Below are 72,089 nucleotides of genomic sequence, written 5' to 3' on the forward strand. Positions count from 1 at the left end.
GAAATATCAATTTCAACCTCGTGATGAGGGGGAGGAATTACTTGATCCTGAAGTACGATATTTAAGCCTCATGATGAGGAGGAGGAATTACCTGAAGTAACCATATTTAAGTATTGTCGGCTCTTTGATGTATCTAGCAAAGTGTACAAGCCCCAATATTGCATTTGTTGTAAATCTACTAGTAAGATATAACTTTGCTCCTACTCGGCGACGTTGGAATGAAATTAAACACATTCGATGCATAAATCAGATGATTACAACAATATCTTCCAATCATTCTGAAATACTAACTATTAATGAAGCTAATAGATAATGCGTGTGGCTCAGATCAATGATCTCTCATATCCAAGAAAATTGTTATCTTTAATCAATCAAGAATATTCCAACAGTTTTATATGAACACAATGCCGCATGTATAGCTCAATTAAGAGAAGGATACATAAAGGGTGACAGAACAAAGCATTTCTCTCTAAAATTCTACTATACACATGAACTCCAGAAGAATGGTGATACGGATGTTCAGCAAATCCGATCAAGAGATAATCTTACAAATTTGTTTACCAAAACTTTGCCTACTACAACATCAAGAAATTGGTTCATCTTATTAAAATGAGGCATCTTAAAGATTTTAATAGAAGGAGTTAATATATGAGTGACATCCAAGGGCGAGTGTTATGAAATACAGGTGGATGTCCCCCCATGTCCCTATGAACCTGCCCCATATATATACACTAATTCATATCCCTATAAACTTGCCCTATATGTTTGCACTAATTCATCTTCCACCCCTTGCCCTATAAAAGGGCACACCCTCTCCCTCTCATTTGTGATATACATATAACATGCTTATATATACATATTACATGCTTGAAGTGAGGAGCATATAGAAAGGATTAGAGAAGATGAGAGATAGAGAGAAGAGAGATATTTTGTACAAGGTCGGCTTTAAATCATCTTGTAATTCCTCCTGTGATAGTGAAGTTTTGATCTCATCTGCCCGTGGAGTAGGCTTAGTCGAACCACGTAAAATTTTTGTCTCGTCTTTATTAATTTTTCTGCTCATTTCTATTTATTTTATTATTAATTCTTGCATGGCTATGCGTGGAATTATGCATGAAATGCATGGATGCAATGCAACCTAGATAACCATTTTTCAAAATTCTAAGAAAAACCTTATCAAATAATGAAAGACTTCAAAATTAAATTGACCCTCGATAGACATTTATTTCCCCCTTATTGATGACCCTGAAAACTTGACTTTATCTTCTAAGTATTCAATTCCTTCCCCAATCATTCATGTTTTGTAGCCATACAGATCTATCTCTCCCCTTTTCTCTGGTGATGGTCCATGTACCCAAGATCCTACGAAGGATCAGGTTAACGTCTAGGTTTGGGTTGTTTTAAAATGGGTTTAGGCCCGGGTTTGTTTAAAGAGAGTTGGTTCTGAGTTTGTCTAAAAAGAGTTCGGCCTGGGTTGTTTTTAAAAAATGGGTTCAGGCCTAGGTTTAAAAAGAATTGGGCTTCGTTTATTTTAAAAATGGGTTCAGACCCAGGTTTGTTTAAGGTAATAGGGCTGAAGCCCAATTTTAGAAATTTGGGTTTAGCTTTTGAAAATTAGGCCTGGGCTTGGTTGTTTAAAAATGATTAGACCAACCCATTTTTTAAAATGATTAGGCCAAGTGCTTTATCTTTGAAAGAATGGGTCATGGTCTTACTGTTGGGCTTGAGGGTCCATGGATTGGGCTATTGGGCTCAGTATGGGTTCAGGTCTTTTGGGGTGAAACCTGTAAGCATACACCAAGGGAGTTCTATTGCAGATTAGGGTTAGGTCTCATTCAATTTAGGTTGTGTCCAAACTTACCATTTCATTGTTTCCTTTTAGGTAAACCCTAATTGTGCTTTCCCTCCCATAAAAATATTTTGACAATCTCTCAATTAATTGAATGATTTTTCTTTCAAATTTTGTTTCCTTGTATAGGATTGATCTGTTTCCCATTTTTGGGTGTAAGGTATCTTGGGAGATAAAATCTGAATCTTCCACGCATGAATCGGGTTTTTCTAGAATCTTGGCTAAGTGATATGGATGCAACATGTGAGACACAACACCACACATTAAAGAGATATATACAGGATTAAATCACACGAAGAAGTATGAGGCTCCTGTCCCAACCTAAGGTAGATCCATTTATTTTACACGGTTTTCTCAAGCCTCTATCCTAAGGAGGGAATCTTGGATAACTATGTGTGGTTGAGTTCTAATCTCTATTGTCAAAAGGTTCCCAATCTAACCTCCGTCTTCACCCCCAAAGGGTTTGGAAAAAGTTCAAATTGAGTGGAGTGATTCGCGGGCCAACACAAGCCCTACCACGTGGGGACTGACACTATTACACTCCTATCTAGTTTTAAATAGGTAAAGCTCGGATAGAAGGCGCGTGAAAGTGTGTAAAAGGCTATCCCACTATCCCCATATTTATTCACATGCTATTTTAAATATATATGGAAACAAATATTCACAATCAAATATATTCAAATATCTATTCAAGCCTACATACAATCAAATCTTCAAAACTATACAAGTAGAGACAGAAACAAATCAATCTTCACATGCTTATTCAAGCTAAGATGGAAACAATTATTCACAATTAATGAAAGATTTACATGTTTATTTACACAAATATTCATAATTAATAAAATATATTCACATGCTTATTCAAACAAATAGGAAAACAAACAATCTCATTAAATCAGGGATATTTTCAAATATGGAAACTAAACATCCACATTAAACCCAGAATATTCACAAATATAGTAACAAATATTCACATTAAATCAATGATATTCACAAATATGGAAACTAAATATTCACATTAAATCCAAAATATTTACAAATATAGTAACAAGTATTAATTGAAGGATATTTACTAATATGAAAACTAAATATTCACGTTTTCTCAAAGATATTTACAAATATTTACATTAACTCAAGGATATTTACAAATATGGAAACATATATTCACATTAAATCAAACATATTTGCACAAACCAATTATTCAAATATGGAAGTATATTATTTACAAAATAAAACAGAGTAATTAAAAGACTTATTAAATTCGAATTTTGGATAATTTCTAATTAATTACTGGCTCAACTCTCTAAATCCCCAATGGAGTCGCCAAGCTGTCGCAACGTTCCGGACGCGAGGGTGCCCCGAGGTGGCAAAATAAAAACGATTTGATTATCGGGAAAAATTGGAATTGGTAGAGTCGCCACTAACCTTTTGGAGTGTCATTAAAACACATGAATACCACCCAATTAAGGGTAGAATCTGTCTGCGTATACCAAAGTAGGATTCAGAAGTTCAGTTATGTGAGGGAAACGTACGAGCACCCCCTACACACTCGTTCTACGAACAGTACCTCATTGATTAGAAATTATCCCTCATGAAATTTAATAGCCTTCATTTTTACGCACTTAAAAAAATATTACAAAATGCTAAAACACCTACACATAAATAGGCCACACGAATAGTCTTATAATATATTTAATATATAGTAATCCCTCAAAACTAGGGCACGTAAGACTTAAAAAAGCCCGTACCCCTTTTTTGAAATCATAGGGATCGAAAAATCGAGAAAATATGTTATAAAATATACTCCCGTCATTTTGAAATTTCATAGGGTTTTCTAAGTATGAAAATACTATCTCGGGAGGTTTTGGATCTTATTCGAGATAAAAAGTTACCAAAAATGATTTTCATGTCTCAAAAATATTTGTCCTAACCTTTTCTATTTTTTCCAAGTTTTTTTATAATTTTTCCATATTTCCCAAATTTTAAATAACAAAAATACAATTAAAGAAAATAGTAAAGTCAAGTCAAAAAAATTTTTAGAATTTTCTCCTAATTTTCTCTTTTTTATGTTTACAAATTGCTAATATAATATGAAAAATAAATAAACGAAAATAATAGAATATTAATACCTTATTATAATATCACTATAATATTAACAATACATATATCATAACATGTAAATAATAATAATAATAATAATACTACATATATATATATATATATCATTATATTAATAACAATACCGTATAATAATAAAAAAACTTTAACAATAAATAATCAAACCTTCAATAATAAAGTTCTAATATTAACAATAAAGGAAACTTTTGATAACATGACAATAGATCAAACCCAAAATATATATATATAAATAAACAACAATTAATATGGAAACAATTGATTATAGAAACAAATTAACCCTAAATTATGCAATCACAAATATGGAAACAATCAATGGAATTATTAACCCTAGAACCATTATCCAATAATAAATATGAAAACAATGAGATTATGGAAACAAATCAATAACGAATATGGAAAAAATTAATGGAATTACGACAAAAAATTAACCCTACAATTAATATACGAAATATACGACAAATATGGAAAAAATCTTAAATAATGCAATAACAATTAAGAATACCTTAAATAAATATACGAGTAAATAAAATGAGCATATTACACATTAAATAAAATAATATGAATAAATATACAAGCAAAAAAATAGTATATTATAATGAGAACAATGAAACACCCTAAATACAAAATACAAGAGTGAGAATGGATATATTACTCTAACTTAAAGGCAAAAGGTATTAAAAAATGGGATAACTCCACTATAAAAGGAGGGCTCTTGCCGGAGGTAAGAAACATGATAACGACGACGACGGCGACGACAACGACAACAAACAACAACAACAACAACAACAATAATAATAATAATAATAATAATAATAATAATAATACCCAAGTCCTCCGAGCTTCTTTATTTCCTACATGTGATCGAGACCACTAATTGGAGGAGGTTTTTATTTGAAATAGATTTTAAAAAAAAAATAAAGCCTAAAATAAAAATTCAGTTAGATCCACTAACACCCCCTGAGTTTTTCAAAAATGACACTCCACCTCCTGAGTTTTGAAAACTGTTAGAAAACGTTTAAATTTATTGACAAAATAAACCTTTCGCTTGTTGATCATTAGTCAACTGTTAAGTATATGAAAATGAATTTTACTTTTTATAAAATGATATTTTAAATTGACATCATTTTTAATAAATTAAATTGATTTGAAAATTGAATAAGCAATTCGAAAACCTAACTAATTCTTAAATTGAATGTCTAGCCAATCCAGTTGCTTTAGGATGACTAATTAACATCGGCATGACAAAATAATTATATTATTATTTTAATTTTTTTTAAATATATATAAAAAATTTTAAAATACTAATAAATGATAAAAAAATCTAGTAATTACGATACTATAATTTTTTGTTAGATGCAATTACTCATAAAAATTTAATGACTAAGCACATTATAAACCAATAAAACAAAGTTCACTATTTTCAAATTCAAGTAATGTATCAAACATGGTGTTAAAAAAAACATAAATTGAAATTTCAAAATCCAAAATTTATAAATTAAAATTATAGAGTTGAATTTCAATTCTTTTGTGTATAAAATATGAATGACCTTCGATTAAGTCAATTTATTATTTTTTTCCTGATATTATCCAAATTATTTTGTTTTTAGATGTGCGATTCAAACAGACTCATAAAGCAAGTTGCAATTCAATCAACTAGTTGATTCGAACCGATTTTTAAACTATATTTTATTTTTTTGAAGATGTATTACCGTTAATTTGCATGAAAATTGTATATAAAAAATATTTTAAAACAATTTAATTATCTAAGTAATTTTTATAAATTACTAGAATTATTTGTTTATTTGTCATATATTCTTAAATTTTGTGAAATAATAATTTAATTATGATTATGTTTATGCCAACTAGTTGATACAAATTAGTTGAATCAGTTAGATTAGTCAACTAGAGAGGTGTTTAATTTATATACAAGTTCAATTTTCAAAATATGTTCTACTTAACAATTTTCTACTTAATTTATTAAATTAATATTAGTTTCTTAAGTTATCTTATCAAAATTGAATAGAAAAGATAAAATTATCATTTTATTAAGAGTAAAATTCATTTTCTCACATATAATTTAACAGTTGATTAACAGTCAATAAAAACTTAAAGAGATATTGTTGGATTTTACCCATAAAAATTCTACTTAGAACACATATAATTAGAAGCAAAATTCTTCCAACAATCAATGTAGGACAAGGGACTCCTTCAATTTGAAGCACTCCTATACTCTCAACTCTAACAATCCCTCACATAATTCATATTAAAAAATAAGGAAAGAAATTACTCAAACAAGTGAAATAGAATGCTAGTCATGATGTCTTTTGGAGTTTAATTTAAAAATACTTGTTATGAGATAGAATTTGTGAAATTTAAGTAAAATAGTCATTTTTGAATCTACATCAGTTCATCATAAATTAGCAAGTCAATTCAAAATTGGTTCTAAGTTCTCGAAAGTTAGTACATTTTCTCGGTTATGCCACCTGCCTTGATAATTTGCAAGTGTTGTAGAGATTTTACAAGGTATTATAGCAGGTGGTCCTACCTTCACACTCTTATAGGTAGATTCCATCAAGCTTATTACGAGCTTTGCTCAACTTCGAGTGTTGGAATAACTGTTGTCTACACCACAAAAAGGGGTATAAATAGTGCTCTCACTAGCTACTCATGTAATAGTTTCTGAACCTCCATTTAAATAGTTTGGATTACCATTATCAATGGCTTATAGCTCATTCATTTAGCTTATGTACTATTTTGTTTTATGTGTTCTCTATTAATTGTCTGATTAGTCCCTTAGTCAGAAGCCCACCGATATTGTCTTTTGACCTTGACTAATTTAGAGAGGCTATTCCATTTTTTAGCAATTGTCTTGCATCTTTATATTTCAAGAGTATATATCCACTTTTATCAGTGTACATCTTATCATTAGCTTGACCTATTGCTGCTTGCCTACCACACTATATTGTAATTGGTAGAATTGGTTGCTCCCATTTGGGTATATTAGCTAAAAGGCTTTTAGCCTATCAGCTTCACCACCTGCCTTGTCTATGGCAATAAAGTATGACTCCATTAGATTTGTCCTTTCAAGTTTTCTAGCAAATCTCCAATAGATTTCTCATTCGTCCAAAGTAAACACACAGACATTAGTAGATAAGGTAGATTTTTTTTTTATTTTTTATTTTTTGGTAAAAGAGGACGACACCTCCTAAACTTTAATAGAAAACCCCTCACTTGTGACGAAGGAAAACCGTGATTACAATTTTGAGCCTTTGGGACAATAAAAGCAAAATTTTAAGATCCTAAAATTAACTTAACTAACATAAACCAAATCAAAAAACCAAACACCAGCAACTAAAAAACTAAGAAACTAAACCACTAAAAGAATAATAATACAAAACATCATAAGCGCAAAAAAGGAAAACCCAACAAATCCAATCGAATCATTCCCCTGACTTGCTAAGGAAGATCATCTTGACAACTATATGATCGAGAAATACCAGATTCACCCTGTTTGATCCCTCAATAGTATTGTTATTTAACCAATATAATAAAGACCATAGCCTATGGTTCCTTTTAAACATCTATACACTCTGGACGTCGCAAGACACAAGATTTTGGGTGTGCCTACTGGTAAAACACAATTCACTAAATAGTTCAGACTATTAATGCCTCTAGCATAGTCCTAAGATACATCTTCACCTTCATTGCTTCTTGAAGTGTATGATAAAGTCAAACAGCGTTCTTAATGCCAAACTTTTTGAGTACGCTTTCAACTAGGGGACGGAGAAAGGAGAAGTCCTTCAATTTTTAAAACCTTTATCCCTACCTTACACCTCACCTACGTCCTTCCTATCAAAAACAGATGCAAACAATTTTTTCTTAATTTACAACATTCAGGTCAGTCCCTATAATTAGCACATCATCCATATAAAAAAGCCACCCACTCCAAAAACTCCCGCATATGCAAGGTCCGAAAGAGACAAAGGCTTACCTTACATTTTTACAAGAGGCTATTTTCACACCTCGAAACCGTGACCTCCAGGTCACACGGCGACAACTTTACCGTTGCGCGCATCATCCATATGCAAATCAAAACGATTCTAGAATTGTTTTTAAACTTAGTGGTGTTTAATTTTGCTTACACTGTTTAGGAGCCTATATATGACCATATCAAGATTTAACTAGCTTACTACCTCTATTTTCCATCCGTGAGGCTTTCAATCCCTCAAATTACACCAAATAAATTTCTTTTTCTAGATCACCATCCAAAAAAACAACAAAAAAAGAAATTAAACTAAAGCATACAAATACAATAGCTAGCAAAGCTATAATACATGCAATTCTAAGCACAAGTGTATAAGCGTGGAAGCGGCCAGCACCTCTTTATTTAAAACCTGTCTACTAGCCTAACGTCGTATTTTTCAAATTCTCCATCAAAGTCTTCTTTTTTCTCTTCCCCTAAAGATGCATATAGGGCCCAATGGCTTAGTACCTGGTGGTTACTGGTAAGTCCACCAACTCCCAGGTATGGTGAACTAAAATTTCGTTTTAAGTTCACATTTATGCATCCTCGTGAATAGCGGAATTCTGCAATATGGGACAGCTGTTAACTCTTTTTAAGTACAAATCAAATGCATCAGCATTATAACCTAGTTGTCATGCATACCAGAATATAACGCTACTTCTACAATAGAGGTAATGGAACGACAACATCAGTGTAGGTTGGCTCTTTAATTTTAACCAAACTTAACATTCTGATCTTAAATTGCTATAATAGATCAGTTCATAATACGAAGTACAAAGACTGCATATGCTACAGCAGCAAAGCAACAACTTATGCATCATTTATGACATTTACAATGGTGGATTTTTAGGTTTCTCGTGTAACACATGGATTTTAAATGAACGGATCGCGGGTGCAACCATTAGGCGAGCCCCTATCTACACCTGCTTTGAGTTTTCAGAAAATGGACATATTCCTGCTGCAACATCTCTCCTCCATTGACGGGGTCAAAACTGCACCTGTAGAAACTAAGAATAGGAAGAAACTTATCAGCACGAAGCAGGAACAAGAGCAGGAAGAAACAGTCTCATGCTTGACAAGATTGCATTTACGGATGTTGAAGCTGTTGGTCACATTGCTGTTTGGTTACAATCTTCTACCAATTTTAACTAAAAGAATTTCCTAAATATATGAAACATGCTTTATCACCTGACAGGGTAACCAGGCTTTAGAGCCAGACTTCGCAAGAACCTGAGATAACTGGCCCTATCAAGTTGCACGAAGGGATCTTCTGTGACTATCTTGAACAGCCAAAATATAAAGTCAGGCTACTTCATGTTGGTTGGATAGCATCACTGTAAAGCTATATGTCATTTGTTAGGTGAAAAACTGGGACAAATCTCAGGGGCTTTTGCAAGCCACCACACCCTCACATGGTATAACCCATATGTGCCATCTCATAGAAGTTATTTTCGAAGTCAAGTTCTCAGATACTTCCACATGAGCACATGAGACGCAGACAAATAGGAATGATGTCCATCGAGCCTTCTGACTTGGCAAATACAACTTGCTTACTCTGTGTGGAGATATGGCAGCTCGCACCTAACCCTCAGTCTGCCAACCCACACAATCACTCACTGCATATTGCAGCTATCACCAGTTGCTTGAAGGAAGATCCTGGCTAAGAGACAATAAAAAACCAACCCAGACCAATCCAGCTATCAGAGCAATTGGTCCCACCACCTCAACTAAACCACGAAGTAAAAAAGTTGCCCTAAACAGTAATCAAGCAGTAATTCCCTAAAATTATAACTCAATCTAATAATCTACACCTACGTAGGGCTCATTCGCATGACTAGAAGTCTGCCAGCACATCAAAGATAAAGCTTTGTGACCTAGTTTAAGCACCATAACATAATTACAAAAATTGACCTTGTAGTTATGTAAGACGAATGATGACAGTTTCTTACCTTCCATCCATGCCAACAATAAGGACTGCATTCTGGGATCCAAATCCCACAATGTATTGAGTGCCTTCAGTTAAGTGGAACTGAGCAAATGACCATTCTGAGCTAAAATATTTTGGTAGAACCCCTGGAAAAATATTGGAAATATGAGAGCTCTTGTATGAGCTAAAATTGAAAGAAGACTGATTCAAAGCTCAAAACAATTTTCTAAATCCCCAAAATTTTTCATTTACACACCATTATTTAAAGAAGATAATGGCATGTGCTTTCAAACAATGGGATGAAAACTGAAAATGATACGACCTAAAAAAGCAATGAAGGTGATAGGAATTAGATAGCAAATAAAAAATTTACAACTTCAATAAAGTTACCTGGGCATAAATTTCAAATGAATACCAGATATCATAATATAGTTTCTTGGGATTTGCTAATATGTTTTTCATATATTTTTAGGAAAATGCAAAATAATGAAGTTAACTTGGCATATGTCAAACTTCAGTGAAAACGACCCAGAAAGTTATTTGTTTGTATCCATTTGAGTATTCATTTTTGTAACAACTGTGTGAATTACCACACCTTTCATGAACGACAGTGATGAACCAGGATTGACACCCGTGCTCGGAGAGATAAGGGCATCAAGGGAAGCAGAAGAATTCTGGTGAAATGGTGCTAGACCTTGAGCAGCACTGGAATAGGCTGGCGAGTCCTCTCCGACAACTCGAACTCTAAGACTGAATATATGAACAGTACCTTTATGACTTGACACAGCCAACCACTGAACATTTGGGGAGAGAGCAATGCTATAAATTCCTGCTTTGTCCACTCCTCTACGCACCTAAACAGAAAACATTAAAACTGAACTAAAAAGGCAGTGCCATTGACCATCAAAACAAGGTATTCTTTTAAAAAATACAACATTTTAAAATGTATGCAGAACAAGTCAGATCCTGACAAATACTTTACACCAATGGATATAAAGCAGAATCAAAAGTTGTAACTCATAACTTAATAAATTGAGTCTGAATGAATACAATATCTGTTAGGTGTTATGAACTTGGTAATTGTTGGGAACTTGTAGACAAACTAAGGGGCCGTTTGGTATCACTGTAAAAAATTAGAGAAACAAAAACTAGAAATAAGAACTAATGATCAGAAACAGAAACTAAAAACTAGAAACCAACAACTTGTTTGGTTAACATATATAAAACTAATGCAAATTAAAGACTTAATTAAAAAATGCTCATTTTCATCTTTAAATCAAATAATATTATATAAATACGATTAAAATAATAAAATTACAAATGATAAACATTAAAAAATTACTATAAAAAATAAATTTTATTATAATTATTTAACTTAATTTTTCTACTTTCAAAATTTACTTTACAATAAAAATTTTATTGGGCGTGACAATTGAAAAATAGTAAAAGTATTTTGTCGTTGGCTTTATTATTCTCTTTTGAAATTTCTGTTTTCTTTCAAATATATTTAAATTTATATGATCATTAAATTTTGATTTTAATTTAAAAGTGTATAAAATAAATAATTAAATCTAGAAAAACAATTTCTGAATATTAAACTTTCTGGCAACAAGTCACCAAAACAACAGAAAACCATAAAATCTAATTTTCAGTTTTTTGGCAAACAGCTAAAAACCGGTAATAGAAACAGAAAATGACAACATAAACAAATGCATTTTTATAATATGTTTCGTCACTATGTAGAAATACAAACAAAAAACAGAAAACAACAACGATACCAAACAAGCCCTAAGGTTTTCAGAGAATATTTTTTCCTCACTGAGACTTCATAATTTTTTCCACCAAACAATTTTTGGAATCTTTTATCAAAAGGTTAAGATTTTTTATGTGTATATGGTATCCTTCTTTCTAAAAGTTGTTCCAAACTAAAAATATTATTTTTCATATTTGACACATAATATACATCGGTAATGAATTGATGCCTTCCCTCTATTATATGAATTAAAATTTTACCTTTCCCCTTTATTGGAATATTGGACAAATCTCCAAAATGTAACATTGCCACTCATTGATTCATCAAACTCCACAAACAAATTTTTGCTTCTGCATATGGTTGCTCGCTCCAATGTTAAGATACCATGTGTTCTTTTCTTTTCATCCATCTCCTTTGTGTTCTAGCAATATAGTGAGCCCCACCTCTTCCTATTCTTATCCAACACAATTGTTCATTTCTTCAACATTGCAGGAGTTCTACACTTAAATGAATAATGACCATATTTTCTACAATTATAGAAACGAGGGTTTAGAGAATTAGTTTGGTTTTATGCCTAGGGAAATCAACAACATAAGCTATTTTATCTTTTAAAAGAAGATTAATGGAAAAGTAGGGAAAATAAGAGGGACTTGCATATTGTTTTTATTGACCTAAAGAAAGCCTATGATAGAATATCTAAGAAAGTTTTTTGGTAGATTGAAAAGAATGGAGTATGCAGTAGATACACTGAAGTTATTAAGGATATGTATAATAAAGTAATGACAAGCGTTAGGATTGTAGGAGGGGATTCTAGAGAATTTCCAATCACAATAGGTGCACGTCAAGGTTCTAATTTGAGTTTGTATCTTTTTGCTTTAGTGATTGATGAACTCACAAGGGATATCCAAAATAAGATCTCTTGGTGTATGTTGTTCGCAAATGATGTTGTCTTGATCAACAAAAATAGGAGCGGAGTGGAATCTAAATTAGAACTTTTGAGAATCGCTTTAAAGTCTAAAGGTTTCAGGATTAGGAGTAAGACAAAATATATGAAATATAATTTCAGTGCCGTATGGAGGAGTATTGGAGAGAAGATTAAACTTGAGAATCAAGAAATTAATAGCACTAGTAGATTTCAATATCTTGCATCTATTAGGCAAGCAGAAGGAAAAATTGAAAAACATGTAATAGATAAGTTAAAGTAGGTTGGGTAAAATGAAGAGTGTCAAGCGTGTTTTGTGATCATAGCATGCCCTTAACATTAAAAGGAAAGTTCTATAAGACAGCTATAAGGCCAGCTATGCTTTATGCATTAGAGTGTTGGACAACTAAGAAACATGAACAAAAAGAAAAAGTTTCCAAAATGCAAATGTTAAGGTGGATGAGTGATATAACATTAAAAGATAAATTAAGGAATGACTAGGATAGCACTGGTCAAAACAAGAAAAGGGAGAGCGGCTTAGATGGTTTAAGCATTTTAAACACAGGCATAATAGCGCACCTGTGAGGAAGGGTGAGTTAGTTATTGCTTATGGTATGAAAAGGGGTAGGCGTAAGACAAAAATATCTTGGAATCAAGAAATGAGGAAGGATATAATAGCTTTTAACCTAGCTGAGGAAAATGCTCTCGCTTGTATGAATTGGTGGATAAGGATTCATGTAACTAACCCCATCAAGTGGGACATAAGGTTTCTTCTTCTTGTTATTGTTTTCTGCAATCATAATTTGAGATTTGTCATACCTTTGTCTTGTTAAATTCAATCCTCTTCATCATCCTCTAGTGAATAAAGGGTTTTGGTTCCTCTCATCATTATTGGATGAGTTTGAATTACTTATTCCTCAACCTCAACCACAACTTCGTCCACAACCCCTTATTGCATAACTTTCTTCTCTCTCCTTGAAAAAAAGTTTGGTTTGAAGAGCTTTCTTACATCTTCTTAAAAAGTCTTTCTTCATTGGTTGGCAAAGACCCCAGGAGCTAATCAATTGTCATGGACTCCAAATCCTTGGATTCTTCAATTGCTACAACAACATAATTGAATTTTGGGTTGAATTTTGGGTCCAATGATCGGAGAATTTTTTCTATCGCTTGAACATCTTTTACATCTTCACCATGCCTTCTCAAATGATTAACAATAGCTAAAACCCTTTGAAAAATAACAAAAAACTAATTCATAATAGTTAAAGCTTGATATACATTGTTGGCCCACAACCTTACAACTTAAGCTTTTAGATAAAGAGGTAATCTGACATGGTATTTGAGCAGGTTACCAGGAAGTCCTAGATTCTATTCTTGTTACTCGCATTTATTGTGTGATATTTTTTTAAAAAAAAAATTATTATATTCCCTACAATGGGTGTTATCTATCATGTGTTTAGCACTTCATATGCTACTTATACATAGTTGGCCCACACCCTACCAACTTAAGCTTTTACGTAAAGTGGTAATCTAACAAGAATATTTCATGGATAGTGTTTCAAACTCACCTCTAAGTGATTGGAGGCAAGCTTTAACCACTTTATCAACTCCTTTTTGTTAATTACGTAGGTTGTCCCATGCTTATTTAGAAGTTGCACTTGCAAATTTTTTAAACATAACTTTATCCAAACCTTGATAAATGAGGGTAGAATCTTTTGATCCTTCTTATTTGAATCTTTTTAGGCATCCTTTTGTGATTGATTCAAGGCACCCTCATCTTGCAATTCTACGAAGCCTTCTTTAACCATCTCTCAAACATCTTAAGATCCAAGCAAGGCTTTCATTTGAATACTCCTATTATCAAAATTATATTTGGTGAATATAGGGACTCAAAATGCATTTTCCATCATCTGCAACACTATCTACACACTCATCTCTAATACCACTTTGCTAGAAATAAAGGATTCAAGATACATGGAGAAGAGTGGAGAAGGAACATAGCCTTTGAAACTTCAATTCCCCTTGATGAAAAAGGCTCGAGTATATAGCTATAATATACTTTTCATGGAGCCTTATACATGTACCAATATTAAGTACCAATAAAATATTTAATGTGTCATGTTTACCTACATTCCTATATACATGAATTCATTTAGTTTCATTACCCAATCAAAAAAGGCTTTTCAACTACATGTCTTTGAAACCTTAGAAGAGGTCTGCATCTTTTTCTCAAACCAGAGAGGTTCCCTATGATGTTTGAAACCTCAAATAGGTACGCATCTTTTCACCAAATCTCAAGAGAGGTCAATGTCTTTTAATTATAAATATATATTATAACATTGAATCTAGTGGTACCTATTTTGATAGCATAACTTCTTTTTTTCACAATGATGAGAATAATCTCAATGATATATTCATAAACACTAAATAACTTTTCCTTTTTGCGTTTTTAATTTTAGAAACAATATTATTTTTTAGTAAGTATATTAAATATTGAATAAATATAAGCATAAGTAAATTATGAAAAAGCATTATCTAATTGTTTAAAATGCATATAGATTAATACAACATAATTATATTGCAAGTTTATAAAAATATTAAAATTAAAATTTTTTTATATATCGTGCATATGTCCTTATTGTATCCATAATACTAACACTTATGCTTCTCCGATATGCATCCAACACTTGATTGAGATATCCACAATTTTTCTAAAACTACATTTTAACGTTTGAAAGATTTTAAACACTACTCGAGGCACTCCTCGGCTACTCCTCCAGCACTTATATTTAAAATAATTTTAAAGATTTGATGAATTATAATATGATTTCATTTTCTTTTATTCAAAATAGAAAAACAAAAGGAAGAAACTACAACTTTGAGTTTTTATTTCTGGAAAAAAAAATATAATATAATATTGAAATTTTCAATAGAAGAAGCTATATATTGAAAAGTTTTACAAAATCATAAAAATGAAGAAAATGCATTTTGTAGATAGATCTTTTTATGTTGTTCCATGTAAATATTATAATGTAATATTTATCATATGCAAATTGCAATATATTTACATATAATATTATACAATTTTAATTGGCATGTCCTTGTTCATCCTTCCTGTATCTTGATATTTACAGTATTCTTATATTTATGTTAATTTGGAACTATATTCAGTATTCGTTATCTGAGGTATGCTCATATTTTATAGTTGCAAAGAAAAAAATATAAATCCTTGGAGAGAGAGAGAGAGGGGGGGGGGGGGGAATTACATCTTGTGAAACCTCTTCATTCCTTCTCTGTCCCCATCAGAGTTTTTTGCTATAGCGATTGGAGACCATGAAGGAAGGAGACTACAAAAGATCAGTCCGCATTGAAGGGAAAACCTTAGATTTGAGAGTGGATAGACTGATACACTGGGAAAGAGTGAGTTTCTATTTGTGCTCGAGCATAACCCTTGGCGAAATCGATGGGTAAGGTTGTCTTAGTCATCAATAAATGGTTTCAAGATGGGATGCTGTCAGTTTTTGGAGAATTGGGAAGATATTTTTGAAGCATGAGGGTTGGAAGCGTCAGGTATTGGCTTTTTATTTGTTCAACATAGTTGGGGAAGTTCTTAGAGATAATGGGATGGAAGAGGAAATTTTTTTCCAGTTATTGATCCTGGTGGGGGGGCTAAAGGAGAGGGGTAGCAAGGATTATTCAGCAATTTTTGACTGATGGCTAAGGAATTTCAGGAAAAAGCAATAATTGTTGCGGCGAGGTCAGCGAGGGGATTCAAAGGATTGCTCATTCATGGGGCAAGGTTGCGAAGGAAGGGGGTAAGAAGTTGCATGACCACTGTTGGAATGCGACACAGATCATGATGCCTGCACCTCCATCTTCTGCCGATGATCCTCAGCATTTAGGGGCAGTGGCGACTACTGCACCTCCCTCCATCTACGGTTTTAGCTGATGCTAGGGCACCTAAGGCAGCTAGGGTTTCTCAAGTGGAAGATAGAGCAATGAAGGTTGGATGGAGTGGGTCTGAATGTCTGGTGGCTGTCTTGGACTTGAACCAGATAGTGTGATCGAGTCTGCGCCAGTATTATAAACAAGCCAATATCAGGCTCTAATTGGTTCAGATATGCGCCGATATTGTAAACATGCTTGAGACTAATTGATTCAGTCAGGGGACAAGTAAACACGCCCAAGACCAGGCTGTAGTGGTTCGGATCTCAATCAGGTTTTGGACAAGAAGAAAGATCTAGACCATTTAAGTGAATGGGCCCAACTTCCTCACATTAATTTAATAGACCAAGAGGCTTTCAAGTTAGCCCATAATCAGATGCATAATAAGAGCCCAGGAGGGGCCTGAAAGCTCAAGCATCTAACCAGAAGACTTTTAATGATGAGAACAAGTCTCTTACAAAAGAGACAGGAGTTAAGGGCAGTGGATTAGATGGGGATAATACTTATCATGTCGGGTTGATGAAAGAGCTTCCTGTGGAAGATGATAAGGGTGGAAGAACTCACATGGAGCAGAAGCTTCCTGTTGAAGGGCATGTTGAGAATCAAATTAGTAATGGATTGCATTCAGAGGGCATTCGTTTATCTAGGGGTATCAAGGGTGTAAAAGAATGTAACAAGGCTGAGGATATGAAGGTTTATAAGTGTCAATCAAAGGGGCGAGAGTGACCAAGTAAGAAGGCACTTCTTGCTAATACTTGATTGAACACAAACCAGCAGGAATGCAATTTTTTTTAAAAAAGAGACTCCACGGGAAATTTTTTTGTTAAAGAATATCAATACTACTCAGTCAAGAAAATGGGGTGGCAATTCATACAATGACAATGAGTCTGCCTGTGATAGTGAATTATTGATGGATAAATTCAACCATAGAATTGGACCGCTAAAAACCTTGGGATCAGGGTTCTACCTTATCCACCTACTGAAAGATTGATTTGGTCATGATTCCAATTTCCGGATTTCTTGAGATCATTCTTATCTGCCTCCACGAGTCCACCTCCATTGGAAGGATTGAAGGATGTTCCTAAATTTGAGGAAGGGAATTTGGGTAATGATTTATAGGGAGTAAGGTCAGAATTCTCCCTACCCCTATGGGGGAGGTTACCGTGCAGGATATAGAAGCTCAAAATTTATTAGATAAAATGAATTTGGGCTTGGTTGATCCTAGAGGCAATGAAGCTTGCTTGGATGGTGCTTAAAGAAAATTGAAGAAAGGTCAACATGAATTGGTTTTAGAATTAGGTTTATTGTTGGTTTTATTTTCTTTTCATACTTTCTTTTTTTTTATTTTCTAGCTATGAGGTTATCTTATCCTCTCCTCAGCTGAAACTTTTCTCTTCTCTTCCTTGAAAGTTTCTTTTGTTATAAAAAAGAAAATATAAATTCTTATACACGAATTTGAATATTTGTACTTTAATTTATAAACACAATTATGATAACGTAACACTAATTCATTTTAAAATAAATTAAATTTATGTTATAACTATTTAAATCTTACTCTATCACAAAAATATTACTAAAGATAACTTACTTGTATCACATGCAACACAGTTAAAATATTTACTGGTGTGTGAGTGCATGTGTAAAAGAGCCAACAAAGAAACAAAGAAAGAAGAGAGGGAAATAGGGGAAGAAAAGAAAGGAAGAAAAGAGACAAAGGAAGGGAGAAGAAAAGAAGTCGTGAGGAAGAGGGAGAAACAGCTACAGAGAGAGAGAGAGAGAGAGAGAGAGAGAATATAACATATTCAATTTTTAATCATCCAGAATTCAATAATCTCGTTACATTTTCAGGCAACATAAAAACCCTAAAGTAAAAGTATAAAACTGCAAAAAAAGTTCAAAATAACTACAAAATATTAAAAAAATTATAGAACAACCTCCAAAGTAATTAAGAGCATGCTTTGATGTGGAAAACAATTTCCATTTTAGCTTCCCAAAGAAATACCAAAATAAAAAAATTTTGAAAAAAAGCACCTTATTTTTTTGTTTTGCAAAATTTGTATAAGAAATAGAAAAACAATAAAAATTTTGGCACTATTCACTTGTGGAGAATAGTTTTATTTTTTATTATGAAATTTTCAAATAATTACAAATTTGTATATGAAAGTTGAAAATATCTTTTCTTTTCTCTAGTCTCATTTCTTATATGATGTTTGGAAAATTGAAAAACAAGGCATTTTTTTGTAATTATTTGGAATTCTAGAAAAGGAAAATGGAATTTGTTTTCCACAAATAAACAAACCTTTTATTTTCTACTTTTTAATACAAATCTTGGAAAATTGAAAAACAAGTTGATTTTTTATAATTCTTTGAAAATATAAAACAGAAAATGAAAAAAGTTTTTCACTGCTAAAAAGGCCCCAAAAATCCCTGAAATAAGCTAAAATCCCCAAACTAGTATAAATACCTTACATTTGGTTTGCAGAATCCCCATTCCCAGGAATAGATTAATTTTAGTACGTTAATTACAATTAGTTATATAAGAAAAAATGTTGTTACTATAAAGCAAATAACAATGTAAAACATTTTATGAATCCAATATAAGAAATAGACGAGGTATAACTATTCTCAAATCTCATCATGGGGATGTCTATTTCTTTCTTACTACATGTTGAATGAAATAATTAGGCATATATAAGGAATAACTATTACCTTGATACCCAAAATCTAAACTATATTCCATCTTATTCCAATGAATACCTATTCCGCCAAACCAAACGAGCCATAATTTCTTAAACCTATGCTTGTTAATAACTGTTTAAAAGGGGTCAAAAGAAATCCTTCGTTCTCTCTGTCCCATCTTCCTTTTATTCTCTCCTTCTGAATCTGTAGTTCATGCTCTCTAATACCCTCTCTTCATTCTTCTGCTTCTTCCCTTCCTCTATATATCCCAATATTCCCATCAATGTTTTAAAAGGCCCAATCAAAGCAAGCATCAAAGCATATCAAATCAAAAATGCACTGAATCTTAGATACCTAATTCCTGAAAAGGCATATGCCTCAACCCAAAGATGTATGCCTTGTCTGCCTTTTTGATGAGGCGTATGGCTCACAAGATCCCTACTCTTGAACCAACAAGATGGTAGTTTTTTTTAAGTTTTACTGTTACTCTTTTCTTTTCAACTAGCTGCATCTTAAATTTTAATTTTTTTCTACTGTACTGCGGGCTGAAGTTGTGCACACTCATTTCATTTTATTTTTTTTCATTTTTTCTATCGTTTTAATAATATTCATTGAAAGTATGAACCGCGAAAACTAGTATCTCTTAACATGGTTTTTGCTCAGGCTCAAGCTTGCATGCTTCGAATGACCTACAAATGGTGCTCGGAAATTACATTTAAATTTTTAAAATATTTTTCTTTATTGTAATGTGAATGCATTGGTTCTTTAAGTTTTCAAATATATGTAGCTTATGTTAATATATCTTTAATAAAAGATATATTCATGAAAGGCTTACAACTCATTACTTTGTGGCTCATGCTCGCTTCATTGGAGGGAGAACACCTTGCCTTGCACCTTTGCCTTTTAAAACATTAATTCTAAAAAAAATTATATTCTAATTCTAAGAACCCCAAAGAAATTTAACATCAATTTTCATGTCCCGAGATCCAACAAAAAATTAACAATTAAAAAATAAAGCTAACTACTAAAGATTTCATGGTGTTGAATTCAAAACTACATGTACAGTTTCTCTTAAATAGATAGCAAAGATTACAATCAACAGGAATGCAAATGAGAATCATATCTGAAAGTGAATAATAGAAAGTTTAGTAAGTTTTCCATCAGTCATTCAATGGAAACGTAGTTGCCAAAGCATGCCTAGGCACAGCAAGGCAATGGTCACTGCACCTGGCGCTTACATCACAGCAAAGTTCAAGGTTATTTGAGGTGTGCCTCAACAATATTTTATTAATTCCCATTTGATTTGTTTTCTTTCAATCTGAGCATGAGCAGCCCTGGATCTATCTACTTATTATTTGATCATAGAGCCTGCAAGGTCTCTCACAGCCATACTCTGTAAGCAGGAACACTAGCCTTCTTCTGTTGCTACTAGTAGCCTGCTGCTCACAATCCATACTCTGTAATGCCTCTACCTTGTGTTCTTTTTCCCCCCATTCTCTTGGTCTTCTCACAGCCAGCTATCTGCTCCAACCCACTCCCCAGCCTTTTTTTCAGCTGCGCTCCTTCCCCTCCTTTTGCTGTTCTTATTTTGTGCTGCTTTTTTTTCAGCAAGGTGCAATCAGTGTCTGATTTTCCCTGTTTGCAGCCTCTCTTTTTTTCTTCCTAGAAAAACATATTCTGCCCACTTTTCATCCCTTCAACTGCTTTTCAAGGATTTTTTGTCCTCTTAGCCCTACCTTTCTTTCTTAATATATTTTCTATTATTAACTAGAAAAATAATAATCTATAAAAATTATTACAGGTATTTATCATTAGTAATAATTTGAGCCTTAAAATGTTGAATTACCATTTTATTGTAAGTTAAATTAATTTTAATTAATTCTATAATTTTTAAGTCACTAAAATAAGTTTAAATTAATTATAAATAATAGAAGACAAAGGTGCTTTTTTGTTCAAGCAGAGGATGACTTTCCTTTAATATAGTCAGTACATAAATTCTAAGTTAATGAGAAAATTTTTTACTCCCCAAATATTTCATCCTTCGCCAAACAACAATAATGAAAAGAACTAGCAACTAAATATTAGAACAAGAAAAAAGATAAATTATTATTTTTTCCAGTCCAATACCTCTTGCAAGCGAGTCCCGTCCATTGTGTTGAAAATTCTTATCAAAGTGCCCCTTATGCTAGCAGTTGCAAGGAGAAGCCCATCCATTGTTAATGTGAGGCATGCTATGTGAGAATCATGGGCATTAATTAACTTTGTCAAATTAAGCCCAAAATGTTCAATCCGGACCTCTCCGCGATGCAGACCTGGGCAAGCCAACACAAATGTATTTGAATGGTGTGAGAGGCAACATAGTCCCCTGGGATTCGACAAAGTCTCAATCTGATGAAGAAGCTTCAGATCCATAAAATTGTAAACATATATCTTGTGCTCAAGAACAACAACAAAATGATCCCTTCTCAATTTCACTCCACGAACCTCAGACCTAAATGAAAATTCACCAATGCACCGGCTTTGATGATCATCCCAGATCATAACCTTGTTTGGAGGATACTGGGCATTAGATACTCCACCAACAAGTGCCAAAATGTTGCACCGGAATAGCATCTCAATAATTCCAAAGCCCCCACTTTTCAATTCACGTCTGAAGGTTTCCTTAAAAGGATCACAGTTATATATGCGAAAACCACAGCTTGTGCCAGCAGCAAAGCAACCATAGTCCTGATTCCATGAGACAGAGAGTAACTCAGCTTCATCAGTGTCAAAGTCTGGTTCAGCGTGATCAAAAGAACCAGAAGCCCCAGAATTTGGGGATTCGAAAGAGCCAACCCTTGTTTGTGGAAGTAGTCCTCTCGATGTTGAGACAGGTGAACTCATGGGCAGTGAAGGAACAGTAATACAGATCAATCAATATTTGTAGTGACCATAGAAAACCAGAAATGTCAAACACCATAGGGAAGATCTGACAAAACAAATAAGAAACGTAAGTAACAATACTTGACACAAATGTAATCTAAAAAACGACATTTTAAAAAAAAAATCACAAGCTACATTTCTTATGCTGTCATTTCTCAATGATTGTGCTCCAAATGCAACCACGTAGGGATCCTGGGGAATGGTTTGGATATGATCCTAGTCTCCAGCATTTTTTTAATGAGGTTGTTCTCAAGACTCAAACCACTCAATTGCGCTCAACATCCCAAAACTATTATCATTATGCAAGGCAATGGCCCGTATAATGTTTCAATAATAATGCACAAAAATACTACAGTTCAAGACTCATAATTAATTGAGCAACAAGAAGTCGACCTTTTTTTTTAATCTTAACAGTAGCGATCAAGCTCCTAAATTTGAGCTAGAATGTTATCTGACTACACCCACATCATTGTGTGCAAGCCATGCACGCAAACTGATTGCAACAGTCAATTAAAGTATGTAAAAAAATTTTAACATATAAACAAGCATTATCTTAATATCAACAGGACAGGCTAAAATTTAATAGGCTTCATTAATAAGGTTCAGATGTCTTCATTAATAAGGTTACATACAATGTATAAATCATTTTCCTTTACAGCTAGTTTGGTTCACAAAATAGCTATTCCTTGGAATAAGATAGAATAAAGTGAACATTTTGGGAATGTAGGAAATAGTTGTTCCTTGTATGTTCCTCATTATTTCATTCAACATGTAATTAGAAAGGAATAAACAGTCCCATGGCGAAATATGGGAATAGTTATTCCTTGTCTATTGACTCTATTCCTTGCTATGGGCTCATGAAAAGTTTCACATTGTTATTTTCTTTATGATAACATAATTTTTGTATACTTGATTGTAATTAACCTATTATAACTAATCTATTCCTAGGAATAGACATTACCGCAAACCAAGTGTAGGGTTATTGTCACTAAAATTTCTAAGTTTGCTTTACAAAACATACGATAAATTTCAACTACATATAAAGATCATAGATTACCATCCACAAAATGAATAGTTCAGATTAAAACTAGGTGGTATAGAAACAAGAAGTTAAACCCTTCCGATGGAGAAAAAATCTGGCTAAACCAATCTCTAGTTTGAAACACAAACAAGCCTTGAGCATCAGCAACTGGTGCAGGATCTCCAAATTCCAAAGCCAAAGGAAATTGAAGATGATGTAACATATTTAAAAAAAGAAGAGTGAACAACTTATAAAGGAAAAAAAAAAAATGAAAGTTTTCAAGTTGGTCGCTTTGGCTGGAAAGGAATGCTAGAGTTTTTAAAGATCAAAAGACTTCACGATCAAGAGGATTGCTTTAGGAGAATTACTTTTCTTGCTTCTTTTTGGGCTCATTCTCATGGGCTTTTGGGGATATTTTGCTGCCCGATGTTCAAAAGAATTGGAAGGCAGCTTTGATGTATTTGTTTCTTTTGTGCTTTTTCTTGGAGGATTTCTTATCCTCGTTTCATTATAATTATATTTTCTTTTTAATAGACTTGTTTTATTACCTAAATAAAAAAGCTGCAGAGGCAACTGTCACAACACGAGCTGAAGCTCGCCGCCCAGTGGCATACATTAACTATTTACATGCATGCATATCTATTACGTAATTATGTACACAGGTATCCAAATTATAGTATTAATTACATAATTATACAGTGTAGTTTTAAATGAAGCCCAGCTAATACCATAGTTATATAAATATCTAAAAACAAACCAATTACATAATTGCTTATACACATACTAATTAGTTTGGAATTGGATAACCAAATCAATTACGTACATATTCAAACTGAATTGTCCATAATTACATGATTATGTAATTACATACATAGATATCCGAAATATAGTAATAATTACGTATTTGTAGTTTAGTTTCAAATAAATGCCATTTATACCATAATTACATACATACATAATTATGTATGTATCCAGGTCAAACTGTCATAATTACATAATTATGCAATTGCATAGATAGATATCCAAATTATCATATTGATTACATAATTAATTACGTAATTATTTAGTTTAGTTTCAAATGAGACATGCAATCAATACCATCATTATGGACTTACATAATTGCATACATATCTGAGCAAAACCAATTATATAACTACATACCTACATATTAATTAGTTCAGAAAACCGAACCAAACAGAATTGAACTGAACAGTTACATGTATACACAATTATATAATTATGTATATATTCAAACCAAATCGTCCATAATTATGTACAAAGATAACGAATTATAGTAATAGGTACATAGTCGTAATTTTCTTTTAAAGGAGGATTAGTTAATTACACATAGATATCCAAACCAAACTGTTTATAATTACATAATTGCGTAATTGCATACATAGGTGTCTGAATTATCGTATTAATTGCATAATTGCACAATTCAATTTCAAATAAGAGGTGCAGTCAATACCATATCTATGCACATACATAACCATGTACATATCAAAATCGAATCAATTATGCACATACATAATTACGTAATTATATACATACTCAAACTGAACTATACATAATTATGTATGTAGATATCATAATTATAGAACTAATTATCTACCATAGTTTATTTTCAAATTAGAGGTGCAGTCAATCCCATAATTGCATACATATACGAACCACGCAGGAAAGTTAAATAGGTCGATGCATCTAGCAGATACACCCATTAAATTGTTGAGTCCAAATGGTCCGCCCATTTATGACTCATATAATTATATATAGTATGGGTGTACGGGTCATAATTGCCACCTCTAACCATTTTGATGCACATGACACACGATATATTATCATACAGGGGGGCGATCTATCTAATTTGGTTTTCTAGTTCATTAAACATTCTTAACGCATAACTAGAGTAGGGTCCCAAGACCAAAACTCTAAGGTCACATTTGGTTCGCAAAATGTCTATTCCTAGGAATATATTAGTTACAATAGGTTAGTTACAATTCGTTACACAAAATATTATGTTCTTAGAGTAAAGCAAATAACAATGTGAAACTTTTTACGAGACCATAATAAGGAATAGACAAGGAATAACTATTCCCAAATTTCACCATGGGAATGTTTGTTGCTTTCTTATTCCATGCTGAATGAAATAATAAAGAACACACAAGGAACAATTATTACCTTTATTCCCAAATTTTATACTATATTTCATCTTATTCCAAGGAATGGCCATTCCACCGAACCAAACGTAACGTAAGTGTCGTGGCCACCAACAAACCAAGTTTTAAACCTCACAAACCTACGTGTGTCTCCCACTGCAAGTGGGTTGTCCACACCACTGTAGGCCTAAAACAACTCCAACAATTGCCAAAAAACTCCTAGATGAAAATGCCAAGACAAAATGTTGTGGAAATCGAGTATAGGATGCACAGCGGAATAATTAAACTTGTAGCAAATGATGAAGCACCAAGAACACAAATTCATACACAACCAGTAAATCTGAAAACAAGTAAAGAGAACAACACGAGAACATACGTGGTTCAGAAATGCATACATTCACGGGAGCAATCTGGCCAATATTTCACTATGAAATTGAAAATTTACAATACACTTCATACAATGATCTCTCTATATGCAAAATATGCCCAGAAGGACCTATTTAACAATCCCTCAAAGGTTTCCAATATTCAACTGTCCCAACATTCTAATTCAAAATTTGAATTCTTCCTCGCAGCCCAAGAGCACTCGTCGACAAGAACAGGACACTCATCGACGAGAGATAGAAGACCATTCATTGACTAGTATGACCACTCGTCGACGAGTCTAATTTCATGCTCTCGGTATCTCAGAGACTCTGCAATTTCCAGCCTCTCGGTATCTACTCGTCAACGAGTCACAGCGAGCATATGTCGACGGGTCACTGCTGCACTCTTCAAGAATTCAACTCATATGTTTTCATCTTCTGTTTATGAGCCCTAAGTATAAGAATCACACATACAAATACAACAATGTCCACCTTGGCGATTAACCTGAAAAACATATCTAATCGCTCCACCTTGAACTTGGACCGCTCAGTTAAGTTTGTCTCCTTTCTATCACTTGGAGATATGGAGTAAGTTCAAGCAATGCTTGAACTTTTCACTAGTGACTGGCTTTGTCAAAATATCCGCTGCATTTTCAAACGTGTGAACCTTCTCCAATACAAGCTCACCCGAAGTAATCAACTCCCAAACCCTGTGGAACCTCACATCAATATGTTTGGTTCTAGCATGGTACACTTGATTCTTTGCTAAGTAAATAGCACTCTAACTGTCACAACAAAGCACAGCCCCGTCTTGATGTAAGCCCAGCTCTTTGACCAAACTAGTTAGCCATAAGGCTTCCTTTGCAGCTTCGGCAACTGCCATATATTCAGCTTCAGTTATGGATAATGCCACCAGAAATTGAACCATGGATCTCCAACATATAAGTCATCTTACAAGGGTAAAAACATAACCCGTTGTAGACCTTCTGTCATCCATATCTCCTGCATAATCAGCATCAACGAACCCCATAACTGAAGGACTAACCTGTTGCTTGCCGAACATGATGCCATAACCCGATGTACCCCGTAAGTATCTGAATATCCATTTGACGGCTTCCCAATGTTGTCTTCCTGGAATAGAGAGAAACATACTCACCACACTCACAGCATGTGTCAAGCCTGGCCTCGTACACACCATGGCATACATTAAACTCCCCACGGCGCTTGCATAGGGGACCTTTGACATGTCCCAGATATCCTCATCCGTACTTGGGCAATTTGCTGTAAACAACATAAAATGATTCGCTAGAGGTGTACACACCGGTTTTGCATCAGTCATGCTAAACCTCTCCAACACCTTCTCCACATAACCGCCCTGAGATAACCATAACCTCCCTGCAGTTCTGTCCCGGCGAATCTCCATCCCAAGTATCTTCTTGGCTGAACCAAGATCTTTCATGTCAAACTCTTTATGCAACAATTCCTTTAACTGATTTACTTCAATTAAATCTTTTGCGACTATCAACATGTCATCGACATACAATAACAATAAAAATAAGAGAACCATCATCAAGCTTGTTCACATACATACAGCAGTCATACTCGCACCTTTTGTAACCAATCTTCATCATATAGGAATCAAATCTTGTATACCATTGCCTTAGAGACTGTTTCAACCCACAAAGAGACTTCTTCAACTTGCAAACTAAGTTTTCTTTCCCTGGTTCATTGAATCCCTCCGGCTATACCATATAAATCTGTTCCTCCAAGTCACCATGAAGAAACGTAGTCTTCACATCTAGTTGTTCCAAATGAAGATCATAATGGGCTACCAACCTCAACACAATCCTAATAGAAGAGCGTCGGACCACGGGTGAAAAGATCTCATCATAGTTTATTCCCTTCTTCTGTGAGTACCCTTTTGCCACTAACCGTGCCTTGAATTTTTCTCCTTCCTTTTCTGAAATTGCTTCCTTCTTCCTATATACCCATTTACAACCTATTGGTCTCTTCCCATATGGAAGCTCCACCAAATCCCAAATTTGATTCTTATGTAGTGATTTCATCTCCTCAATCATTACACCCATCCATCTACCTTTCTCCTGACCGTGCACTGCCTCTTGAAACGTAGTTGGATTGTTGCAACTGATAAGAAAAGCATAAGACACTAACTCTTCAAATCCATACCTTGGCGGGGGTCTGATAGTATGTCTAGATCTCCGTATAGGAAGATTGTCAACTTACTGGTTTCCTGAACTAGAACTCCCTGCAACCAAAAGACCATGATCATTGTCGTTGCCCTGAGTTTCCAACTCCACCTGCACAACATGTTCATCACTGCCCCAGCTTTCTGACTCCTGTTTCTATTCATCACAATCTTTAGTATGTTTCACCATAACCTTCTCCTCAAATACTACATCTCTACTAATCACCACCTTATTTCCCACTGGATCCCACAACTTGTACCCCCTCACACCCTTTTGATATCTCAAAAAGATGCAACGTCTAGATTTTGGGTCAAGCTTAGACCTCTCTTCACTAGACACGTGAACATAGACTAGACATCTGAATACCTTCAATTCGGAGTAGTCTACTGCATTTCCCGTCCATACCTTTTCTACCATTTTACCCTCTAGTGATGCCATTGGTGATCAGTTTATCGCAAAACAAGTCATACTAACTGCCTCAGCACAGTAGTTCTTCGATAGCCCTGCATTAAGCCTGGGACACCAAGCTCTTTCAGCCAAAGTTCGGTTCATCCTTTCAGCCACACCGTTTTGCTGAGGTGTCCAGTGAACGGTAAAGTGTCTCTTAATGCCCTGTTCCTCACAAAACTCCATAAACTGAGAATCAACGTACTCGGTCCCATTGTCCAACCCTAGATATTTGATTCTCCTCCCCGTCTGGTTTTCCGCTTCAGCCTTCCACATCTTGAACCTGGCAAACGTATCAGACTTATGCCGCATGAAGTATACCCAGACTTTCCGTGAGTAATCGTCAACAAAACTCACATTATACACATATCCACCGCTTGATGCTACTCTAACCGTGCCCCAAACATCGGAATGCACATAATCAAGAATACCTTTCGTCTTGTGAACAGCTAGCTGACTTGAATTTTGCCCTGTTTTGTTTTCCAAGAACACCAATCTTGCAAAAGTCCAGCTGACATGATTTCATACTTTTCAAGAAATTCCTCTTATGTAGTTCCTTCATACCTTGTATCCCCATATGCCCAAGATGCATATGCCACAAGACAACTTCATCAAATTCAACATCTACGGCTGCAGCTGCACCTACAACAGTAGTTCCCAGCAATGTGTAGATATTCACATCTAACTTTTACCCTTTCATCACCGTCAGATTACCTTTCTATGCTTTCATAACCCCACCTTCGGACTTGTAATTGAAACCATTACAATCCAAGGTGCCAAGTGAAATCAAACTCTTCCTTAACTCTGGTATGTGACTCACACAACTCAAGGTTCTCACGGCACCGTCAAACATTTTTATCTTAACATTTCTCATGTCAATGATCTTACAATGAAACATCATTACCCATAAGATTTGAACCTGAGTTTACCAACCTGTAGGTGCTAAACCACTCTTTGTTTGGAGTCATATGGTAAGAACATGCTGAGTCAAGTATCCATGAGTCCGTAAGGTTATCCGACCCCGACGAAACACAAAAAACACCACCATCACTTCAAACTGAATCTCCTTCTTGAACCACATTCGCGGATCTTAAAGTACCCTCATGCTTTTCAGCATTTCCTTTCTCCAATCTGGACACTCCAGTTTAGCATGCCCCTTTTTACCACATTTATAACATCAGATATCCTTTTTCTTCTTGGATTGAGTACGGCATTTCTAACTCGATCCATATTTGGATTTTCCTTTGCCACGCTCGTTGTTACCTTTCACCACAAGTCCTTCTCCTTCATCACATATTTTCAACCTTTGATGAAAATTCAGTAATGCACTTGTCACCTCTTCTAAATTAAGAGACTATTTTCCCTATGTAAGGATGGTAACCAAATTTTCATAAGTATGAGTCGCTGGCAACGAGTTCAGTAACATCAAAGTCTAATCATCTTCATCAAAATTAACATCAACACCCATCAAATCACTTATGATTTGATTAAAGGCATTAATATGTTGATTTAAGTTTGATCCTTCAACCATCTTAAGCCAATAAAGTCGCTGCTTAAGAAAGAAATTAGAGAGTGATTTGGACATGTACCAGCTTTCTAACTTTTGTCATACAGCCGCTGGAGAATCCTCCTCCATCACATGATTGAGAACTTCATCGGCCAAACACAAGCGTATTATAGAAACGGCCTTTGCCTGCAAATCTCCCCAAGTTGCCTCATCCATATTATCCGTTTGAACACCATGTAAAGCCTTCACCATTCCTTGTTGCACAAGTATATCTTTAACTCTCCTCTCCCACAAACCGAAATTCCCAATTCCATCGAATTTTATAACATCAAATCTTGCAGAAGAAGTACCTAACGCCATGATAACAAACACTCTGATATCAATTTGTTGTGGAAATCGAGCATAGGATGCACAGCGGAATAATTAAAGTTGCAGCAAATGATGAATCACCAAGAACACAAATTCATACACAACCAGTAAATCTGAAAATAAGTAAAGAGAACAACACGAGAATATACGTGGTTTGGCAATGCCTACATCCACAGGAGCAATCTGGCCAATATTTCACTATGAAATTGAAAATTTACAATACACTTCATACAATGATCTCTCTATATGCAAAATATGCCTAGAAGGACCTATTTAACAACCCTCAGAGGTTTCCCTCCATATACCCAACCGTCCCAACGTTCCAATTCAAAATTTGAATTCTTCCTCGCAGCCTAGGAGCACTCATTGATGAGAACAGAACACTCGTCGACGAGAGAGAGAAGACCATTCGTCGACTAGTATGGCCACTCGTCGACGAGTCACTGCTGCACTCTTCAAGAATTCAACCCATATGCTTTTCATCTTTTGTTTATGAGCCCAAAGTATAAGAGCCACACATACAAATACAACACAAAACCATAAGAACTCCATGAGATTTTGCAAAATCAGCAAAAGAGTACCCACAAACATTGCCAATTTATAGCTCTCTAAAATCCCATCCCTAGAAGTCCCCACCCCAGCAAACGCCCTTATGTTGCAAGTTGAAGGCGCTCCAATTGCACGTACGGGTTCATGATACTTCATTAAGCTTTGTTTTCTATCTAATTTGTTCAAACATCCCACATGTTGTGGCTCGTGGTTTTAGTCTAAATATCCAACTTTCTTATTTCTTCAATTGCAACAATTCATAAAAGATAGTTTGCTATCCAATAGGGGCATTTTCTATCAATCATATTCATTGGGGCCATGGAATGTGTTTCTGATTCATTTTGGTTGTTTACTTTGTTCACTATTGGTCTTGTTTGTGGGTGTTAGGCTCCCAAAAGTATGTTTCCTTCATCATTGCCACAAAATACAACCGAGATGTTGAATGGAAGTAATTACGTACAATGGTCTAAGGCCATCAAGATATATTTGACAGGCTTAGAAAATCCTGTACAATTGTTTCAATTCAAGAACAATGATGACAAATGGAAAGAAGTATGACTCCTGGAAGACGCATTGTTTGTCTTCCTATTGTGGAACTCAATGGAATTCCAAATTGCACAGATGTGATAGACGCATGCAATATGGGATTATGTCAAACTCCTATATTCTAGTAGCATAACTCATATATATGATCTCCTCTTGAAATACTCTTAGCTACAGCAAGAAGACAAGTGTGACAAAGTACTTTGCAGAGATTAAGTGTATCCATGAGATATTTAGTTTTTTAATGTATGTCAAGTACAATACCAATGGCCATAATACCCTAACTAACACACTTATTATCATAACTCTTAATACATAATAATAATAATACTAAATGACTAGATAACCACTACCAATTATCCAATGAAGTTATCAAGGAATTCCATAATACCCGTACTAAATCACACTTATTAACATAACTCTTACTACATAATAATAATAATACTAAATGACTAAATAACCACTAACAATTATCCAAGGAAGTTCTCAAGGAAATGTTCATATATAATAAATGGTCAATTCAAGGACATTTATGTTAAAAGATCCAATCTTTAATTTCATGAGTCATTTCCAAATGGAAACAATCACTGGATTTTATCATATATAATCTATCAATTACTTCTCAGTTCTCACACACATACCTAAAAGTCCATCTGATACTCTTCTATAGCTTGATCTTCCTTGCCCACAGAAATTATATGCAGTACATTCAAGAAAATTTTCTAAGTGGTTTCAACATTTCATAAATGGGTCAGTTCAATGCCTCACCTTTTGACCTTTCACACTCCTCGAAAGCCATTCCCCAAAGCTTCAACAAATTTAATCTTAGAAAATTGGCCATGGTTGGCAAACCTCATTAGCTTAATCTATCCACACAAGGAAACAAAAGAGGAAAATTGGTCAATGCATGCATCTGCCAACAATGCTTTTTCAACATTGTAAGAAAAAAGTTAACAATTCATTTGTCTGAACAGACAGAGAAATTGAATTATGCTAATAATACCTTCAAAAATTGAATTATGTTTTCCATTCGGGTCTTTTTTTTTTTTTTTTTTTAAGTTTCTTGAAACAGGGGACTAACATGGAAAAATACAGGAAGGCTAAACATGAATCAAATATAAATCTTATGTCAAGAGAACAGTTTAACAATGAAAAGGCCAAAAATTAATGAAGGAAAAAAAAAAGGGGGCAAATGATGATAATATGGTACTACGAAAAGAAAGAAACCATCCTAATTTTGAGTGTAAAATAGTACGCCCTTTCAGAAAACAAGATTGGTATGAGTAGCAACATGGGAATGAGAATATTAACACAATCTCTTTCTGAATAGAGTATGTTATCTTTAAATCTAATGATAAAATTCATCTTATCTTCATATCAAATTATCTTAAAACGAATTAATTGCACTGGAAGTGACCCATCACACCATGTGGCACTTTTTTTTTCAATTGCGAGATTTCTTGGATGCAAACAGCATTTGGATACGAAAAAAAAAAAGTACGACACTATGAACACGGAGAGAGAGGTAAATACTTACAAACCAGTGACTTAGGAGTTAGGGATGTTGGGAACCATCAAATTGGCATTAAAAGGTTGCAAAATACAGACATATTCAATGATTTGACTTGATTAGTAATTACCAAAAAGATTATCCATTTTATATTCTAAAAAAGAAAAAATTAAGAACAAAAAAATAAAGTAAATGGTAGTAATATGCCATACAAATTGTGGATATCATGTAAACATTTTATAGCCTTTGCTTCTTATGGAGAGGTGTGACAAGCCAAGCTTGTTCAAGGCATTAAGCTTGTCTATGACTGCTTGCCTTGTGTGCATGGGATGGGTTACCATCATGCAAATTCTAGTATGGATTTTATGTTTTATGTGTAAGCCTTTGTGTAAAGTGAGAGTATGACACCTTGGACAACTTGATGTCTCCTAGTGCCAGAGCAAAAATAGCATATAAAGCTTTCTAGTAGAGGTGAGTGTTCATCAGTCTTGTAAAACTCAATAGCATTTATGAAACATGCTTTGCCTACTTGTTCCCTCGCTAAACACATGCTGCTTGTGGAGGTGGTGTTAATGAATTAAATTGCTTCAATGTTTACCGCTTGCATGCCATTTGCTTTCATGAATTGCTTACTGCTTTTGCTTATTTTTCATTCAGCTATTGTGAATGTCTTTTTGCGGTAAACCACAATAATCTTTGGTTAACTAGTTAAGCAAGAGTGTTTTAACTAGTACACATGGCCCTTCACAAGGTGTGAAGTGTTTAGCCCATGACAGTTGGTATTTGCTTCTTGAATTCAGTTGCCTTCATAGTGGGATTGTGTAAAGCATCAGCAAAAGACCATGCCAACCAATACCAAGAGAATTGAAGCGCTAGAGCCGTAGGCTAATACAGCTAACAATGTGGCCATGGAGATGGCCAAACTTGCTAAACGTGTTGATGCATTGAAGGGATCACAAAAGCATGAACAAGGATTTATGGTGGAGATGTCAGAGGACCTCCACGTGACGATAGAAACTTTGTAGGCTCAGATGGTGGATCTGACTGCCAAGATGAAACTTATGATTCTTATTATGGGAAACTCCAATACTAAGGAGTATAAAGGAACAGCGAGCCCAAACCTAAAATGGATAAGAGTGCCCATTATGCTAAGGAGTTAGAAAGCTTTTTATCTGACATGGAGCAATACTATCATATGGTGAGTAACGACTCGGAGGATGCAAAAGTATCCATGGCAATAATGTACTCAAGGGGTGACATTAAGCTATGGTAGCATACCAAGTACAACGAAATTGAGAATGCCCGTTGTGTAGTTGATTGTCGATCAAACTTTAAAAGAGAGCTTAAGGCCTAATTCTTTTTTGAGAATGTTCGGTACAAACAATACTTGATGAAAACTGCAAGATCTTAAGCACATTGGTTCAATCAAGGAGTATGTAAAACAGCTTTGATGCTGTTCTCAGCTTTGATGCTGGATATCCGAGACATGTTAAAGAAAGACAAGTTATTCTATTTCCTTGAAAGGATGAAACCATGGGCAAGGGCAAAACTCACTGACAAAAGAGTTCAAGACTTGCCTACCACACATACTATCATGGAACGCTTGATTGACTATGCCGGAAAGAGTTCCACCAATGTCCAAAGAAAGTGGTGTGGGTGGAAATAGCGGAAAGTCTTTCAATAAGGAGGGGATACGACACCAAGGCATCAACTTCAAAAGAAAGCTTTGTCATCTCGATCGTTCAACACATTGTAAGGATAAGATGACATGCTTCTTATGTCGAGGCCCTCACTGAGTTGTTGATTGCCCTTACAAGTCATCACTCAATGCCTTACAAGCTTCCATTGCTGAATAAGCACTGGAAGATGAGGAGGATGAGGAAGAAACCCCGAGGATGGCTGCAACGCGGTTAACCAACACATTGGAGAGGCAAATAAAATAACCAAAATTTATCCAAACTAAAGGGTTAATGTTTGTAGACTTGCAGGTCGATGGGAAGAGCACTTGTGCTATGGTTGATACTGAAGCTACCCATAACTTTGTCTCATAGGAAAAAGCACAGAGACTCAACTGGACCTTAGAAAAGGACTTAGGGCGCATAAACGTGGTTAACACTGCAGCTCAACCTACTATGGGAGTAGTCAAGCAAGTGACTATAAAGCCTAGACAATGGACGAGACATGTGAATTTCACAACTATGCAATTGGATGATTTTCAAATGATTCTTGGAATGAAATTTTCAAAGGAGACTAAGGTGGTACTGATGTCGTTTGCTAGTTCCCTTTGCCTGATGGGAGACCACCCTTGCATGGAGCAAGTTGTTGAGAAAAAGGGAGATTGTAAGAGATTCCTATCTACCATAAAGCTCAAGAAAAGAATGAGGGGTGAATAGACATATCTTGCAATGCTGGTGGTAGATAAAGAAGTAGGCCAAGAGCAGGTGCCCACTACCATCCAAGTTGTGTTAGATGAGTATAAAATTATGATGCCAAACAACATACCTCACAGCTTGCCCTCACAACAGGGTCTGGAGCATGAAAAATCGAGTCATTACCAAGAGTAAAGTCGCTTACTAAAGGGTCATATCATATAGCGCCTCTAGAGTTGGCAAAATTAAGGAAATAGCTTGGCGAGTTATTGAAAGTGGGCTATATACGTCCTTCTAAAGTACTGTTCTGAGCACCAATGTTTTTCCAAACGAAACATGATGAAAGCATGCGAACATGTGTGGACTGCCAAGCGCTCAACAAGGTGACTATGCTCAACAAGTATCCTATTCCACAGAATTCTGATTTGTCTTATCAGTTAAGTTATGCAAAGTACTTGACTTGTGGTCAGGCTACTATCAAGTAAAAATAGCATATAAGGATTTATCAAAGACAAATTGTGTGACACAGTATAAGGCATATGAATTCCTTATGCTGCCCTTCAAATTAATGAATGCACTAGCAACATTCTACACCTTGATGAATCAAGAATTTCATGAGTACTTCAATAAGTCTGTCATGGTATACCTAGACGCCATTGTTGTCTACAATTCCACACTAGAGGAACATAAAGAACATTTACAAAAGGTGTGTGACATGCAAAAGAAGAACAGTCTTTATATGGAGAGAGAGAAAAGTGATCTTTTTGCTCAGCAGTCAGCAGAGCAACAAATTCCTTGGTCACATGATGAGCAAGGTCATTTCCAAGTGGATATGGAGAACATCGGTGTTATTCAAGACTGGAAGACTCCAACAATAATGAAGGAGTTGTGTTCCTTTCTTGTACTTGCCAACTATTACCAAAAGTTCATAAAGGGGTACACATGGAGAACTGCTCCCTTAACAAAACTATTGAAGAAAAGTCATATGAGGAATTGGATAAAGAAGTGTCAGGGAGCCTTTAACAACTTGAAGGAAGCCATGATGCACAATCTGGTACTTTTGCTCTTTCAAACATCATGAAACCCTTCGAGGGTAAGACAGATGCATCAGACTATGCCCTTGGGGAGTCTTGTCAGAAGATGGGCATCCTATTGCATATGAGAGCCAAAAGCTTAATGAAGCGCAGAAGTACACAACTCAAGAGAAGGAGATACTAGCAATGATACATTGCCTTCACGAGTGGCGACATTACCTACTTGGGTTGCAGTTTGCGGTGAAGCTAACTTGGCCAGTCACTTCTTCCCATAGCCAAAGTTTTCATCCAAACAAGTCTATTGGCAAGAATTTTTGGTGGAGTTCGATTTCTTAGTTGAGCACAAGGCAAAACAGATGAACCAAGTTGCAGATGCACTGAGCAGGAAAGCTGAGCTTGCAACCTTACAGATGGCAACACACCTAACAATAAGGTTACCACGACAATGCAGGAATGCATTAAGGAGAACCTTACCAAAGACCCAATTTTCTAAAACCTCAAGAAGTTTGCAGAAAAGGGCAAAGCGCACTAATTCTAGTTAGAAGATGGTTTGCTAATGACAAATGATAATCGGCTTTTGTGCCCCATGTTGGAGATCAGAGGAAGACACTACTATTACTATCATGACACCATGTGAACAAGTCATCTAGAATGGCATCGCACTTTGGCATTACTAAAGCAGAGGTACTCGTGCTACTAGTCACACATACGTGATAAGGTGGTGGAGTATACCTAAACTTGTCTCACCTACCAATAAGACAAGGTGGAGCAAAAGAAGATTGTAGTGTTGCTAGAGTCTCTTCAAGTACCAACAAGACCATGGGAGAATGTCTCACTTGACTTCATTACCAATTTGCTCAGAGTGGGAAACGCAAGGTCTATACTCATGGTTATGGACAAGTTTTCAAAATACAGTACTTTTATACTCACATCAAAGTATTGTTTGGTAAAGGAGAGCACAATTATTTTTCAAACACATTGTAAAGTATTCAGGTGTTTCCCAAAATATTATCAATGACCAAGATTCAAGATTCACAAAAAACTTATGGATGGAACTTTTCCTAATCCTTGATTAACAACTTGAAATATCTTCAAGTTACCACCCACAAGGAAATGGAAAGACAGAGAGAGTTTTAGCCAAGGGCAGCCAATGCCACACGGCCCTTCACAAGGTGTGAAATGTTTGGCCCGTGACAGATTGTGGATAGCATGTAAACTTTTTCTAGCCTTTGCTTCTTAATGGAGAGGGCATGTTCTTGGCCTACTAGACTAGAATCCATATTCGTAGGGCATGTTCTTGGCCTACTAGACTAGAATCCATATTTGTTTATTTTCATCCTCAGTTAATCACCAAAAAAAATATGGAGGCAATGTGTTTTCTTGGATGACTGTATCACTAGTCACCAGGAGGAAGACAACCAAAACAAAGTGATAAATCAATAAAGAAAAGAAAAATCATAACTAGAAGCTAACTAGTTCATCATCAACCAGAAACCAATGGGTCAAAATTATCTACACTTTATAAATTAAATCCTACCTTCAAATACCAACTCAATCAATTTGAGGTAGCCACCTGGCTGTAGCAGTTCAACAATGATAAATCAGGCACTGTGCAGTCGCTTTCAATCACATGCAGTCAATATCCATCTTGCTTATTCAAAATACAATCAGCTTGTGAAAACTCGTGAATTGCTGAAAGGAAGGCACCTTCATATTAATAAAAGTGTCATGGCAACCCAACATAACATCAATTTATCCCACTCTAAAAACAAACAATGGACAATAGATTCAAGAAATCTGAATTTTAATCATGGCATAAATTCATGAGAAAAAATTACATGCTGATACCAACACTTACGCAAAATGAATAGTAAATCTAGCCTAGAATTAAGAAAATTTACTTCCTGCTTTCGTTATGTTAAAACAAGAAAGCAGTGGAAGGCAAGCACTTGAAGGATCAAAGACTGCGAAGTCGAATGTCGGCAGAAAACCTAGGGTTCTGCCGAAATCGACTTGCCTTGCAGTGAAAAGCAAGGTTAGCTCATAGAATCAGACCTGCAGGAGCACAACGGTGGAGAAGAAGACCAGGATCGACCTGCGCGAGAACGAGCTACGCAATGGAGAAGGAGATCGGCTGCAAAATGCAGAGGGACGTTCAGCTATGGCAGACGGACGTGCGGGCAAAATCGTGCTCGAAGCTGGAATGGTTTCTGACTCGACAGATTGTAGAGTGCGAAGGCCGAGGGGGATCTGATATGAAATTGGTTTCGGATTCAAAAATTTATGTTTTTAGAATTTCAAAATTGAACCTGTATTTCAACAAAATGCAAATTGGCAATTCCAAAATTTAAAAAGGCTGAAGGAGGTACGTCGGCACCACATAGGCACCGACACGTAGGTGGGGTCGAATGATTAGCTTCTACGGTGATTTAAAGGTTATAGATAGGTATTGATGTTTATTTTAATATTCCCCGGCCCCCTTGTTTTTTTTTTGAAGGATCTAATTAGTAAAGTCTCCATAGCGTTATTGACCTCCAGAAAAATTGCTCTCACAGCCTTCGAGTCATATTACTTCATGGACAGTCTCCTATTAAATTTTATGAGAGTCTAATTGAAAAAGTGTGGTTAGAAAAATATTTTAAACTACCATCCTACTTGACCAACTTTGAATTAGATCCTATAGTAATAGACCTAAAGAGAGTAAAATCAGGATTAGAAAATCACTTGAAGATCATTGAAAAGCAGATGAGCCTCTATCAATTTAGAATTAGGCAGTGCGAGTGCCGACTAGAACAACTCCACTAAACTTTAGGTAAAAAATCTAACTGTCAAGATCATACTTATCTACAAAAATTAGTGACATAAAATCTATCACATATAATGTAACGCCCCGATCTGCCACGTGGGGCCCGACGTGCTACTTTAGTAATCTCTATATTCCTGATACCATATTCATTATATAAAAGCAATGGAAATAAATGATACATCCTTCAAATACATTACCAGAGTTCTAAACTGTTAACATACATAGAAGTCTCTCAATATTCATATTACATCTCAACCAAAAGAAAGAAAACTAACTCAGTTCATATAACCATATTACATATCTAGAAACTTCAAACATAACTTAAATACATTAGAGTTCTGACAGACACTCACAAACAGAAACTAGCTATCACCCCGCCCTGAAACTTGCTAAGCTCGATCTCAAAATGGTCCTAAAAAATTATTTGTATATTGGCATGAGATGCTTCTCACTAAGACAGATTAAGTTAATATCAGTGTGTGGCCAACATGAGTTTTAATGTAAACAAAATATAATTGTTTGTAAATCAACATCAATTGAGAAAACACATGTAGACTATATTTACACACATATAAACATTTATAAGCGAGAGTTCCCGAGGATAGGGGAGATTACACGCTCATACATATAACGCTCCTTTGCTCTAATACTGTTTGTAACCTTGCCCTTTTAATTGGGTAAGGCTATAGCTGAGATTTATCAGGGCACTCATCTTACTCAGTAAGCCTTCGGACGAAGAGTTTTACTTTACTATAAACATTCATGTATTTTAATTCACATACATGTACTCACACCTTTACAGTTGAAAAATATGCATTTGCTTCCTTAGTATAAATCAGTTCAATAAATAATAACATCATTTACATAAATCAACAGATATGCGTAAAAGACACTCCTTGAGACTAAATGACATGCTTAACCCCCATGATGGGTTGTGCGGCCCAAAAGCTAGACTTAGCTTGGGTGATCAACCCAAACTAACTCAAAGTAACCATCTGCAAGTACGTCTGCAGGCATCCGCAATGCCGTCGTAGGTTTAATTGCCTTACCATTTCCTGATCCGGAACCCAGGAAAGGTACATCAACCCTTCGCAGGTCAATCGGCTAAAACCACCCTACACTTCCACTACAATGTGGGCGCACATAGCCAAATAATTCTCTAGCAACAGTATCGTGCTCGCAATACAACTGGTCCTTAGGGTTTTTAAACCATATTATGCAATTTAAGTAATAAAAACTGTAGTATATCTCATTTCGTATGAAACCTGCCATTTCACAAATCCCAACATATAGCCGTCACATAAAACCTAGATCTCAGCCATCAAATAAAACCTGGCCTATAGTCGTCATATCAAAATCCAGTATTTTACACCAACGGTTCCATTATTTTTCACAAATAGTTCCAATATTTTCACAACCCATGTAAATCATTATTCCACAACGTATTTTCACAACCATACCCAAATTCGTTTATACAATAACCATATAGATTATTCACCTGCCACATAATTTTAGTATTTGAATATAATCCAATAAACAACTGAGGAGTACCTCATAGTATACTAGTTTGTAAAGTAAAACCAAGCTTTTCATGACTCAATTTTTCAAAATATCGTATCATATATCCTATATTTATAAAGTCCATTTTAAACGTTCGATTTTCGAAATAACCTTTGAAATCATAAGTATACATATATATGATGCAGTTTAATTAGTTTAAATTTAATAAAAACCTGACTTCAATTCATCGCCTTACCTGTTTATGAAAAATAGACTGTTCCAAAATTGAAAACCCTAGCTTTCCGATCTCGCTACTGAAAGCAAACCAGCAAGCCGAGAGAGAAGGGAAAGATGATCCGAGACCGAGCACGGGCTCCGAGTGAGCCTACAGGAGAGAGAGGGTCACGAGAGAGTGAGAGTAGAGAGAGAGTCCCAAAAGTCTTTTTAGAGAGAGAGAGAGAGAGGAATGTTTGAGTTATGAAAAATATACCTTGCTTACTACTTAAGTAAGCTTACCCGCAGGAAAACAGTCGACGGTTTTCCCTGCCCTAACAAAATCGTCAACGGTTTGGCAATTAACTGTCCTTGTTGATTGAAACCGTCGACGATTTTTCTCCAGCTCAATGAAATTATTGACGGTTTGGAATCCTACTAAACCAATTTCTTATTTTTCCCTTCTATTCCTTTATTTATCTCTTCTTTTATTTATTTTCTTTTATTTTTCGGGTTTCGGTTCCTACAATCTCCCCCCTTTATAAGAATTTCATCCTCAAAATCTGCTAACTGTTACCGATCACAATCCATCTCTACAAAAGAGTCGGTAGCCACCCACATAGCGACCCCATCCCAAGTTTATTAAATACTCACACTTATGGCGTAGGAATACCGTGGTTACACACAACGTCTCTGGAGATTACAATACCATACAAAACTCTCCCAAAGACCATACATATACGAAAATCGTAAACAAACTAATAATATTAAACAAACCTACCTTACACAACTTGGATACAAAACTAGACACCTACCTGTCCAGTGTTGAACCTCTCTAAAAAGTTTTGGGTACTTCTAACATATTTCTGTCTCTAATTCTCATAAAGCTTCCTCCAATGCATGATTACGTGACAGCACCTTCACTAACGGTATTTCCTTAGTACGAAATTTCTGTATTTTCTGATCCAAAATCTGAACTGGTATCTCATCATATGCCAATGTATCCCCGATCTCCAAAGGCTCATAATTTATCACGTGCGAAGGATTTGGGATGTATTTCCTCAACACCGACACGTGGAAAACATCATGAACCCTATACAAAGTTGGGGATAACGCCACTCGATAGGTAACTGGACCAATCCTTTCCTGGATCTCGAATGGCCCAATGTACCTAGCACTCAACTTGTCTTTTTTTCCAAACCTCATCACTACTTTCATAGGAGCAATCATCAGGAATAACATATCACCTACCTTAAACTTTAGCTCTCGTCGGCGAGTATTCGCATAGATCTTCTACTGACTCTGTGCTATTTTAATCCTTTCCCCAATGAGCTCGACCTTTGCAAAGGTCTGTTGAACAAGTTCTGGCCCCAAAATCTGCCACTCACCTACCTCATCCCAATAGAACGGAGATTAGCACCGACGATTATAGAAAGCTTCATATGGTGTCATCTCGATACTGCCCCGATAACTATTATTATACACAAACTCAACTAGCGATAGGTATTGAATCCAACCATCCCCAAAATCCAACACACACACCCGCAGCATGTCCTCTAGAATTTGAATGGTCCTCACAGACTGTCCATCCATCTGCAGATGAAACGCGGTACTGAAAGTGAGTTAAGATCCCAAGGCGTCCTGCAAACTCTTTCAGAACCGAGAAGTGAACCGTGGATTTCAATCTGAAACAATGGATACCAGAACGCCATGAAGTTATACAATCTCCTGCACATAAAGCTCTATCAGCCTATTCATAGAATAACTGACTCTAATTGGAACGAAGTGCGCAGTCTTTGTCAGCCGATCCACTATTACCCAAATGGCATTTTGTTCATGCACCGCTAAAGTCAACCCCGATACAAAGTCCATAGAGATGTGCTCTCACTTCCACATAAGGATATCAAGTGGTTGAAGTGGTCCCGCTGGCCTCTAGTGCTTTGCTTTTACCTGCTGACATGTCAGGCACTGTTCTACAAATCTGACAATTTTCCTCTTCATGTTACTCCACCAGAATGGTTCTCACAGATCTCTAGACATTTTTGTACTTCCTGGGTGAACAGTATAGAGAGAGCGATGAGCCTCCTCCAGAATTGTCCTTTTAATTTCCGTGTCATTAGGTACACATATCCTGGTGTGAAATCTGAGAACTCCATCCTCAAAAACATTGAAGTCCGTTTTTTACTCACTCCATACTTTCTCCACAATTTTAATCAACTCTGCGTCTCTTATCTAAGCAACTTTAATTTTCTCCTGTAAGGTTGGTTGAATAATCAGACTAGCCATGATCTCTTGGTGATTCCTTTCCACTAACTCCAGACCTAACCTCTCCAGGTCCATCCTCATATGATGTTGTACAACAACTGCTGAAACTGATGCACCCACTAACTTCCGACTTAACGTATTAGCTACCACATTAGCCTTTCCTAGGTGGTAACTAATGGGACAGTCGTAGTCCTGTATCAATTCAAGTCATCTTCTCTACCTCATGTTCAACTCCTTCTAGGTGAAAAAGTATTCAAGGCTCTTATGATCAGTAAAGATCTCGCACCTTTCACCATACAGGTAGTGCCTCTAGATCTTTAGAGTATAAACTACTGCAGTGACTAGTCACTAAGGCAGTGACTAGTCGTTGTTTCAATTCCTGAAAACTTTGCTCGCATTCACTAGTCCACTCAAACTTCCTATTCTTTCTCATAAGTTGTGTCAGAGGATTTGATAGCCTAGAAAATCCTTCTACAAACCTGCGATAGTATCCTGTCAGACCCAAGAAACTTTTAACCTCATGCATGTTCTTCGGTCTCGCCCAATCAACTACTGCCTCTACTTTACTTGAGCCCACTAAAATACCCTCCCTAGACATTACATGTCCTAGAAATGCAACTTGTTCCAACCAGAACTCACATTTCTTAAATTTTGCAAATAACTTCTTTTCTCTAAGTACCTAAAGTACCAGTATCAAATGAGCTTCATGCTCTGCAGGGCTCCTCAAATAAACTAAGATTTCGTCAATGAACACCACCACGAACTGATTTAAGTACTCGTGAAACACCCAGTTCATTAGGTCCATGAATGCCGCAAGAGCATTGGTCAGATCGAAATGTATAACCAAAAATTCGTAATGGCCATACCTAGTACGGAAAGCCTGTCACGCTCTCAACCCACCAAGTGGGGCTCGGGGTGTGATGTGATCCAATCACCTGTGTCTGATACCATAACCTTAATCACGCAGCAGAAAAATAAATAAACATCCTCAATAATATACCAGAGTTCTATATAAACATCCCAAAAATTCCCGACATCCAATGTCCATATATATTCTAAGAAATCATAAATATAATACATCCCAAAAATATATCCAAAATTTGTACCCTTTCACAAAAATACTATGCCAACAAACCCAACCCCGAGCTTACTGAGCTCGATCACGCGGAGGTCCTGAAAAAGATGAAATTCATATCGGGTGAGACACATCTCAATAAGACGGAATAGATTAATACCAGTGTGTGACTATCATGAGATTTATGTATAACATATAATCATCATTTACAAATTAATCCACAATTATGAAATCATTCCCTGTCTTTACTCACATGCATGCAGCGTATTTTATTAACGAGAGTTTTGCAAGGATTAGGGTGATTACCTGCCATACAAGTAGTATCCCTCTGCTCTAATACCTTATGCAACCCGATATGGCTACAACTGACGCTTATTAGGGCACGTACCTTACTCATTAAGCCCTCAGGTGGATAGTTTGTCTCGTATTCACACACATTCATACAATTATTTATAAGCGAAGGTTCTCGAGGATAAGGAAGATTACCCGCCCATACAAGTAACTTCCCTCTACCCTAATACGTTATTCAGCCCGGTATGACTACATCTGATACCTATCAGGGCACTCGCCTTTCTCAGCAAGCCCTCGATTGGAGAGTTAACCTTGCCCCAAATACATATAATACTACAATATATAATACACTTATTACTTTGTTACATTACTCTGTGCCATGTTATCTCTGTAATACTTATCTCTTCATAATCTCAGTTTTCACATTTCTCAGTATTTCACATCACATAATATTTCTCATCACATAATATGTCACATCGCATAATATCTCACATCGCATAATCTGTTCCCACATTTCACATCACATAATTTGTATTCACATTTCACATCACATAATCTATTTTCACATACACTATTCTCATGTTATACATTGGTTAAATTTACAATTATGCATTTAGAACTCACTACCAGATGGATAAACACTGTCATACTTCCCCCTATGACGGGTTGTGCGGCCCATAGGCTGGACTTAACCTTGGTCGGCCCACCATAGTTAAATCAATAACAACCTCTTCAGTCTGTAAGTCAGATTGACTGTTCCCATTCTTGTCTAGACTCTAGGGGGACTCTACCCTTCTCAGCACAATCGACCATCCCGTCTCCACACTTTCTATAAGACATGTGGGTGTAATAACTCTTCAAAAATCATGCGCAACAGTACTATGCCTACTATGGTCCACTGGAGTTCTCAAACCATAACTTGCAATTTAACATTCACATTTAACTCTGTTTTAAACAATCACACACAATATATATTCTCAACACATTTTAGTATTTCCAACATCTCATAAATATATCATAATTCAACACAGTATATTCACCTTACTCATGCCACACGATTTAAATAATACGCATAAATTATATCATCTGAAATAATAAGCCAACCTATGTTCATCATCTGTTTTATTGAAAATAGACGTTAAATTATCTCCACAATTTATCCAGAAAATCCATTACTTTAATCATTCCATTTTTGCAAATAATAACTAATGACATAACCCTATGCTCAAAATCACAATTCAAACGGTTGGCTTTTCAAAACCCATTTGATAATCATATATATATATATATATATATATATATATATATATATACATATAATTTCCATTTTAACTGGTTAAATTAAAAAATTATTGGCCTAATCTATTCCCCTTACCTGGTTTCCTGAACTACGCTTGTAGGGAACCCGAAATTATACTCGCGGCGCTCACCCAAACCCTAAATTCATGAACCCTAGTTTATCAATACCACCCCAAATAAAATACCATTCTTTTCCACATTTCCTAAACCCATAAACTTAAAATAAATAATTAAATTTTCAAAAATAACCAATTTGCTTAATTCCCTAAATCATACTCTAGCCTTGGAGTGGTGCTTAGGAAACCCAAATTAAAAATCTACTCCGATTAAAATGACAACGATCGAGACTTGGACCCTATGGTGGTGCTCAATTGTTGATTTAGTTGAAGATTTAAGGAGAAATTGAGGAAATAGAGAGAGTATACCTTGTAACGACCCAAAAAAAAATTTATTTCACTTTCATTTTCATTTTCATTTTTCATTTATATTTATATATATATATATATATATATATATTTCCCAAATATCCCTACTATAGACTCTCTAGCCTCAGATAGGAACTGAAGTATTTTTGTAAATAGTGGGCACACCTATGCAGTGGGAAAACATAAATTACATAACCACAAATATACATATAATACCACAATCCAGTAATTTTCCATATTATATTTACATATACTAGTATCACCTCCCCAAAACTTAAACCTCCCTGTACCAACTTACCCTAAGTACAGAGCAACCAAGGGACTCTATCCGCGAGCCTGATTTGCTCGCCTAACTGGCTCACTTGAAAAATGTTAAAATAATGGGATGAGTCGACGTTCAGTAAGTGGAAATATGTCATTACTATTGTGTGACGACCAAGTTGCATATCAACAATAATAACATTTGAAATTGTAAAATTGGCAAATCAGTAAAAATATATTTTATGTTTATTGTAGTTTAAAATATAACTATATCATCTGAACTTTCTATCTTTCATACTACTAATATCATATTATATACGTTAAATGCTGTAAAACTGTATACATATATATATGTCTACGCTTTTCCCTGGAAATCTGTATGTCATGATTTGACCCCTCATGACAGGGTTGTGCGGCCCGTAGGCGGGACTTAACTCTGGTTGGCCTACCAGGTAAGTCATTGTACTCTACACTACCTCAGTCCGGCCAAACTACATCCACTCCTAAGCACAGAACTAGAACTGCTACCTCGTCAAACCGACCCCCTCAACCCAAACTTGGGAGCACCATCCTCTCCGAGTATGGTTTGACGGTACCCACACTCTATCTGAGATATGTGGTTGCACTCTATTCTGTATATAGCAATGGTACCGCGCTCTGTAGACTGTATCTGTCTATAATATCTCATTAGAGATCTGATACTACATAAATATACATATACTCTAATTATCTTTGTTGTTTTTATCATGTTTCCAAAATAACCATAACATTGTAATTTTGTACTGTAAATACTGTAATAATTGAACAACATATCTATAGCATCTTGATGCTATAACGGTATATTTTGTCTATATAAACTGTTTGTATAAACTGAGTGTTATGGCATTAGGAAAAACATGACATTCTGTAAATATTGTATATACTGATCTGAATAAACATATGTGTATATGGATATATATCTGAATATAATGTTATGTATAAAACTGTATATGTACATATGCTCGTATATACTATATAACATGATATTCTGGAAAACTGTATAAGATTTTATATCAGAAAATATTTACTCAGACCACACATTCTTTAATACTCTTATTTTATAAAAACTGCATAATAATTGGTATAAATGCATATAAAATCTCTAATAATATAAGTAAAATTTCCTAGCATAGCATATTTCCTTTACTTGATTTCTGCGAAAGCCCCTTACTAAGCCTGGTCCTACTTCCGCAGGGTTCCCTACTCAAAATCCTGAAAACAACATCTCCCAGAATAAAATATCATTATTTTTCTACGTACAACATTTTATATAACTATGGGAAAGGCAAATTCAGAATAAGACGCCTTACCCTAAGATTGGGATGAAATTCAATCCACTCCCACCAACGATCCGCTGCGACAGGCTTGCAGAGAACTTTCCTAGGAGCATTGTGGTGGTCTCAGATCATCGATCCAGCGAGAAATGGAGCCGGGATTGAAGAGAGAAGGAGAGGGAGACGTTTAGAGAGAGAAAGGAAAGAATTTGCACCCCTTTTAGCTGAAAAATCTAGGTTTCAACTATTTACAGCCCCATTCATTAACTAGACACATCATCTCATCGAAGGGTACTTAAGGAATTTCGTCGATGAACCTTCCTTCCTCGTCGATGAATTTCAAACTACCTCAAAACCCCTCTCAGTATGTTCTCGTTGACAAGGCATGACTTCGTCAATGAGGCCCCCTTATGCGCTCGTCGACAAACTCCCTGTGTTCGTCGACGAGACCCTGTATAATTTTTCCTGGGTTATTACATTCTCCCCTCCTTATAAAATTTCGTCCTCGAAATTTACTATTCATGTTGAACACCATTCATATAATCTATCATCCCAAGAGATAAATGGTCTACCTATTTTATTACTTACCCTCACTTATGGTGGAGGAATACCGTGGTTACATTCTAAACTCTGGGAGATTACACATATGGAACTAAAAACTACCTACTAACTAATCAATACATGTACCTGCAAAAGAAACATTATCTAATTACTTACATTTACCTGACTATAACTAGACTTCCTGGAACAACTGCGGATATCTTTGTCTAATCTTTTCCTCGAGCTCCCAAGAAGCTTCTTCTATATTATGATTTCTCCAAAAAACTTTTACTAACTAAATCTCTTTGGTGCGCAGTGTTTGAGTCTTTTTGTCTAAGATCTGAACTGGCACTTCTTCATAAGCTAATGATTCTTTAAGTTCTATCTCTGCATAGCTGATTATGTGGGACGGGTTTGGGACGTATTTACTTAATATAGCAACATGAAATACGTCATGAATTCTAGTCAGAGTTGGTGGCAAAGCTAACCTACAAGCAACTGACCCTAATCTTTCTAGTATCTTAAATGGGTTAATATACCTAGGGCTCAACTTGCCCTTCTTTCCAAACCTCATAACTCCTTTCGGAGGAGCTATCTTCAAAAATACACGATCTCCCACATCAAACTCTAACTCTCAACGGCGAGTGTCTGCGTAGCTTTTCTGCTGACTTTACGCGGTGCTGACCCTTTCTTTAATTAGTCGGACCTTGTCGTACGCCTACTACACAATCTTTGGACCCAACACTCGCCGCTCACCTACCTCATCCTAGAAAAGAGAAGAACGACATCTCCTACCATACAATGCCTCTTAGGGTGTCATGCCGATACTAGCCTGATAGTTGTTATTGTAAGTAAACTCGACTAATGGCATAAACTAGGTCCAGCTCCCCCCAAAATCAAGCACGCACACACGAAGCATATCTTATAATGTCTAGATCGTCCTCTCGGTCTGCCCATCTATCTAGAGGTGAAAGCAGTGCTGAATGCTAACTGGGTACCCATAGCCTTTTGAAAACTTTTCCAAAATTGCGAAGTAAATCGAGGGTCTCAGTCTAAGACTATAGATACCGGTACCCCATGGATACGAACTATCTCCTGAACATATATTTCTGCTAATTTGTCCATGGAATAACCGACTCTAAAAGGGATGAAATGAGCGGTTTTCATCAAACGATCAACAACCACCCAAATTGGATTCAACTCCTATCGCACTGATGGTAACCCCATAATGAAATCCATCGAAATGCGATCCCATTTCCACTCTGGAAAGAATAATGGCTGCAACTGTCCTGCCGGTCTCTGGTGCTCAGCCTTAACTTGCTGGCATGTCAAGCACTGCTATACAAATTCAGTTATCTCCCTCTTCATTCCACTCCACCAGAAATACTTGTTGGCCTAGCTAGGCTTATAAACTTTTGGTTTTGATGATTACAAAATAAAGTTATTTAATGAATTTTAAAGTGATATTATTTCAGGAAAAGATGATTTGCTCAAATTTCACATACCCAGACATCAAAGCTTACAAGGATCAACGAATAAGGAAAGTCACATATGAATACCAGAGATCCATAATGAAAACTCATAGAAGTGTGAGAGATTGAAGAGCAGCATTGAAAGGACTCAAAGCAAAGATGTGTCAAATGTGTTTATAGAACAAGCGTTGTAAGTACTTCAAAGTTAATTCAAATATGAAATTTTCATTTTGAAGCTCATTAGGCAAAGACACACTTAGAAATCTGAAGTCTTAAAATCTTGGAACATGTGTTTTTTTTTTTTTGAAGTCAAACAAGTTTATACTCCAAGAATAACTAAGAAAAAATGAGAGAGATAAAAATGTCTTTAAAAGAAGATAAGTCTGCTGACAGACGACTGGTATATTTTTGAAAGGATTTAAACATGTTACAGAAGCCTGACAGACGACTATCAAACAGCTGACAGATGACTGCCAGTGACAAGTGAGTCATCTATGTCTATTCTGCCAGACGACTACCGCCCTTCTAAGTTTGTTTTTAAAACTAAGTTATTCTGGTGACATACGACTACCAAGTTGAGGACAGGGGACTGCCACCCTACTGAGTTGTTTTAAAACTGAATTATTTTAGTGACTGACGACTGCCAACATAAGGACAGCCGATTGCCACCTTTCTGTTTGAAAAAATATAAACGTTATTCATGGACAAACGACTGCCAGTGACTTCACAATCGTCTGACTTGCAGCAATTTTCAAAATTCTCAACCGGCATATTTTTAAAATTTAAATTATTTGAAGCCAAATTAATTCACAACTTCGACCCTACTCCAAGTAAACTTGGGGAACAAGCAAGAAGTCTTTCTTCGTCTATAAATATCCTCAAGGTTATTTAATTTAGATACCAAGAAATCAATTCAACCATCATACTTTCTCATAGCTTACTAAAATTCTGAAAGTTCTCCATTGCTTTCATCACTCACAAAAATCTCTGAAGTATTACTGAGTTTCCACTGAGTTTATGCATCGATTGTTGATTCTTTCATTCATTGAAAGATACCTACGGTGATAAATTTCTAGAGCTTCATTTTGGAATTCATATTCTGAATTTACTGAAGTACATAGTTTTTCAATTTGTACTAATCAGCTCTTTGAGGAGCAATTTCTTGTATGCCTTGTTTTATATCTTTGTAATAGATTGATTGACGGTTTGAGTGTTGAATCGTTGGACCAAACAGGGGGATATTGTTTGGAGAAGGCAGGCTCTAGCCTTACCCAAGGAGTGTTGTAATTGGTATTGTTCCGCCTAGAAAAGGAACGATGATAGTGAATCCCTTGGTGGTTTTGCCAAGGGCGAGGACGTAGGCTATGTTGAAGCCGAACCTCGTAAACCCTGTGTTTCTTCTTTCTCTTCCCTACTCTTTATTTTTTAGCAAAAGATATAATCTGTGTGGTTGCTTTAAAATTCAATTCTGAATGTTCAGTTGTTAAATAGATCGAAAGGTAATTTGTTTCGTATTGATCAACATTGATTGCGGAAACCGAAAGAGACTACGTTGGTTGATCATCCTTGACTTATTAATCTGAAAGTTTATTTAAAAGCTGAACATTAGGAAGAAGAATAATTGTGATACGGGGCTTATAATAAGTTAAGGAAATATTCATATTGATACAGGGCTATTGTTACAAGGATTGAGTGATTGATTATATTGTTTTGACTGTGATAAATTTTGTGATTGTGTTTAAGTTTTGGTTATTTTTATAACTCAAAAGAACTAAGATAAAGGGGAATAAAATTTTTAGATCCCAATTCACCCCCCTCTTGGGAAGCTATTCCAATCTCAATACTCTCACCGATCCCTGTACATTTTAGTACTGTCGGGATGAACCGTGTATAGGGATTTGTGAGCCTCCTCCAATATAGTTCTCCTAATCTCAATATCTGTATCTCAATATCTGTAGGAACACATAGCCTAGTACGGAACCGCAGGGTTCCATCATCTGATATGCTGAACTCCTCTCCGTGACCATTTCGCACTCTAGCCATCACCTTTGTGAATTCTGCGTCATCACCCTGAGCTGTTTAATTTTCTCATATAGTGCAGGTTGTACCACCAAACTGGCAATAAATGCCTGAGGACTATCCTCCACTAAATCTATGTTGAGCATTTCCAAATCCATCAAAATTGCATGCTGAATCTCCATGACTACCAATGCTAGACCCACGAATTTCCTGCTCAGAACATCAGTTACCACATTCGCTTTTCCTGGGTGGCAACTAATGGTGCAGTCATAATCTTTAATGAGTTTTAGCCACCTTTTTTGTCTCATATTCAGTTTTTTCTAGGTAAAGAAATATTTCAGGCTCTTATGATCCATGAAAATCTTGCACTTTCCACCATATAAATAATGCCTCCATATCTTAAAAGCATAAACCACAGCAGCTAACTCCAAATCATGCACGGGGTAGCTCTTCTCATACTTTTTAAGCTGTCTAGATGCATACGTAATAACCTCGTCATGCTGCATCAACAAGCATCCAAGACCCATCAAAGAGGCATCACTGTATATTTCAAACTCATCCTCCCCTGATGGAATAGCTAATACAGGAGCAGAAACTAGCTGTCGCTTTAATTCCTGAAAACTCTGCTCACAATCAACGGTCCAATCAAACTTCACATTTTTCCTCGTAAGTCGTGTTAATGGACCAGACAATCTGGAGAAGCCATCTACGAAACACCGGTAATAGCCTGCTAATCCTAGAAAACTCCTGACCTCCTAAACACTGCCTAACCTTTCCCAATTCACCATTGCCTCTATTTTACTCAGATCAACTGATATACCTATTTCAGAGATCACATGGCTGAGAAAAGTAACTTGCCTTAACCAGAACTCACATTTCTTTAATTTTGCATACAATTTTCTCTCTCTCAACATCTGCAACACCTGCCTCAAATGATGCTCGTGCTCCTCAATACTCCTCGAGTAAACCAGTATATCGTTAATAAACACAACCACAAACTGGTCTAAATATTGATGGAACACCTGATTCATTAAATCCATAAATACTGTTGGTGCATTAGTCAACCCAAATGGCACCACTAAGAACTCGTAATGCCCATATCTAGTTCGGAATGCGGTTTTCGAAATATCTTCTACTTTAACACAGATCAATTTTAGAGTAAACCTGGGTCCCTTGGAGCTAATCAAATAAATCATCAATCCTAGGGAGAGGATATTTATTTTTAACTGTCAGTTTATTTATCACCCTATAATCGATACACAACCTCATGGTCCCGTCTTTCTTTTTCACGAACAGAACTGGCGCTCCCTAGGGGGACACATTAGGCCTGATGAAACCTTTATCCAATAATTCCTATAACTGTTCTTTCAATTCTTTCAACTCGACTGGAGTCATACAGTATGGTGCTTTAGATACCGGGGCTGACCCCGATAATAGATCTACAGTAAACTTGATCTCTCGGTCTAGTGGCAAGCCAGACAATTCTTCCAGAAAGACATTTGGAAATTCTCTCACCACGGGTATATCAACTTGTTCTAGTTTTTCTTTTGACAAATCTTTTATGTATGCAACATACCCCTGGAAATCACCCTGTAGTAGTCTCCTCACCTGAATAGCAGACACCAGCTGTGGTGAGGCACGTATGCGTGATCCCACGAATCTGAATTCTGGCTCACTGAGGGGTCTGAAAATCACTTCTTTCTAATGGCAATCTATGCTAGCGTGATGAGTTGCTAGCCAATCCATGCCCAGTATCACATCAAACCCCTGCATATCTAGGACCATGAGATCAGCTGGTAGTATTCTCTTCTGAATACTTATTGGGAAATTCCGAAACACCTTCCTGCATCTCACTATAAATCTCATCGACGTACCCACAAACAATTCTTCATATAATAACTATGTCTCTACCCCAATTATTCTTACTTATCCCGTCGATATAAAGGAGTGGGTAGCACTTGTATCAAATAAAATAATAATTTTATATGATAAAGCAATAATGGTACCTGTAACTACGTCTCCAACCGTCTTAGTGTCACCCGGAGTCAATGCATAGACCCTCGCTGGCGTAGTATTCCTCTGTTGTCCTCCGTAAGGCGCTTGGTATCCACTGAAAAAAGTCTGAGAGCCAGTACATAATTCGAAGGCATCCGACACGATCGAGCCATATGGTCGGGTTTCCCACAGTGATAATAGACATTCTCCTCCAGCCGGCACTCACCTAGTGTCTCCGTCCACATCAAGGACAAGCGGCAAGAGGCTGTCCACCCTGAAATCCTCTATGCTCTACCATCTGTTTCTTACTGCCGCCAGATCTATCTCCTCTCCAAGGACCTTGACTAGGAACCGCCTAAAAGCTCGAGGGTGTGCTCCTCTTCATCTGAATTTGTATTTCAGTCTCCCTCGGTAGACTCTCCTCAGCTATAATGGCCCTATCTACCAACTCTGCAAAATCCTAGATTCGCAGTACTATTACCTGCCTGTAAATATCTCGTCTTAAGTTTCTTTCGAACATTCTAGCCTTCTTTACTTCATCGGGAACGATATACGAGCAGAAATGCGAGAGTTCGATAAATCTAGTTGCGTACTACTAGACTGTCAATAATCGTTGGGATAAGCTAAGAAACTCCTGCACTCGAGCCTCTTTAACTGAGGTAGGATAGTATCTATCGAAGAATATATCCCTGAAACAGGCCCAAGTCATGGGCACTAGAGTCGTCCTCTGCTCCTCCAATAGTCTAGTAGTTGTCCACCATCTCTCATCCTCCCCCGCTAGTTTATACGTAGTGTACAGAACCCTCTGTTCATTTGTGTAGTGAGGTACTGTCAAGATCTTTTGCACTTCCTGCATCCAATTCTCTACAACTGCAGGGTCGGCTGCTCTAGAGAATGCTGATGAGTTCATCTTCATAAATTTCTCTATGCTACATCCCTGAGCTACAGATGGACCTCCCTGTTCTCTAGAGCTCCGCGCTATCTCAGCCATAACTTGTTAAGCCACACTGCATAGCACAACATCTAAATCCGCACCTCCTACGTCAGAAGGCCCAACACCATCATCCCCACTAGCGCGAGCACTACTGCCTCCTAGGTTCATCCTGCAAATATATAGAACACCGTTTCAGAATCCTATTTCCTATACAAACTTAACTTATTCTATTCAACTAAAACTTCAGATTCTCTATTATCAATCCCTCCTGTTCCTGACCCCAAATCAAATCTTGCAACCTAAACACATGACTCGTCGATAGTTTACTTTGGCTTTCCTCAAATCGCCACTCCAGGAAATACTTAGAAATGATCACGAAAATCCTATATTCAGACCATGGAATAAAACCTCAAATCTTTTTCCTATATTCTGGTATTGTTCTCCGCTGCACTCTAGAGTCTGCAGAACCTAGCAACCTAGGCTCTGATACAAAAAATGTAACAACCCAAAAAAAAAATTATTTCATTTTCATTATATATATATGTCTATATATATATATATATATATATATATATATATATCTTAAATATCCCTACTATAGACTCTCAAGCCTCAGATAGGCACTGAAGTATTTTTGTAGATAGTGGGCACACCTATGTAGTGGGAAAACATAAATCACATAACCACAAATATACATACAATACCGGAATCCAGTAATTTTCCATATTATATTTACATATATTAGTATCACCTCCCAAAAACTCAAACCTCCCTATACCAACTTGCCCTAAGTACAGAGCAACCAAGGGACTCTCTATCTGAGAGCCTGATCTGCTCGCCTAACTGGCTCACCTGAAAAATGTTAAAATAATGGGATGAGTCGACGCTTAGTAAGTGGAAATATGCTATTACTAGTGTGTGGTAACCAAGTTTCATATCAATAATAATAACATTTGAAACTGTAAAACTGGCAAATCAGTAAAAATATATTTTACGTTTATCATAGCTTAAAATATAACTATATCATCTGAACTTTCTATCTTTCATACTACTAATATCATACTATATACGTTAAATGTTGTAAAACTGTATACATACATATACATATATATATATATACATATACATACATATACATACATATGTCTATGATTTTCCCTGGAAATCTGTATGTCATGATTTGACCCCTTATGACAGGGTTGTGCGGCCTATAGGTGGGAATTAACTCTGGTTGGCCTACCAGGTAAGTCACTGTACTCTACACTACCTCAGTCTAGCCAAACTACATCCACTCCTAAGCACAGAACTAGAACTGCTACCTCGTCAAACCGGCCCCTTCAACCCAAACTAGGGAGCGTCATCCTCTTCGAGCACGATTTGACGGTACCCACACTCTATTTGAGATATGTGGTTGCACTCTATTCTGTTTATAGCAACGATACCGTGCTCTGTAGACTATATCTGTCTATAATATCTCATCAGAGATCTGATACTATATAAATATACATATACTATAATTATCTTTGCTGTTTTTATCGTGTTTCCAAAATAACCATAACATTGTAATTCTATACTGTAAATACTGTAATAACTGAACAACATATATGTTGCATCTTGATGCTATAATGGTATATTCTGTCTGTATAAACTGAGTGTTATGGCATTAGGAAAAACATGACATTCTATAAATATTGTATATACTGATTCGAATAAACATCTGTGTATATGGATATATATCTGTCTGTATAAATATCTGAATATACTGTTATGTATAAAATTGTATATGTACATATGCTCGTATATACTATATAACATGATATTCTGGAAAACTATATAAGATTCTATATCAAATAATATCTACTCAGGCCACACATTCTTTAATACTAGTATTCTATAAAAATTGCATAACTGCATAATAACTAGTATACATGCATATAAAATCTCTAATAATAAAAGTAAAATTTCCTAGCATAGCATATTTCCTTTACTTGATTTCTACGAAAGCCCCTTGCTGAGCCTAGTCCTACTCCCGCAGGGTTCCCTATTTAAAATCCTGAAAACAGCATCTACTAGAATAAAATATTATTATTTTTCTACATATGACATTTTATATAACTATGGGAAAGGCAAATTCGGAATAAAATGTCTTACCTTGAGATTGGGATGAAATTCAATCCACTCCCACCAACGATCCGCTCCAGCAGTCTTGTAGAGAACTTTCCTAGGAGCATCGTGGTGGCCTCAGATCATCGATCCGGTGAGAAACGGAGTTGGGATCGAAGAGAGAAGGAAAGGGAGACGGTGAGAGAGAGAAAGGAAAGAATTTGCACCCCTTTTAGCTGAAAAATCGGGGTTTCAACTATTTATAGGCCCGGATTCGTTGACGAGACAAGTCATCTCGTCGACGAGTACTTAAGGAATTTCATCGATGAACCTTCCTTCCTCGTCGATGAATTTCAGACTGTCTCAAAACCCGTCTCGGTATCTTCTCGTCGATGAGGCATGACTTCTTTGAGAAGGCCCCTTTATGCGCTCATCGATGAACTCCCTGTGTTCGTCGATGAGACCCTGTGTAATTTTTCCTAGGTTATTACATACCTTACTCTAGGAATGGTGCCTACGTCGCTCCTACAAAAAATCCACTCTGGTTAAATTGACAATGGCGGAAAATGGAACCTAGCGATATTTTATGTTTTCCGATCAGCCGAATATTTGTCGAGAAAATGAGGAGAGAGAGAGAGATGAGAAAGATGAGAGTGATGTAGAGAGATACAAAGAGTGAGTTGGGAGATGAAATTTGGCCAACAGTGAGGGGTGAGAAATTGGGATGCAATTGGATTTCTCAAATTGAAATCTAAAGCTTCTTCAGGAAGCTTCTAGTTATATCTTTATATATATAATACTTTTAACTTTACATTAACATTTTACATTAATATTATATATATATATATATATATACACACATTTACACATTACTTTATCCATATATATTTATGCATATAAATATACCATCATATTACTTAAGTTAATTAATTCAATTTAATAATGTTTAATTAATTAATTAATTAACAATTAATCTTTTATATTTTATTTTTTACACTTCTGTGCATATTAATTTTTTGGGGTGTTACAAAGCTGTCTTTGGAACATCCTCTGACTTCACCTTCACCTAATGATACCCAGATCACAAATCAATCTTAGAGAAAACCTATGTGCCCTATAGCTGATTGAACAAATCATCAATACGAGGTAACATGTACTTGTTCTTCACTGTCACCTTATTAATTTCTCGGTAGTCGATGCACATTCTCATTGACCCATCCTTCTTATTTACAAACAACACCGACGCTCCCCAGGGTGATACACTCGGTCTGATAAACCCCTTGTCAAGAAGTTCTTGTAACTGCTCCTTTAGCTCCTTTAATTCAGGCGGAGCCATCTGTATGGAGCCTTAGAAATTGGGGTTGTCCCTGAATTTAACTCAATGACAAGCTCCATTTTGCAATCAGGAGGCAATCCCTGTAAGTCCTCTGGAAAAAAATCTAAGAACTCCCTTATCAGTGGGATATCCTCTAGCTTAAGTTCCTTCTTTGGTGCTTCTTTCACAAATGCTAGGTACCCATGGTTTCCCTTCAGAAGTAACCTCTTTACCTGAATTGCTGAAAGAATCCATGGTGCAGAGCGCACACACGACCCGATGAATTTAAACTCCTACTCCCCTGGAGGTCTGAATACTACCTCCTTCCTGTCGTAGTCAATGCTTGCATAGCTGGATGCTAGCCAATCCATCCCCAAAATGATGTCAAACCCATGCATGTCAAAAACAATTAAGCTAGCAGGCAGCCTTCTCCCCCGAATCTCCATTAGGTAATCTTTGATTACTTTACTACACACAACAACTGACCTTATCGATGTGACCACACCTAACTTGGCAGCTAACAACTGTGTCTCTACCTCATACAATTTAACCAATCCTCGAGACACGAAAGAGTGCATCGTACCTAAGTCTAACAACACATCAACACTATTCGACAAAATGGAAATAGTATCTACCACCACGTTGTCGGCATTCTCCGCATCTCCTGGGGAAAGTGAGTACACTTGCGCCTAGATGGTGCCTCTCTGGTGACCACCTCAGGGTGCCTGGTTGCCTCCCCGATACTGAGGTTGTGGAGGCGCGTAATTCAACATCGCGCAGCAGTCCCGCGCCAAATGCCCTGTCCTACCACACCGGCAGCAGCCAGCTGGTCCACCTCTACACTCGCCCCAATGCCTCTAATGGCATCTGGGATAGGTAAGACGTGATGAATTCTCATATGGGCTCGATATCCCATCTCTTGTTGTTGGCCCATGAAATTTCTAGGCCTCTTCCATGAACCCTGGCTAGTGCTAGTCTGAAATCCCTGAAGTAAGTGCCTCTTCTTCTGGTTTAATACTCTCTCACCCTCCTGAATACTGGCCCCAACTGCCATGGCCTTGTCCACCAACTCAGAAAAATAATGAGTCAACAACGCCACCACTTGTGTGTGTATTCCCTGCCTCAAACCCTTCTTAAACCTACGGGCCTTCTTCGGCTCATCTAGGTCATGTATGGAGCGAATCGGGATAGCTCCACAAACTTGGTTGCGTACTGCTGTACGGTCAAGTGTCCCTGAGTTAGATTCAAGAACTCCTCTGCCTTAGCCTCTTGGGTGGCATTAAGGAAGTACCTGTCAAATAAAACTTCCCAAAAATGACTCCAGGTAATAGCTGTAGGTCCTTGTCGCCGCTCCTCCACAAAAAAAAAATCATTTACACAGTCATGCCACAAAACCGTCGACGGTTTTATAGAGGATCCCAAAACCATCGACGAAAAACCTGAATTATTGAAAGCCTCTTTTGAAGAAAATTGTCGACGGTTTTATATTCTTCCTAGGAAACCATCGACAGTTTGCCTCTTGCAAACCATACTACCCTTTGTTGCTTGCATACACTTAGTCTTATTTAAGTATCGGCATCTAATCACAACACCGGGACTAACACATACTCACCCGACCTAACATTCCAACTTAAGTTTCCAAGTTTTAGTCTCTCCACCCAGAACGAAACCATCGATGGATTAACCGTGGTTTTCCTGAAATCGTCATTCCAGGAAAAATAGAGAAGGCTGTCAAAGGATCTTAGCCTCTAAGTTTCAAGACTAAAACCCAACCTAACCTACCCCTTCTTATCCTTCTTATCTCAACCTATACTCTGGTAATCATCAACTGTTGAAGTCTACAGAACCGGGCAAACCTAGGCTTTGTAACCACCTATAACACTCCGACCCACCACGTGGGGCTCAGGGTGTTACTTTAGTAACCTTTGTGTTCCTGATACTATATTCATTATATAAAATCAGCGAAAATAAATGATACATCCTACAAATACATTACCAGAGTTCTAAATTGCTAACATACATAGAAGTCTCCCAATATCAATATTACATCCCAACCAAAAGAAAGAAAACTAACTCAATGCATACGACCATATTACATATCCAAGAACTTCAAACATAACTTAAATACATTAGAGTTCTTATAGACACTCATAAATAGAAACTAGCTATCACCCCACTCCAGAGCTTGCTAAGCTCGATCTCAAGATCGTCTTGAAAAATGATTTGTATATTGGGGGTGAGACACTACTTAGTAAGACAGATTAAGTTAATATTAGTGTGTGGCCAACATGAGTTTTAATGTAAACAAAATATAACTGTTTGTAAATCAACATCAACTAAGAAAACACATGTAGACTATATTTACACACATAAACATTTATAAGCGAGAGTTCCTGAGGATAAGGGAGATTACACGCCCATACATGTAACACCCCTTTGCTCTGATACTGTTTGTAACCTTGCCCTTTTAACTGGGTGAGGCTACAACTGATATTTATCAGAGCACTCACCTTACTCAGTAAGCCCTCATACGGAGAGTTTTACTTCACCATAAACATTCAATCATTTTAATTCACATACATGTACTCACAACTTTACAATTGAAAAATATGGATTTACTTCCTCAGTATAAACCATATCAATAAATAATAACACCATTTACATAAATCAACATATATGCATAAAAGACACTCCTTGGGACTAAACAACATGCTTAACCCCCATGATGGGTTGTGCGTTCCGAAGGCTAGATTTAGCCTAGGTGATCAACCCAAACTAACTCAAAGTAACCATTTGCAAGTATGTTTGCAGGCATTCGCAACCCCATTGCAGGTTTGATTTCCTTACTACTTCCTGATCCGGAACCCAGGAAAGGTACATCAACCCTTCGCAGGTCAATCGGCTAAAACCACCCTACACTTTCACTACAGTGTGGGCGCACATGGCCAAATAATTCCCTAGCAACTGTACCGTACTCACAATGTTAAACCATATCATGCAATTTAAGTAATAAAAACTGTAGTATACATCCCATTTTGTATAAATCCTGCCATTTCACAAATCCCAGCATACAACCATCACATAAAAACCCGGTTCTCAACCGTAAAATAAAACCCAGGCCTACAGTCGCCATATCAAAATCCAGTATTTTACACCAATAGTTCCAGTATTTTTCACAAATAGTTCCAGTATTTTCATAACACATGTAAATCATCATTCTATAATGTATTTTCACAACCATACCCAAATTCAGTTATACAATAACCATATAGATTATTCACCTGCCACACAATTTTAGTATTTGAATATAATCCAATAAACCTGTAACGCCCCGACCCACCACGTGGGGCCTAGGGTGCTACTTTAGTAACCTCTATGTTGCTGACACCATATTCACTATATAAAAGCAGCGAAAATAAATGACACATCCTTCAAATACATTACCATAGTTCTAAACTGCTAACATACATAAAAGTCTCTCAATATCCATATTACATCCTAACCAAAAGAAATAAAACTAACTCAGTCTATACGACCATATTACATATCCAGGAACTTCAAACATAACTTAAATACATTAGATTTCTTACAGACACTCACAAATAGAAACTAGCTATTAACCCGCCTCGGAACTTACTAAGCTTGATCTTGAGATGGTCCTGAAAAATGATTTGTATATTGGGGTGAGATACTTCTTAGTAAGGCAGATTAAGTTAATATTAGTGTGTGACTAACATGAGTTTTAATGTAAACAAAAATTATAGCTGTTTGTAAATCAACATCAACTGAGAAAACACATGTAGACTATATTTATACACACATAAACATTTATAAGCAAGAGTTCCTAAGGATAGGGAAGATTACATGCCTATACATGTAATGCCCCTTTGCTCTGATACTGTTTGTAACCTTGCCCTTTTAATTGGGTGAAGCTACAATTGATACTTATCAGGGCACTCACCTTACTCAGTAAGCCCTCGGACGAAGAGTTTTACTTTGTCATAAACATTTATGCATTTTAATTCATATACATGTACTCACACCTTTACAGTTGAAAAATATACATTTGCTTCCTCAGTATAAACCAGATCAATAAATAATAACACCATTTACATAAATCAACAGATATACATAAAAGACACTCCCTGGGACTAAATGACATGCTTAACCCCCATGATGGGTTGTGCGGCTCGAAGGCCAGATTTAGCCTGGGTGATCAACCCAAACTAATGCACAGTAACCATCTGCAAGTATGTCTGCAAGCATCTGCAACCCCGTTGCAGGTCCGATTGCCTTACCACTTCCTGATCCGGAATCCAAGAAAGGTACATCAACCCTTCGCAGGTCAATCGGCTAAAACCACTCTACACTTTCACTATAGTGTGGGCGTACATGGCCAAATAATTCCCTAGCAATTGTACCGTGCTCACAATACAACTAGTTCTCGGGGTTCTTAAACCATATCATGCAATTTAAGTAATAAAAATTGTGGTATACATCCCATTTCGTATAAAACTTGCCATTTCATAAATACCAGCATACAATCGTCACATAAGAACTCGGCTCTTAGCCGTCAAATAAAACTCGGTCTGCAATCGTGATATCAAAATCCAGTATTTTACACCAACAGTTCAGGTATTTTTCACAAATAGTTTCAATATTTTCACAACACATGTAAATCATCATTCCACAATGTATTTTCACAACCATATCCAAATTCGGTTATACAATAACCATATAGATTATTCACCTACCACACAATTTTAGTATTTGAATATAATCCAATAAACAACTGAGGAGTACCTCGTAGTATACTAGTTTGTAAAGTAAAACCAAGCTTTTCATCGTTCAATTATTCAAAATATCGTAAAGTCCATTTTGAACGGTTGGTTTTCGAAATAACCTTTGAAATCATAAGTATAAATATATATATGATGTAGTTTAATCGATTCAAGTTTAATAAAAACCTGACTTAACTTAATCCCCTTACCTGTTTGTGAAAAATAGATCGCTAACGTTCCAAAAATGAAAACCCTAGCTTTCCAATCCTGTGGCCGAAAGCGAACTAGCAAGCCAAGAGAGAAGGGAAAGATGATCGAAGACCGAGCACGAGCTCCAGGTGAGCCTATGGGAGAGAGGGTCACGAGAGAGTGAGAGTAAAGAGAGAGAAAGTCCCAAAAGTCTTTATATATATATATATATATATAGAGAGAGAGAGAGAGAGAGAGAGAGGAATGTTTGAGTTATGAAAAATATACCTTACTACTACTTAAGTAAGCTTACCAGCAGGAAAACCGTCGACGGTTTTCCCTGCCCTAACTAAATCGTCGATGGTTTGGCAAGTGATCATCCTTGTTAACTAAAACCGAGGATGGTTTTTTTCCAGCTCAGTGAAACCGTCGATGATTTGGGGTCCTGCCAAACCAATTTCTTCTTTTTCCCTTCTTTTCCTTTATTTCTCTCTTCTTTTATTTTTATTTTTTTATTTTTAGAGTTTGAGTTCCTACATATAAGGTTAAAGAGATCACAAAAAGTTATGATGATAGATAAGAGAACTTACCCGAGAAGGGAAAGTTCCTCAGATGTCTCAAGTCCAAAGAAGTATATGAGGAAAATATACCGCTAAAAAAGACTATGAAGAGGTGCAGAGTGCCCTTAGAGAAATGGACAAAACAAAAGTTTTATCAAGCATAACTGAGGATATTCAGAGATCTTAGAAAGAGCTGAATAAACTCTTTTTAAAATAAAGTTGGACAGAGGACGATGTAGCCAAAATTCTAGATAAGGTCACCTCAACGCCGAGAAATTGGCCCAAGCAAAAGCTATCATAGCAGAATCTAAAAGGAAATCTACTCCAGGAGAAACCTCAAGAGCAGGACCCTCCAGACCACGAAGATCAATGGATCTTCCAGAAATCTCTTCTTGGGATGCAAAGCCAGTATGGTAACCCCTAAGATTGGAACCAAAGCCATAGGAGCGAAAAAAGTTATCTTTCAAGGTAATGGTCTGAAGTACAAGACAACTAGAGATGGATCTTGATTATTCGAGTAGAATTCAGGAAGAATTCAAACCCAAAATAAGTATTCCAAAATAAGTACCTCAGAATGGGACAATATTGAAGCTTAATTGCGAAAAGGATCCCGCAGCATCCATCAATGATTGGGCAATGGATATTAGATTTAATATCTTTAGCCATGGCATAGAGACTTTATAACGACCTGCTTATCTTATCATATAATAAAACATATTTAATAATAAGATCAACCCGAACCAATGGGTTAGGGGGACACATCTGACATTCACAGCGGAAACCTAAGCAGCATAACTATAAATCACATTCTCATAACCATAAAATATGTAATATCAGAGTCAGCTACATTCTCAAAATACTGTGTTTATATACAATCTCAAAAAATACAAAAATATATACATATCTAGGACCCACAACACAAATCTCCTATTCTTAGATCAAAACTTACCCTCCTAACGGGGTAGTATCACACTATCCCAACGGCAGCCTCAATCCGTCGGTCTTTCTGGGTTTCTTGTAAATGATTTAATGTTGGGGGTGAGACACCTCTCAGTAAGTAAAAATAAACTAAATACAGCTATGTGGCAACATGAATATGTATAGTGCTATAATACATATATAGTACATTTCATATTCTAGAAAACATTCATCATAGCGTAACTAAATAAACATATACCTTCATAATTTCTAATAAATCATATTGTTCATGAAATATCTGATATAACTGATAATACTGAAATTTACCCAGGATGTATAGCTAGTTGATGTCATGTATTACCCCCCCTGACGGGTTGTGCAGCCCGAAGGCGGGACTCGACAATGGTTGGTCGACCACTATCGAGTCAAGAATGTCTGTAAGTATGATGGGCTCGCCACATCCTGGTCCGGAGTGCCAGGTGGACATCTACAACTCTATACTGAAAGTCACATTGACTATCCATCTCCCACCCCCTCTACTAGAAGGGGCAGTTAGCATAAGTTTGAAACATAATAATCCGATTTGAATAGCCACGGTACCGTGCTTTTGAAACTGAACTGAACTAATATCCGGGTTTTGATAACATATAATACATGATAATATATTGTTTAACATAAAAAGATTGATAGCATTTTCTGTAACAACATAAATACATACGGCCTTGCCCCGATTTCTTTCTTATTTGCGGCCTTGCGTCGAAATCATACATACATACGACCTTGCGCCGAATATTTCATATATATCAATATGAATAAATAATTTGTTTATCATGTATTTTGAGGCCATACTGTACTGCATTATTCTGTAATCTCTGAAAACATGCTTTATTTGTAAAATGGCCATAACATATACTTTTCACATAAAATAATATTCATGCCACACAATGCTGAATAAAACCATACATTCCATTCTAAAATCATATTTTCTATCATTTCTTACTAATGCATACATTTCAATATAATAGCTGTATTTTCCCAAATATGCATTTTCTCAATAATATACCATTATAATACATGCTTTCCTGAACATAATTCTTCTAATAATTTAATAATAATTTTCATGGAAAAATATCTGCTTTAGTTTATTCCCTTACCTAATTTCTAAAAGGAAACCCCCCCTAAAATATACACGTCCTGCCCTCATGGGGTTTTTCGTTCAACACTCTGAAAACGACAACTCCTAGAACTAAACTTCAGTATTTTCCCATGAATAGCATTTCCTATAACTACGGGAAGACCAAATTCTGAATAAATAGCCTAACCTTGAATCAGGGATGAATTTCAAACTAGCTCCACCAACGATCCACTCCGGTAGGTTTGTAGGGAACTTTCCCAGGAGCGTCGTGGTGGCTTCAAATTGTCGAACCGATGAGAATCTGGCCCAAGATCTTAGAGAGAAGGTAGAAGGGATGAAGGGAGGAGAGAGAAAAAGGTTTTCGCACAATTTTTGGCCAAAAATGAGAGTTGGGCCTATTTATACACTAGCCTTCGTTGACGAGCCACGTCACCTCGTCGACGAGGTCAAGAAGGCACTTCGTTAATGAAATTCAGAGCTGAAAAATTAGCCTCTCGGTATCTTCTCATCGACGAAGCACTCCTTCATCAACAAGCCCAAAATGTTTCGTCGACGAAGCCTATTGCCGCCCTCTTTTACTATTTCCATTTTTCTCTCTCTTTATTATTTAAATACTATTATTGTTCATGTCATTACATTCTTCCCTCCTTAGAAAATTTTGTCCTCGAAATTTAATATCCATACGATTTACCATCCCTTAAGAAAAATGGTTTACTTATTTTATTACTTACCCTCACTTATGGCGGAGGAATACTATGGTTACATTTCAAGTTCTGAGAGATTACATATATAAATTGAAATAAAATTCTCTCAAAACTAAAAGACCATTCATAACTAAACTATTACATGTACCTATAAAAGAAATACTACATATTTACTTACATCTTCCTAGTTACATTTGAACTTCTTGGAACAATGGTGGGTATTTCTGTCTGATCTGTTCCTCGAGCTCCCAAAAAGCCTCTTCTACTGTATGATTCCTCCATAGAACCTTTACCAGAGGAATCTTCTTATTGCGTAGTTCCTGTTCTCTTCTATCCAGAATCTGCACTGGTACCTCCTCATAGACTAGCGAAATACTGAGCTTTAATTCACCATAACTGATTATATAAGAAGGGTCTCGGACGTATTTCCTCAACATGGAAACATGGAATACGTCGTGCATCCTGGATAATGCAGGTGGTAAAGTTAACTTGTAGGCAACCGTCCCCGCTTTCTCTAGAATCTCAAATGGACCGATAAACTTAGAGCTAAGTTTACCCTTCCATCCAAACCTTATAACCCCTTTTAATGGAGCTATCTTCAAAAATACATGATCGCCAATATCAAATTCTAATTTCTTGCGGTGATTATTAACATAACTCTTCTGCCGGCTCTAAGCTGCACTAATTTTATCCCTAATGAGCTGAACCTTATCATATGCTTGCTGTACTAACTTTGGTCCCATAACTCGCCACTCACCCATCTCGTCCAATATAACAGAGAACAACATTTCCTACCGTACAATGCCTCAAACGGTGCTATGCCAATACTGGCCTGATAACTGTTATTATATGCGAACTCCACCAGCGGCTTAAACTGAGTCCAACTACCCCAAAGTCCAGTATGGACGCTTGAAGCATATCTTCTAATATCTGTATCATTCTCTCGTCCGTATGAATGAGGATGGAATGTCATGCTAAAAGACAACTGAGACCATAGAGCCTCCTACAAACTCCTCTAGAAACGTGACGTGAAACGTGGGTCTCGATTTGACACTATGGACACAGGAACTCCATGATAATGGACTATCTCCTGAACATACACCTCCGCTAGACGGTTAAGGGAATAGTTGATCTTAATAGGTAGGAAATGGGCGGTCTTAGTCAACTGATCTACAATCACCCAAATCGCATTCTAGCCATGCGACGCCGATGGCAGCCCTGCAACAAAATCCATGGATATATGATCCCACTTCCACTCTGGGATAAATAGCAGCTACAATTGACCCGCCGGCCTCTGGTTTTCAGCTTTTACCTGCAAGCACATCAGACACTGCACTACATACTCGCCAATTTCCTTCTTCATACTACTCCACCAATAAAACTTTCGCAGATCCCCGTACATTTTCGTACTACCGAGATGAATTGTATACAAAGATCTGTGAGCCTCCTCTAAAATGGTCTTCCTGATGTTAGTATTGAAAGGAACACATAACCTAGAATGGAACCGCAAAGCTCTGTCATCTGACAAACAGAATTCCTCCCCCTGACCATTTCGCACTCTGACTAATACCTTGCTAATTTTGGGTCTTCCTTCTGAGCAGGTTTAATTCTTTCCTGTAGAGTAGACCGTACCACTAAACTGATGATACACACTAGAGGATCACTTTCTACCAACTATATGCTGAGTCTCTCCAGATCCATCATGATCGGATACTGGATCTTCATAGCTGCAAACACTAGTCTCACAGACTTCCTGCTCAACGCATCAGCTACCACATTTGCTTTTTCTAGGTGATAACTGATGGTATAATCCAAATCTTTAATAAGCTCCAACCACCTTCTCTATCTCATATTTAGTTCCTTCTGAGTGAAGAAATACTTCAAACTCTTATGGTCGGAGAAAATTTCACATCGCTCTCTACACATGTAATGCCTCCAAATCTTCAATGCATGTACCACTGCAGCTAATTCAAGATCATGGGTAAAGTAGTTCTTTTCATATTCTTTCAACTGCTTGGAAGCATACACTATCACTCTACCATGCTGCATCAGTACACAACCAAGTCCTTTCAAGGACGCATAACTGTAAATGACATAACCCTCACCCCCTAACGGATGATCAGTACTAGTGTCGTGACAAGTCTCTGTTTCAGTTCTTGAAAACTCTGCTCATAGATGCCATCCCATTCAAATCTGACGTTCTTCCTAGTCAGTCCTGTCAAAGGCCCTAATAATGATGAGAACCCCTCAATAAAACGACAGTAATAACCAGCAAATCCCAAGAAACACCTCATTTCCTCTACGTTCCTCGGTCTAGCCCAATTCACTACCGCATCAATCTTACTGGGATCCACAGAAATTCCATCTCCTTAGATAACATGCCCTAAAAACACAACCTTCTGGAGTTAGAATTCACATTTACTGAACTTGGTGTACAGCTTCCTCTCCCTGAGCATCTGCAAAACTTGTCCTAAATGCATTTCATGCTCCTTATAGCTCCTCGAATAAACCAGTACATCATCAATAAAAACAACAACAAACTGGTCAAAAAATGGATGGAAGATCCTATTCATTAAATCCATGAATATTGCAGAAGCATTCGTTAGACCAAATGGCATAACCAAGAACTTGTAATGTCCATACTTGGTCCTAAAGGCTGTCTTCGATACATCTTCTGCTCTTACTTTTACCTGATGATAGCCTGATCTAAGGTCAATCTTGGAATACACCCGTGTTGTAACGACCTGCTTCCTACGTTTCTTCTTTTTTTCATATACTGAAATTTACACTGCTCTGATACCATTTAATTCAAATAAAATCATCAACTTAGGCAGCCAAAAGCTAATTTCATACAACTGAAACCATGTATACACATTAGCAGAGTGCCGGAATATCCCTAAATATACATATAAACTATTCTAAAAAAATACCCTTAACTGAAACTGGGGCTATACAAAATAATCTCCCAAAAATACTCACCCTACTGATAAGGTGGTATAGTAGCCCCTCTACCTGTGAGCCTGATTTGCTCGCCTAACTGGATCACCTGAAAAATGTTAAAATAGTGGGGCAACTCAACGCTCAGTAAGACAAAATATGCTATCACTAGTGTGTGGCAAATGAGTTACATTTCTATAAAAATCTGATTCTATGAAAATATGAATAATTGAAGCTGGGAATACAGGTACAAATAATATATAATACTACCTTGTCCACGTTGCTTAATATAACTGTCTTTATAAGTTTTCTATTCATAATACTTCTAATATACATAAATACATCCTCTGTTTCTATAAACTGTATATACATATAAATACTGAAAAACTTCCCTATGGATAATTGTATGTCATGATTTAACTCCCCATGACAGGGTTGTGCGGCCCGTAGGTGGGATCTATCACGGGCTGGCCTACCAGGATAAATCACTATACTCCATCAGTCAGAGCGGCCCCCTCAACCCATATATAATGGGGAGCCTTTCCACAACATAGGCACGATCGACTCTATATACCACATATTATCTGAATATGTGGTTGCACTTTGAATTGTATATAGTTATGATACCGTGCTCTGTAAACTATATCTGTATTGGTCCATCAGGGTCTGATACTATATATTACGTTTCTATATACAACTATCTGTTTCAACACAAGTTTGTAATAACTGTATTAACCATGACACTGTAATAAATTGTATCTATATTAACTGTGTTTTTGAAATTAACTGTAAATCTGTATGTCATGGTACTGTAAAACTAAATAATCATGGTATTCTGAAAAATACTATAAAACATGTTTCCTATTTGTATATTCTGTAAAACACAATCCTGAAAATACTGTAAAACATATTTCTGTATTGTATCCATATTCTCATGCCACATAGTATTTAAAACATCTTAAACATAATTGATAATGTATAAAGTTCCTGCTGTGAATAATAATCTGGTAAAAATATATATATTTTATACTAAAAATCATACTAGAACTGCCTAGCATAGCATATTTCCCTTACGTGATTCGTGCTAAAATCCCCTATTGTGACGGGTCCCACACCCGAAGGGTTTCCCACTCAACACCCTGAAAGCAACATTTCTCATAAAAAAATATCATTATTTTTACGTCTACTACATTTCCTACTACTGCTGGAAAGCCTAATTTTGAATAAAGGCTTTACTTCGAATCTGAGATGGAATTCAACTCAGTCCTACCATCGATCCACTCCAGCAGACTTGGAGTGAACTTCCCCAGGAGGGTCGTGGTGGCCTCTGATTGTCGATCTGGCGACTAACAGGGCCGAAATCGAAGAGAGAAGAGGGAGGAACCGTAGAGGAGAGAGAGAGGGTTTTTCTACTGAAAATTTCTGCGTAAAATCCGAGTTTAACATTATTTATACACTAGCCTTCGTCGATGAGCCACGTCACCTCGTCGATGAGATCACGAAGGCAACTCGTCGACAAACTTCCCCCATCGTCGACGAAATTCAGAGTCACCCAGGTATCCTCTCGGTATCTACTCGTCGACGAACCCAAAGTGCAACATCGTTGACGAACGCTAGTTTGCTGCCTTCTTCTATTCTGTTTCCATTTCCTTTTCTCTTTATTATTTAAATACCATTAATCTTCGGGTCATTACATTCTCCCCTCCTTATAAAATTTTGTCTTCAAAATTTATTATTCATATAACTCATCATCCCTTAAAGGCAAAATGGTCTACTTATTTTATTACTTACCCTCACTTATGGCGGAGGAATACCGTAGTTACATAGGTGGTTATGGGAGATTACAACTATAAAAGAAATTTTCTTCCAAAACCAAAGTACTACCTATCCTATACTTTACATTTACAATTATATTGTACTTAATAAAATAAAATTACTATTACCTTAACTTATGCATCATTGCTGTAATCCACTAAGCAAGTGGGGCTATTTCTGTCTAATCTCATTTTCGAGCTCCCAAGAAGCTTCTTCTATCGCGTGATTCCTCCACAGGATTTTCACTAATGGTATCTTTTTGCTGCCCAATTCCTGTTCTTTTCTATCTAGGATCTGTACTGGGGCTTCCTCATATGTTAAAGCATCACTGAGTTCCAATTCTGTGTAGCTGATAATATGGGAAGGATCTAGGATGTATTTCCTTAACATAGAAACATGAAATACATCATGAATCCTGTATAAAGATGGTGGTAAAGCTAGCTGATAGACAATTGACCCAATCTTCTCGAGTATCTCAAATGGGCCAATAAACCTAGGGCTCAGTTTACCCTTCTTCCAAAACCTCATGATTCCTTTCAGTGGTGCTATTTTCAGAAATACATGATCACCCACTTCAAATACCAGTTCCTGGCAGTGAGTATCCGTGTAGCTTTTCTATCGACTCTATGTTGCACTGATTCTATCTCAAATAAATTAGACTTTATCGTACGCCTGCTGTACTATTTCTGGCCTCCCAAAACTCGCCTCTCACCTAACTCACTCCAATATAAAGGAGAGTGGCACTTTCTATCATAGAGCGCTTCATAAGGAGCCATGCCTATGCTGGTCTGATAGCTGTTGTTGTAGGCAAACTCCACTAGTGGCAAATACTGAGTCCAGCTACCCCCAAAATCCAACACACACGCTCGTAGTATATCCTCAAGTACTTGGATTGTTCTCTCTGTTTGTCCATCTGTCTGAGGATGGAATGTCGTGCTGAATGCCAATTGAGTCCCTAAAGCCTCTTGCAAGCTCTTCCAAAACCGC

General features: G+C 36.4%; 2 protein-coding genes across 6 annotated transcripts; both read right to left on the bottom strand.

Annotated features, from left to right (window-relative positions):
• Window positions 1-8,687: 8,687 nt before the first annotated feature.
• On the bottom strand, window positions 8,688-38,663 carry LOC131159533 (autophagy-related protein 18d-like). 5 transcript variants are annotated; one of them, XM_058114523.1, is made up of 7 exons: window positions 38,293-38,663; window positions 37,775-37,929; window positions 32,093-32,190; window positions 21,363-22,203; window positions 10,535-10,793; window positions 9,962-10,085; window positions 8,688-9,019 (listed from the first exon to the last, which is right to left on the bottom strand). In XM_058114523.1, exons 4-7 carry the CDS (start codon window positions 22,116-22,118, stop codon window positions 8,926-8,928), a joined length of 1,233 nt encoding a protein of 410 aa, XP_057970506.1. In that variant the 5' UTR covers window positions 22,119-22,203; window positions 32,093-32,190; window positions 37,775-37,929; window positions 38,293-38,663; the 3' UTR covers window positions 8,688-8,925. The 5 variants fall into 5 exon arrangements, with proteins under 5 accessions (XP_057970506.1, XP_057970507.1, XP_057970508.1 ...); XM_058114524.1 differs by having other exon boundaries at window positions 31,966-32,190; window positions 38,293-38,614; XM_058114525.1 differs by lacking the exon at window positions 32,093-32,190.
• On the bottom strand, window positions 36,311-54,702 carry LOC131160916 (uncharacterized). Its single transcript, XM_058116790.1, has 5 exons — window positions 54,352-54,702; window positions 53,133-53,324; window positions 52,107-52,339; window positions 51,806-51,971; window positions 36,311-36,352 (listed from the first exon to the last, which is right to left on the bottom strand). The coding sequence occupies exons 1-5, from the start codon at window positions 54,700-54,702 to the stop codon at window positions 36,311-36,313; spliced, it is 984 nt and encodes a 327-aa protein (XP_057972773.1).
• Window positions 54,703-72,089: the final 17,387 nt, after the last annotated feature.

This window comes from Malania oleifera, chromosome 7 (assembly GCF_029873635.1).
Source record: "Malania oleifera isolate guangnan ecotype guangnan chromosome 7, ASM2987363v1, whole genome shotgun sequence".
In the NCBI taxonomy this organism is placed as follows: Eukaryota; Viridiplantae; Streptophyta; class Magnoliopsida; order Santalales; family Ximeniaceae; genus Malania; species Malania oleifera.

Excerpts from the sequence above, each read along its gene's own strand:
- LOC131159533 (XM_058114525.1), bottom strand. The coding sequence starts at position 22,118 with ATGAGTTCACCTGTCTCAACATCGAGAGGACTACTTCCACAAACAAGG. Across the intron at positions 10,794-21,362 it reads ACGGGACTCGCTTGCAAGAG|GTGCGTAGAGGAGTGGACAA; the intron begins GTATTGGACTGG and ends TTTTCTGTTTAG. Across the intron at positions 10,086-10,534 it reads ATCACTGTCGTTCATGAAAG|GGGTTCTACCAAAATATTTT; the intron begins GTGTGGTAATTC and ends ATATTTTTCCAG.
- LOC131160916 (XM_058116790.1), bottom strand. The coding sequence starts at position 54,702 with ATGGCTGAGATAGCGCGGAGCTCTAGAGAACAGGGAGGTCCATCTGTA. Across the intron at positions 52,340-53,132 it reads TATTATCGGGGTCAGCCCCG|AGTTTTCAGGAATTAAAGCG; the intron begins GTATCTAAAGCA and ends GATTGTGAGCAG. Across the intron at positions 51,972-52,106 it reads TATGCTTTTAAGATATGGAG|TTGCCACCCAGGAAAAGCGA; the intron begins GCATTATTTATA and ends CTGCACCATTAG.